Source organism: Panicum virgatum, chromosome 5K, assembly GCF_016808335.1.
Source record: "Panicum virgatum strain AP13 chromosome 5K, P.virgatum_v5, whole genome shotgun sequence".
Classification (NCBI taxonomy): Eukaryota; Viridiplantae; Streptophyta; class Magnoliopsida; order Poales; family Poaceae; genus Panicum; species Panicum virgatum.
The window spans coordinates 7,922,328-7,977,486 of record NC_053140.1 but is presented as its reverse complement, the minus strand read 5'-3'; the positions used below and the strand labels follow the sequence as shown (position 1 = coordinate 7,977,486).

Below are 55,159 nucleotides of genomic sequence, written 5' to 3'. Positions count from 1 at the left end.
TGATGTCCTTTGGATTAACCAATGCCCCCGCTTACTTCATGTACCTCATGAATTCGGTATTCATGCCGGAGTTAGACAAGTTTGTCGTGGTGTTCATTGATGACATCTTGATCTATTCTAAGAATGAGGAAGAACATGCTCATCATCTTCGTATAGTACTTCAGCGTCTGAGAGAGCACCAGCTTTATGCCAAACTCAGCAAGTGTGACTTCTGGCTGAAGGAAGTACCATTCCTCGGTCACGTCATATCTGCTGAGGGCATCTCTGTGGATCCCAGTAAAGTACAGGATGTACTCGATTGGGGAGCTCCAACTTCAGTTCCGGAAATTCGCAGTTTCTTGGGTTTAGCTGGGTATTATCGACGATTTATTCCAGAATTCTCCAGAATTGTGAAGCCGATGACTGAACTTCTGAAAAAGGGTGTCAAGTTCTATTGGAGTAATCAATGTGAGGAAGCTTTCCAGAAATTGAAGACACTTCTCACTTCAGCTCCAATCTTGGCCCAGCCTGATACTACAAAACCATTTGATGTCTACTGTGATGCCTCGGGCACATGACTTGGCTGTGTTCTGATGCAGGAGAACTGAGTGATTGCTTATGCTTCTCGATCACTCAAGAGGCATGAAGAAAACTATCCCACTCATGATCTTGAATTAGCAGCTGTGGTCCATGCTCTAAAGATCTGGCGGCACTATCTCTTAGGTTCATTGTGCAACATCTATACTGATCACAAGAGTCTCAAATATCTTTTCACTCAAGCTGATTTGAACATGCGTCAAAGAAGATGGCTTGAGCTGATTAGAGATTATGAGCTCGAAGTGCATTATCATCCTGGAAAGGCAAATGTAGTTGCCGATGCGCTAAGTCGCAAAGCTCACTGTCATTGCATCTCAGTCATACCATTAAGCGAGTCTCTTTGCTTTGAAATGGAAAAGCTAAACTTAAGTGTTGTACCACATGGCACATTGGCTCATCTAGAGCTTACTCCTACTCTTCGTGATCTCATCATAGCGACACAAAAGCAAGATAAAGGGGTGAAGGAAATTCAGAGAAGACTATCAAAAGGAGATCCTAAAGTGAGTTGCTTCCACCAAGATACTGAGAATGTGTTATGGTTCAAGAACCGATTAGTGGTGCCTAACAATTTTGAACTCAGAAAACAGATCCTTGATGAAGCCCATACGTAACGACTATCAATTCATCCGGGTCGCAACAAGATGTACCAAGACCTGAAGCAACGATTTTGGTGGACTCGGATGAAAAGGGAAATAGCCAAGTATGTGTCAGAGTGTGATATCTGTCGAAGAGTTAAGGCTAGTCATCTCAGACCAGCTGGGACTCTTCAGCCCTTGAGTATTCCAGAATGGAAATGGGAAGATATAAGTATGGATTTCATCGTCGGCTTACCTCGAACTCAAAAGGGTTACGACTCTATTTGGGTTATAGTGGATAGATTAACCAAGTCGGCACATTTCCTTCCAGTTAAGACAACATACTTGACCAAGCAATATGCAGAATTGTACATGGATCGCATACTATGTTTACATGGTGTGCCAAAGACTATCATCTCTGATTGTGGAACTCAGTTCGTTGCTCGTTTTTGGGAGCAATTACATGCTTGCTTGGGAACACATCTTATTCGCAGCTCTGCATATCACCCTCAAACGGATGGCCAAATAGAGAGAATTAATCAGATTTTGGAAGATATGCTCCGTGCTTGTGTCTTGACCTATCCACAGAAATGGGATCAATGCTTGCCGTTAGCTGAATTTTCTTATAACAATAGTTATCAAGAAAGCATCAAAATGGCACCATTTGAAGCCTTATACGGTCGTCGATGCCGTACACCTCTCAATTGGTCTGAAACCGGAGAAAGAACTATCTTTGGGCCCGACATGGTTCAAGAGGCCGAGGAACAAGTCCGTCTTATCCAAGCCAACTTAAAGATTGCACAATCTCGACAGAAGAGCTATGCAGATAAAAGAAGAGATCCACTCGTATTTAAGGTCGGTGACCACGTCTATTTAAAAGTATCACCTTGGAAAGGCGTGCAGAGATTCGGAATAAAAGGGAAGTTAGCTCCCCGCTACATCGGTCCATATCCAATTGTGGAACGATGCGGTCCTGTGGCTTATCGGTTGGATCTTCCAGCGAATCTTTCTGCAGTTCATAACATCTTCCATGTGTCACAACTCAGATTGTGCCTTAGAGTTCCGACGGAAGCTGTAGAAAGCGACTCGATTCAATTAGAGTCTGATCTCACCTATCCTGAGCATCCTATCAAGGTTATTGATCGCAAGGATCGAGTTACTCGTCGCACTACCAACCGATTCTACAAAGTTCAATGGAGTAATCACTCTGAAGAAGAAGCTACTTGGGAGAAGGAGGAATTCCTAAGATCCAAGTATCCGGAGTTTTTAAACGCTCATCCAGGTACTACATCTTCGAACCCCTTCCGCCTGTTTGAATTCTCTCGTGCGTGAATCTCGGGACGAGATTCCTTTAAGGGGGGAAGGCTGTAACACCCCTGTGTTAATCGTCTCGCTAATCACGAGTTAACTCGCTAATCGTGGACTCAAATTCGTCGTTAACGCTAATCGCGTTCGCGCAGTAAACATCTACTTAGCTGTTTTCGATCTCATTTTTGTCCTTGATCTGAGCTCCAAATCAACTTCCGCCCAAAACGAAAGTTGTAGATCTTTTAATCCTCTACAACTTTTATTTTGACCAAATTTCAAGTTGTTACATGAAATTTGGAGTTTTAGCGGGTCAAACTGGAGTCAAAATCATTCAAACGAGTCAACAGTGAGAGCTCCAGCGTTTTCACTGTGTTGCCCATACCGACACCGGCGACCGTCGACGCCGGCGAGCTCCTCCACGCGTCGCTCATCCCGGCGTTCCTCGGCGTCTGGGCGCAGCCCTTATCCTCTCGCGAGCACGGGAACCTTCTCCTCCCTTCCAGCCTTCTCCTTCCTCTGAGCTAGGTCGAGCTCGAGCGAGCAGAACTGAGCGAAATCTCCGTCGCTCGTCGCTCCGGCCAACCCTCGCCGCCCCACCTCAATCCGTCGCACTCCGAGCTGCGCGACCTCGCCCCGAAGCTCCTCCATCCCTCCATGAGCGCGGCCATGCCCTACCCTGGCTGAAGTCAAGCTCCAGAACACGGCCTCCATTGCCGACCTCCATCAAGCTCCGCCCCGAGCTTCGCCCCTCACGTCGACGACCCCCTTCCAGCCTTCTTCCGCGCAAAATCGATCCACGGTGAGCTCGGCCGCACCCTACTCGTGCTCCCCGACCTTTTCCTCAACCGAATCCGTGGCCGTTACTGCCGAATCGTCGCCGCGCCGCCGCGAACGCGCTGCCCGTCGCGCGCGCACGCCGCCAGCCCCCTCTGCTCCTCCCTGGGCGCCACCTCCACGCGCCCTAGGGCCGCCTGTGCTCCCTGGTGCTCACGCCGCCGCTCCCGCCGCCGCTGAGCTCCGCTGCGGCCGGAACGCCGCCGCCGCAAGCCGCCGCCGCGTGCCACCGCTGCCGCATGCCGCGGGGGCCCCCTGCGCACGCTCGCGCGGCGCCGCCGCGAGCCGTACGGCCGCCTGGGGCCACTGGCCCTCACCCGCCACCCCAGCGCCGCCGCCTGGCCTTGCCCTGGCCGGCCCGGCCGCGCCACCACCGCGCCACCCCTGCCGCCACCACGAACCGCCGCCGCTCCAAGCCGTGCGCCGCCCCTGTGCCCCACGCCCTGTTCCCCGCCCCCGCCTGCCGTCCTGGTCGTGGGGCCCCGCAGCAGCGCCGCCGGCGAGCCGCGGGCGGGCCCGGACGCCGCCGCCGCCGCGGTGCAGGCCGCCATGCCGGCCACGGCCCGCGCGGGGCAGAGCAGAGGAAGGGGGAGAGCTGGGGCTGGGCCGGCGCCCACTGCCATGTGGGGCCCGGCTGTCAGCCTCCCCCCCTTTAATGTTTTCAATTTTTATTCTTTATTTCCAGTTGGAAAGTTCTTAATTGCGTAGAAAATCACAGAAAAATGCGATAAATGCCAAACAAATTTTGTTAGGTTTCTAAAATCTTGATCTTCAGAGGAAAAATCCTTAAGCATGCACTTTGTCACTTTTGCCCTGCTGAAAATCCGGTTTGTGTTAAACCTAGTTTATTTATTACCGGTTATTCTAGGGCTCTAAAATTTATGAAAAATTTGCAGTGGCCTTATCCTTGCATGTGTAACCCACTGTAAAATTTTCAGATGCATAGCCTATGTGCTTGGTTGTGGATCTGTTAGTGTTTGTTTTCCTTTTCTAGGGCTAAAAGAAATGTTTTCTATATCAATAAATGTTGGAAAAATGTGTGAGGCATGTTTTATTTCATTCACGTTGATCTGGTAAATTTTAGTTGCTAGATCATGTATGCATGTTAGGGTTTTACTTATGATTTGTTCCTAGCCATGCGCTTTCCTTTTTAAGTTCTGTTAGTTAATTGTTGCATGCATGTGTAACTTCTGCAAGGCTAGTTTTTGTTTCACTCCATGCTACCCTAAGCCGTTTTAGTAGTGGCTGTTTTGAAGGAAACACTTCAGGCTAAAATGTTTTAACTTTTGGAATCGCATCAGCAGCACTCATGCATTGCACCGTATCCTAACTGTTGCATGGCATATTTTATTCGTGTAGACACCGCGAGCGAAGTCGCCCATGAGCTGATCGTTGAACCGGTCCAGGAGCCACGAGCAGGAGAGCAGCAGGAGGACACCGTTGATCACGCTCCAGCAGACTTTGTTAACCCCGCTGACCTGCAAGGCAAGCCCCGGAGCATAACCTTAATTTAATTTATTCAATGTTTATTTAAGTATTGTGCATTTATGTTCTAGGAGTTGAATGGAACCATAGTATGCATGTCTCCCTAGGTACCGTGGGCCTATACTAGTATGCAGGTGTCGATAGAAATGCTTTGCTAAATAGGAATTCGGTAGAAGTCGAGTGATTACTGTCACTCGCGAGTTTAGGATCTTAGTCCCTTAGCTTTGGCCTGTAATAAATTGTGGAGTAAAGAGAAATGGAGACCGGGCGGATATGAGTTGGATTAATGGTATCGAATGGATGGAAAGTAAGCTCCGCCTGTGTCGATTGAGGACCGTTCCGTTGTTGGCAGTGTTGACTGAGTTTGAACAGTACTAACCACATGCCGGAAGTAGGAGGTAGTCGAATCCGGTAAGCTAATTACCTGATTTGCAACGATACTTTGAATCGCGACCTGCTACTCTGGGAGTGGGATGATGGCGGGTGTTGGAGTGTATGTCGCCTCCTATTTCTCTGGGAGTTCGCTGTGAGGGACCCTTCACCCGGGTTTTGGCAGGCGTGGTTCAGACGTCGGGGTGATGATGGGAACAGTTGACGTGTGTGGCCCGACGGGGTTTACGCGTGTCGTGTGAGTTAGGTCCACCTTGCAAGGTTAAATCGGATCGATTCGCCGTCTCTCTCGGTTAAGAGAACCTTGGTCACTTTGTCACATCGTAGTAAGAAAGTGGAATGAAAGAGGAATAGAAAGGGTTGGTTTGTGAGTTACTAAAAGATAATCTGTTCCACCATGTGTGCTCTAGATGAATAGGCGAATTTAGTTAATGCTTGGTACACTAAATGGAGCTAAAATATTGAAAGTAAGGATTCACTTCTAGCAGCCTTTCAGCAAAAGAACTCCAGAGCCAAAAAGCTTCGCATGTCTAGGTAATGGGCTAAGTATACCCAGAGTCGGGTAAGCCTTGCTGAGTATTAGTATACTCAGGGTTGTCGTTGTAACCCTTCTGAGCAGGTTGTGTCCCTGCGGACTTCGAGGAGATCTGTGCGTCCTGGATTGGACAGCCGCTTCCTCCGGGTTGGACCGTCGAGTGGGCCCCGTCTTCCCCGTGAAGTTTGGGCAGGTTGGCGTCACATCGGTGGGTAGGATGTGGAGCTCACCTTTTATCGTCGTCGTAGTTATCGTATTGTATTTCGAACTCAGTTTTAAACTTCCGCTGTGCGTTTGAACTCTGTTGTTTGTATTTAAATCTTTTATGTAAAACCTGTGTTGTAAATTAATTTGAAGATTTCTGTTTGCTGGTAACACCTGTGCTCGTCTTCGTACGGGTCTAAGTGCAATTGTGATCCTGGAGTACAGTAGTTTAATCGGGATTTTACACGACAGCCTGTCAGGTTACACCGTTTTAAGTGCACAGTAACTTGATTAAGCATTAAGATGATGGTTAGTGCATTTAAGCCGGTTTAATTTGGACGGTGCTGCTACAGCCGGCCGCCCCTCTGCCGGGCGACCGGTCCTCCAGGGGCCGCCACGCAAATATTCGCGGAAAATTTTTGCAGAAAAGCCCCTGCCGCCCTGCAGCGGGGCGACCAGGTGCTGGCCGCCCGGCAGCAGGGCGGCCGGGGTATATTTCTGTAAATTTCGAGAACGAAAATATATTTTTATAAAAAATGAAATTAAAAAATTTAAAAATAAAAAAATCTCGTCGTTAGGGCAGAAACCGAACTGGGCACTTACGGGCTTTCAAAGCCCGTCCATATTGAGCCCACCAAACATGGTCAGACCCATCAATGTAACAAGCAGAAACTGCTCATGGAGATGGAGTCGGTCGGACTAGGGGTGCAAATTGGTACCCCTAAGTGCACCTTCAACTCAACTCTCTTTAGTTTAAAATTTTATACAACTTTTTAAAGAAGTAGTACAAACTTTTGAACTAAAAAGATTGGAGGTGCACCTAACGGGCGCCTCTTTACGGTGGCCCTCGGTGGATGTGCAGCCGGGTCTGGGCAACCCAGATAGAGAGGGGCCGACGGCACAGAGGGGACGCGATCTGCGCGCGAGAGAGGGAGCGGCGGCAGATATCATGAAGAGATAGGGAGACAGGGTCGGGTGGGCACACAGGTAGCTATGTCCGACGACGCAGTAAGAAAAAACAGCAATTTTTGGTAGAATTATCTTTTTTTTACCCCATTTTTTCGATCCACCAGGTTCTGTCAAGCATCCAGTCTTATATGTGGGCCAATATTAATGACAATTGGATTAGAATGTTTCAACTTTTATAGTATGTATATATATAGATATACTACTCGCTCCAGGCAGCACCCTTCGTCTCCTGTGAAAATGACTGAATATCAATATAAATCCGTAAAATTTGTAGAAATACAAATAGTTTGAGGGTTATAGCTGGAGTACCTTACAGAGGAAGGTCAGGATTGCCTCGACAGTGAGCGACAGATTGAGCCCCCAATTTGAAAAACAACATAATATGGTGATGCAGGCTGTCATGAGGTCGACTGACATCACGACCTTGCCCAGGAGATTGGGGATCATGCCCCATACACGAGTAGAGGTGGTAATGGGCCATAACCTTAGTGGTCACTTCATAGCCCAACTTGGCCCTTCAAATTTTTAGCTCAAAATTGTATAATATTACCCAATTCTTTTAGAGCCTGACCCTTATATTATCTAGGTCAAATTTGGAAGCCCTTTACCACCCCTATGTACGAGTGCACGACCCGCCGCTTGCTATCCCGATGGACCCATCACCCTAGCATGCAAGTAAAGCGGCACAAGCAGGGGCGGAGCTAGCGGTGGGTATAGTGGGGGCTCCAGCCCCCCCTAGACCCCCACAAACAAAGGAGGAAGAAGAAAATCAGCCCCCTTAATCCATTCCTGAATCTGCCACTGGGCACAAGGATCACAACAGTGATAGCTGATCTAACGAAGGTTGCAAATGACATCTGGAAACGTACTAAGAGAGGTGTGGTGGTATGGAGCTTGCCAAGTGGAGTCCTTATCATAAGGTAACGTGGGGTTGAGAGTTCGGTTGCCAAGCCGAATAGCTCAACCTCAGTCATTGTCCAATCCATGGATATTCATCATCATGTCTAGTCATGGAGATATTGATTCGAGATACTCAAATACGGAGCAGCCCCAGCAGGACATAGCCAGGATTTGGATATAAGTTGGGGGGGTAACTCAAATAGAGCATTGATAATAAGTAAATCAACATGAATTACATCATACAATTGTCTACTAATTATCTCTTAGAGATAACAAAATAAGGTAGCATACTAGTGGTGCTACGGGAGCAGGGGGGAAAGGCCCCCTGGCTCCGCCCATGAGCCCGGGCGGAGGAGAGGCCACATGCCGGTGACTCGAGACCACTTGTATTTCGGGGTATAGGGTGGCCATTCTAGAGTATATGTTGCCAAACAGTAATATCATCAGTGGTGTTTGAGGCCGAACCGCCCTTAGGGGTGGGCCCCACTACAGGATAAGGTCGAGTCCGTTCTGTATATGGGATTGAGATTGTTGACGGCCCTTAAGTCCTAAAATCAGTCGTCAACTCCTGCAGCTTTTTATAACATTTATTCACCGAACTTAGTTGTAGGGCTTATTCTAATAAAGTTCCACGAGTTTTGGTGAATCATGGTATGCAGGCACCCTCAGTTGAAATACAAAGGAAAACACAAGTGAACGCAGAAGAAATGCACAAATAATCCAGTCCCACGTTACACTTACAAGAAAGGCCCACAAACCATAGGAAACGGGCGCGCCAAGGCACATGCACCCATGGGATAAGACCAAGACCCACCTGTCAGCCACCCATAGGAAGGAGGGCCTAGGGGGTGCCATCTGGGGCCGGCCGACCCATAGGGTCGCCCGAACCCAGACGGGCACCCGTCCAGGTGCGTCTTGGGGAGGAGTAGCGCCTACTCAACCTTGATTCTTTCCATATATGCATACGGCGGGAACCGACCTCCTCAAGCTATAAAAGGGGACCTCCCTTACCCCTCATAACATACACCATCCAAGGGAGTAGAGTAGTGCCACATTGCAAAGGCGACGCGCTAGTTCGTTAGTGTTTAGAATAAAGGAGGAGAGTGAGGAGTAGTTCGGGGAAGCGCCGGCCTGTCGGTGTTCTTCTTCAAGCTTGTACCTCTATAGATACTGGCTTCTTTCAGAGTAAAGTAAGTTAGTATTTGTGATTTTCTGTTCTTGCATAGTACTTATCTTTGAGTGAGATCAGTTCTCTTACTCGCGGGTTTGTCACTTTGTTTTATACAGAGTACCGTAGTTTGCTACGGGGTACCAAACGTAATTAGACTACGGTAGTAATCAGTAGCATAGACGTGGTGTCTAGGCTAAGGGTTACCTTCGTTTGGCTTATATCCCACGGTCTCTGAGGTAGTCCACAGGTGGTGACAGCCCTGTTGGTCCTTAGTAACCCTCCACGTTCGGATATAGCGTAGAGCCGTTGGCCGGAGTCTCCTGATGATTTCAGGGGTAAGCCGGTGCCCAAAGCGAGTATCTAGCCCGAGAGATCGACCTTAACTCATCCTTAGTGCTACCTCAGGAATCCTCTCTATCCCCGCCACTTATCTTGGTGTGTCATTGGACCGACTTAGTAAGAAGTTAGGGCACACACGTTTCCTGTGGATACGATATTCTTGAATACTCACGGGTGAAAGCTACAACGGTATCCGTTGGCTTGCGGATTTATTCGCATTGTTAAAATACCCAACAGAGATCCAATGACATTCCCGTGACATTGAGTCATTGACGTGTGGGATCCACGTCTTTTGGGCCCATGCGGGTTCGACACGTCAACGACTTAATGTCGACGTGGGTCTCACTCATCAGTGACTTAATGTCGATGTGGATCGCAAACGTAAGTGAACTCAATGTCATAGAAATGTCACCGTGGCAATGTCGTTGAATCTGCGTCTGTCTTAAGGTGGGTTCCACTTCAAATAAATAAATCTCAACGCTACCCTCTCATCTACGTCCGCTCAGTGCTCACTGGGCCTGCAACAACTGCAGAGTTGACCCCTTGCCTCACTGACGTTCGACTGCCTCCCCCTCATGCTACTTCTCAGAGAAGATGTGCTAGTCCTCACCTTCACGACGAAGTTGGAGTTTTTCCGTTGTTCTTGTGCAGCAAGAGAAAGCAGAAGGTACGTCGGGCTGGCAGGAAGCAGGTGGCCCATGGCCCACAAAAAAAGAAAATCGGCCCAACAAAAAACAGGACGGACAATCCCACTCTGCGACGGGTTGGATGGCAGTAACGCGAGTTACTCCTAGTCAGACCCGGCTCTGCCCGCCCACCACCCCCAGCCCCCGATGCCGTCCACGCTGTCCACGAAGCCGCGTGCTGCCACCGGCCTGCGCCGCCCCGCCCGCTCCACCGGGCCGCCGTGGACCGAGCGAGCGAAATAATTCAAAATTTTGAATATAGCTTTTCAACATTTGGTGTTTACAGTTTTGATATTTTATCTTTCTAATTTCAACGTTTGATCAAAAATGTTAAACATATTTAAGGAAAATATTAACCATGCTTAAGGAAAATATTTAACATTAAATTGATCTCCCTCCTCAACTAATTGTGTTAAAATGGGCTTTCAACGGTCCAATCGCAACTGGCGTTGAATTTTTTTCTCTCTTCTTCTTGAACTGCTCACGGAGACGGAGTCATGGAGTCCAGAGCCAAGAAGAAGGTTCAGTGCGCGCTCACCTACCAAGCCGCTGACGCCTGACGCGAGCATGACGTCGGCGTGCGCTTTCTGCACCGGTCGCACTCGCAGCATGCGCAGCGGCAGCATCTAGGCACCTTGCCAATAATCCGACGGCAAAGCCAAATCAGGTTCACACTTCCACCGGAAAAAGGTGAGACGATCAGATCAGATGAGCTAATACGAAAATTGTTTTCAACCCCAAACCTCAAACAGGTCAAACCAGCAGCATCTGTTCTCGTAGTACAAATAAAGTAGACGCACCTTCCTCCTCGTCGATCGCCACGGCCCCCAACCATCAGCGCTGCTCCCAGATCGCCGCCATGGCCACCGCGCACGCCCGGCCGGCGCCGCTCCTCTCCGCCATAACATTACTCCTAGTAACAGTACTGCTGCACGCGGCGACGGCGGCGGCAGCCGTGACGAGCTGCGCGCCGAGGGCGTGCGGCAACCTGACCATCGCGTACCCGTTCTGGCTCCCCGACCAGCCCGCGGGCTCCTCCGCCGCCGCCTCGCCGGCGCCGTGCGGCCCGGCGGCGTTCCAGGTCGACTGCCGCGGCGGGCGGGCCTCGCTGGCGCGCTCCTTCCGCGGCGCCTACATGATCCTCCGCGTCTCCTACGGCGACCGCACCCTCGTGGTCGCCAACGACAACGTCCAGACCGACGCCGCCGGCTGCCCCGTGCCGCGCATCGACGTCTCCGCCAGCCTCAGCCTCGCGCCGTTCACGGCCAGCGCCGCCAACGCGCAGCTCGTCTTCCTCTTCACCTCCAACTGCACCGCCGGCGGCGCGCCGCCGCCCGGGTTCGTGAACGCGACGTGCCCGGGCACGCAGGCGCTGGTGCGGCTCGACGCGAGGTACAACACCTCGGCTGCGAGGGCGGTCGCCGGGGGCTGCGACTACTCGGTCGTGCCGGTGCTGGGCTCCCCCGGGGCGACCGCCGCCGGCTACCCCGAGCTGCTCAGAGGCGGGTACCTGCTGGAGTGGCGGGCGCCGGCCGGGGACTGCGCGACGTGCAATGCCAGCGGCGGGCGGTGCGGGTTCGACGCCGACGCCGGCGCGTTCGCCTGCCTCTGCTCCGACGGGTCCTCACGTCCGGCAAGATGCGGTATGTATATAATGCTCCTGTGTTACTGAACTTAACTTTATGCTTCTTCGTTCTTCTTCAGATTAACGGTATTAACGCGATCTGAAACTTGAAATGTTATAGGCATCTAGCTTGCTCGTTCTGAATACATTCCGAATTTTTTTGTATTCGCTTTCATGCTAACAAAGTGGCGTTAACTTTAGCTTGTGACTTTAATTACCAACTGGAGAGAAACTCCAATAATATAATGTTGGGTCACTTTCGGTGTTTACGTCTGTACTCGTACTTTTTACCTTAGCTTTTAGGACAAGGTAACTCAGATGACTACCATTAGTAGTTCTCCTCTAATTAAAACGAGTACCAATAGGCAATACCATTGACCTGTTTACTACTACTTCCTGCCTAAAGGTCAACCGTTCCCACGTGTGATCTCATTGCGTCGCCTAGCTAGTTCTACGGAAAAAAAAAATCCTAGTTCTACACGTCTATCCCAATTCAGAATGGATTCCAAAGAGGTTCATTGGACTCACGAAAACCTAATCTGAGCCACCAGCCGCCGGAAGCATCGGCCGTGCAGTGGTCCTCCTCTCGCCGTCGCCGACGACGTCGACGGTGCAGCCGCGAATTAAAGCCGCAAGCAAAGAACCGGCGGCGAAATGTGGATCCTCACCTTCTTATCCTTGACTTTTTCCAAAGCAGAACGGGTGAGATCGAGCAAAGATCCAACTAACTACGTGTCCCCGGAGACGGCTTTTCTTGGTTGGATTTGGTGGCCGTTTTCAGCGTGCGTTCATCGTGTGGATTGGACGAGGCACGCGGCAGTCGTCGTACGTGGCCTCTGAACTACTCGTAGTTTCTTGCTCATCTACGCGTACGTCGTCGTCCCTGCAAGCCAGACCCGCGTTTGCCTTCTTGTGTTGCTATTTTAGAGTTGAAGATTAGGAGTCCAGAAGCGTTCTAGTCGCACTGCACCAACCGTGCAGTAGTAGTTGCGAAACGAAATCAATAGCTGGTCTCTTTCTTTCTTTCAAAAAAATAGCTAGTCTCTGTCAGGTAACGCCTGGATTCTTCAGTAATTAGTCAAAGAAATGCTTCGATCAGTTGCTTGGTTGGGTATTAGGAGTCTAGATGGATATTAGTCGTACCGTCTATCACGAAATCAACAATGACGCAAGTTTGCTCATCTCATTGTATGCGGAGTACACCAACTGTATCATCATCGTGTTCGTGTGTAACTAGTCTTTATAATTTGTCAGGTAGTGCTTGGATTCTTCAGTAATTAGTCAGAGAAACGCTTCGGCCATTTGCTTGACTGATGATAATGTTCATTGACTGAAACTAAAATCAAATGACTTCTGTCCTTGCAGATGCAAAGAAGTCCAGCAAGAAGGTCATTCTGATAGGTATGCAAATCGAAGTGCACAATGCATATGTTCTGCGTGTTTCAGTCTTTCAGATACACGTCACGATCAGTTCAAGAAGAAACTTACGAACTCGCTAATGCGTGTACCACCTCGTGTTCAATTTTCAGTATCCTTGTCGATCACATTCGGCCTGCTGTTGGCATTCCTCCTCATCATCCTCAAGTTCCGTCGACGAATCCGCAGCTTCAGTTTATTACCCAGCATCACGGACAGACGCAGCAGTAGCGACACTGCAAACGTCGAGAAACTCCTGCAAAAGTACGGCGATCTCGCGCCCAAGAGGTACCGGTACTCGGAGCTCAAGAAGATAACCGAGTCCTTCAAGCACAAGCTCGGCGAGGGCGGGTACGGCGCCGTGTTCCGCGGCGTCCTCAACGCCTCCGGCGGCAATGACCGCCCGCGCGAGGTCGCCGTCAAGGTCCTGCACCACTCGAGACCCAACGGCGAGGAGTTCCTGAACGAGGTAGTCAGCATCGGCCGGACGTCGCACGTCAACATCGTCACCCTCCTCGGGTTCTGCCTCGAGGGCTCCAGGCGCGCGCTGGTCTACGAGTACATGCCCAACGGCTCGCTGGACAGGTACATCTACTCCGGCGACGACCCCGGCGCGGCGGCGGCGCTGGGGTGGGAGGCGCTGCACGAGGTCGCCGCCGGCATCGCGCGCGGGCTCGAGTACCTGCACGAGGGCTGCAGCACGCGGATCATCCACTTCGACATCAAGCCCCAGAACGTGCTCCTGGGCGCGGGCCTGCGCCCCAAGATCGCCGACTTCGGGATGGCGAAGCTGTGCAGCCCGCAGGAGAGCATCCTGTCGATGGCGGACGCGCGGGGCACCATCGGGTTCATCGCGCCGGAGGTCTTCTCGCGGGGGTTCGGGGTGATCTCCACCAAGTCCGACGTGTACAGCTACGGGATGCTGCTGCTGGAGATGGTCGCCGGGAGGAGCAACGTCAAGGCCTACGCCGCCGAGAAGTCGGGCGGCGACCTCTTCTTCCCGCTCTGGGTCTACGACCACCTGCTCCAGGACGGCGGCGTGCTCCAGGACCGCGGTGAGGAGGTCGCGAGGAAGATGGCGCTGATCGGGCTCTGGTGCATCCAGACGGTGCCGGCGAGCAGGCCGTCGATGAGCAGGGTGCTGGAGATGCTGGAGAGGAGCATCCACGAGCTGGCGATGCCGCCGCGGCCGTACCACGTTTCGCCGTCCAACTCCCCGTCGCCGTCGCACCCGTCGAGCTACCCGTCTTCTACCTCGGATTTCACCCTACGGTGCGTTTGTTTGCCGCAGACTCTACTTTGAGCAATGCCGATTGCTTGTTCTGTGTGATCACTGACGGGATTATACCGATTTTTTCAGAAGCTCAAGAGTTCGTACACCGGAGAGCACAGAGTAACAAAGGATTGGAGTAGCACTGTAGCAGAATTGAAGGGCTTGTTAGGGATACAAGACATAGCAAGAAGCAAAGATAGGTTGGTCGCACATTGTTTCGTACAGTTTGGGTACAGGGATAAATACGAGGATGGACAATGATGTAACAGCAATGTAATGTGCAGTTCAATGATTGTAGTTAGGCTAGATACTCTTACTCTCTGTTTGGATGTAGATATTGAGCAGCTGGAATTAAATTGGATACCAATACCAAAATAGAGTAGTATTAGAAATGGGTTATGATATCAAATCTGCTGTTTGGATGTAGATGGAATTGGCGGACGGAATCCAATTAAGTGGCAAATGCCAATTCATGTTTGGATGAGCATATCAAGAAATTGGGAGGAGCTCACCCTGCTGCCCTCGCCCCGCCGTCACCTCGCCGGAGCAGGCCCCGCTGGTCCGGGCCTCCAGGCTGCCGCCATCGTCGCGCTAGTCCGTGCCATTCCCTTCTCGGTGGCAGAGCTCGGGAAAGCGAAGGGGTGCAGGGGCGGCGGAGGGGCGCAGGGGTGTCGGAGCTCGCGGCGGAGGAGCGCAGGGGCGTAGGGGCGGACAGAGAGGCGAAGCGGAGGAGGAAGACGAGGAGGCCGCGAGGAAGGGGAGGGCCGGCGGCCGCGAGGAAGAAGAGGAGGGGACGCCAACCGTGAGGAAGGGAGGGCCGCCGGCCGCGACGAAGAGGAGGAGATCCGCCGGCCACGAGGAAGAGGAGTTTGCGGCGGTGAGGAAGTGGAGGAGCCGAGGAGGAGGCCACGTCGGCGAGGAAGTGGAGGAGGTTGCGACCGTGGGGAAGGAGAGGATGGATGCAGGGAAGGGCGTCGCGGCACGACGGCGGATGGCGCGAGGCTTGCCACGGAGGGAGGTTGGGGAGGGGCGGCGCGGCTCCTCGTTCGCCCTGCAGCCTTCATCTCCTCCCGCACCAGCGTGTCGAAGAGCCGCCGGGGAGGAAGATGGAGGAGCCGCGCGGCTCGCCGATGGAGGGAGGCAGGGGAGGGGCGGTGCAGACCTGGGATGCCGGAGTGGGAGGCGACCGTGTTGCGGGGGTGGTGCCCGCGGCCTGCCGGGGAGGGGCGCCGGCGGCCTGGCACAGGAGCTCAGGGGAGAGGAGCAGCGCGGAGGGAGCAAGAGGCCGGGTCGCTCAATGCAGCGCAATACGGAGGCCAAGAGGTCCGAATTGCGGGAGGTGGTGGAGTGGTACCCAGAATACCGCTTGGCATTGGGTTCAATTTCCAATTCCAATTCCGAAACCATCCAAACAGCTGGCATTGAGTGTATCCAATGCCAATTCCGAATTCCAGGCTTCAATGCATACATCAAAACGGGGCTTTAGTGTAATCAACATTAGTAGGTCCGTTAATGCAAGAGTGATGATGGGTTCAGGAGGACACAGGACCAAGGAGCTGAAGGCTTTCCAAATCAAAATCATTGGGCCCAAACAGCCCAGAACCTGCGATTTTTTTTCTACAATAAATCTCATACTTTTCAATTAGAGAGGCTCCAAAAATCCTCAAGAGAGTCCGCCGAATCATTCGTAGTACAATGATAATCTATCCAATGTCTAATCATGCACTACCATATTGGCAAATGCCACATGAATTTCTTCTGCCACATGAAAGCCACCCCATGTGCCTTTTCATTTTACAAGCTAATCTATCGAGTAGTGGAGTCATATTCAAGTTGAAGTGCAACTGCCCGATGCATTCTGTGATCAGAAATCGAGGAGGATCCTGACAAAAGTGATGAGCGCTGACCAGTGGGCCCGGCATCAGGTTTCCCGCGTAAATTAAGCCCAAGGACTCACGGACCACGCGTCCACGCCGCCCATGGCCTGCTCCGCCGCCCTGATTCAGGCCGGTCCAATCCCTCCCGCACGCGCTGCCAACTCCATCCACGCCGTCCACGTACACCGCGCCGACACGCGTCGCCATCTCGTGACCTCCAGCGCATGCGCGTCCCTTTTGGAAGCCACTGGCCTTATTAATAGCCAGGATTAGCTGTTGCAGCTCGTAATCCAACTGATCTGAAACCACCCTCGTAACTCCCTCCCCCCACCGTCGCCAGGAGGAGGAGAAGAATCCACTCCCAAGGGCTCGATTCGCACACGACAGCGGAGGAGACCACCGGAGATGGCTGCGAATTGGGCCCGAAGGCTCGCCGGCGGCGAGGCGCCGGCGAGGCGGTGTAACCTGGAGAGATTCCTCGAGGCCACCACGCCTGTGGTTACGCCCAGCTGCTCCTCCAAGGTAATGGCAGACACACCTGTTCATTTTTGTAGTTTGGCTGTTCTTGATTCAGCGATGTACTGCTAGAACCACAGAAGGAAAATTTGCGATTAGTTGCCTGACAGTATTGTGAACAGGGAAATTTAGTTCTTCTAGCGGTGGTTGTGTTCATATGTTCCATTCAATTTCTAAAATATCAAGAACAAAGATTGAACAAAACTGCTTTACAAGTTCAGAGTTCGGTTGCCTGTTAGAATGGCCATCTCAAATGCAGAGAAGATGTGGTTCGGTTTCAGTCCCTATTGTAGCATTTCAGATGTTCTTCACCTGCTTCTGTTCTGCATTACATTCAGACTGTTCTATAGCGCAGAACTGAAGTCTGGTTTGTTTTATAGGAGGGCATCAAGGGCTGGAGTCAATCGGATGCAGATGATTCGTTGCCGTTCTTCACTCTGGGAGACCTCTGGGACGCATTCAGGGAGTGCAGCGCATACGGCACCGCTGTACCTCTTGTTCTGAACAGTTGCAGCGACGATGTCGTTCAGTATTACGTCCCCTACTTATCTGCAATCCAGCTTTACGGCGGATTCAGGAGGCACGTCGGCCCTTCCAGGTAATGCACGATTATCCTTGTGAAGTCACCATGTTTCTTCGTGATGAACATCGCATTACGCCATTACCTGTTGCATATTACAAGTATTCTGAAGAAACAATACTACCAATTGCTTCTTCAGAACACTTGTTAGCTTCAAGCTGAAGCAATTGGTAGCATTGTTCTTACATTCTGTTCAGCGAATGTAGATTAATATTACTGAAAACTAGCTTGTGACCAACACGACAAGTGCTGTATAAGTACATTTGGCAGCACGCGGCTTCAGTGAACATGCTGTTCCTCCAAAAAGGAAGCAAGAACATGCAGTGTTGCAGTAGTTCTTTTCTTCTTTTTTTTTTTTTTTGCTTAAGTGACCGATGTTTCAAGAAAAGGGAACAAAAAGACAAGCCAATCTTGAAGGCTCATCTTCCGAGTAAAATAGTGATTTCTGAACATTGACCTAGATATTGTGAGCAAAGAGTACGTGTTGGCTAATTTACCATAACTTTGTCGTGAATCCTCATTTTAGTAGTAAAGCAGAGATGTCATCAGAATCAATTTGGGCTGCTCAAACGTCGAGGTTCCGTATTCTGAATGTGTCAGCATACTCAGGAAACTTCTTGGCACATATGGATGCTCTTCTGTAGCAAAACATGCGACACCTAGTCACCTATGGGCTATAGTATTACTACATCATGATACGTAGGTACAACCGTATGCCAGGGAACAAGGATGCTGTTCTTTTTTTCTTTCTGTGGTCACCGAGTCACGGGAGCCAACTAACCCTGCTGATCAATTGTTGCTGAAACTGATGTGTCCAACGCAGGATGGGTGCAGAGGAGAGCGACAGCGACGTGGAGCTTGAGACAAGCTCCAGCGCGAACACGTCCTCGGCGCAGGAAACCAGCGAGAGCTCCAGCGGCAGCGAAGCTTCCAGCGACGAAGGCGAGTCCGGAAGAAGCTGCCACGAGCAGCTCCTCTTCGAGTTCCTCGAGTCCGAGCCTCCCTACCAGCGCGAGCCGCTGGCTGACAAGGCATGTCCGGCAGAGACTCATCACTCATCATCATCATACATCAGGTTCAGACTTCAGACTTGCTTGTCTGAATGTCTGACGAAGCGCACTTGTTTGCTCGGTGCAGATTTGCAGCCTCGCGAAGCGGTTTCCAGAGCTGCAGACGCCCAGGAGCTGCGATCTCTCGCCAGCCAGCTGGATCTCCGTTGCATGGTACGGTGGCACGCTCTGCATCCTGAGATGCGCATCGCGTATCTTTCTTGTTCTGGGTATGAATGGTTGCTCAGAAAACCGATTTGTTGACGGCGATCTACGGGATTTCAGGTACCCGATCTACGGGATCCCGGCGGGACCAACACAGCGCGACCTGGACGCCTGCTTCCTCACCTACCACTCCCTCTCCACGCAGTTCGCAGGTGCGCACGCGACCCTTTCAGCTTCAGCACTGACGACACGGCACCACCGATCGATCGATAAGAGAATCATCTGGTTGCCCTTGTTTTGTCCGTCGTTTTCAGGCGCCGGCAAGCAGGGCCCCAGACCGACGGCCCCCGTAGCGGCGATGTGGCTCCCGACGTTCGCGATGGCGTCGTACAAGCTCAAGGGCGCGGCGTGGACGCCGGGGTGGCGCGACCGGCAGCTGGCGGCGTCCCTCGCGCAGGCCGCCGACGCCTGGACCAGGCTCCTCCGCGCGGACCACCCGGACCACCGGTTCTTCGCCGCCCGGCGCGCGCCGAGCAGGAGGTGGTGATTGGTGCGGTGGAGAGCTGGAGATCGACCAACTGTTGACTGTTCAGTCACACCATGGACAGTCCTGTACAATGAAACCAAGAACATATAGTATGTGCTTGTCTTAATTTTTGTTCTCGAGTCTGAAAACGGTCGGAAACGGTAATTATTCGGTAATCAGTTTTTTGGTCGTTTTTCTTTGATTGCGAATAAATAGGATATAGAATCTTGTATACAAATTTGTATTTTTGTTTTGAGCATTGAGCTTGTAAAGATTCATAAAAGGTAAACCTCAAATTCATCCTATATTTTCTCAAATGATAGATATAAAATTCGGTATGGATTCGGAAACAAATTCGGTATTTTTTTCACTTTTTTTTTGTTGTAGGGAGCAAATAATGCATAAAATAATTTATGCAAAATTTTATTCTTATTTGTAATAATGTGCTTGATAATATAAGAAATGATCACCATCCAATTTTGTACATATCTATTTTAAAATATTAAATTTGTTCTAACAGTTCAGATTACCACTTTCATCCCTAGTCCTGTACAATGAAACCAAGAACATATAGTATGTGCTTGTCTTAATTTTTGTTCTCGAGTCTGAAGGTAGTTAGATTCAGCGAGACAGACCGAGATCGCAAATGCTCATCCAGTCGCTGTTGTTCCAATGCTTTTTGTATCCGTGAAACTTTCAGACGAAAGTGAATCAGAAAAACGTTAGATGTAGAGAAAATGAGAAAAATGTGAGATCGCTAATGCGTGTACCACCTCGTGTTCAATTTTCAGTATCCTTGTCGATCACATTCGGCTTGCTGTTGGCATTCCTCATCATCATCCTCAAGTTCCGTCGACGAATCCGCAGCTTCAGTTTATTACCCAGCATCACGGACAGACGCAGCAGTAGCGACACTGCAAACGTCGAGAAACTCCTGCAAAAGTACGGCGATCTCGCGCCCAAGAGGTACCGGTACTCGGAGCTCAAGAAGATAACCGAGTCCTTCAAGCACAAGCTCGGCGAGGGCGGGTACGGCGCCGTGTTCCGCGGCGTCCTCAACGCCTCCGGCGGCAATGACCGCCCGCGCGAGGTCGCCGTCAAGGTCCTGCACCACTCGAGACCCAACGGCGAGGAGTTCCTGAACGAGGTAGTCAGCATCGGCCGGACGTCGCACGTCAACATCGTCACCCTCCTCGGGTTCTGCCTCGAGGGCTCCAGGCGCGCGCTGGTCTACGAGTACATGCCCAACGGCTCGCTGGACAGGTACATCTACTCCGGCGACGACCCCGGCGCGGCGGCGGCGCTGGGGTGGGAGGCGCTGCACGAGGTCGCCGCCGGCATCGCACGCGGGCTCGAGTACCTGCACGAGGGCTGCAGCACGCGGATCATCCACTTCGACATCAAGCCCCAGAACGTGCTCCACTGCTCCTGGGCGCGGGCCTGCGCCCCAAGATCGCCGACTTCGGGATGGCGAAGCTGTGCAGCCCGCAGGAGAGCATCCTGTCGATGGCGGACGCGCGGGGCACCATCGGGTTCATCGTGCCGGAGGTCTTCTCCCGGGGGTTCGGGGTGATCTCCACCAAGTCCGACGTGTACAGCTACGGGATGCTGCTGCTGGAGATGGTCGCCGGGAGGAGCAACGTCAAGGCCTACGCCGCCGAGAAGTCGGGCGGCGACCTCTTCTTCCCGCTCTGGGTCTACGACCACCTGCTCCAGGACCAGGCTCCTCCGCGCGGACCACCCGGACCACCGGTTCTTCGCCGCCCAGCGCGCGCCGAGCAGGAGGTGGTGATTGGTGCGGTGGAGAGCTGGAGATCGACCAACTGTTGACTGTTCAGTCACACCATGGACAGTCCTGTACAATGAAACCAAGAACATATATGTGCTTGTCTTAATTTTTGTTCTCAAGTGGGAAGGTAGTTAGATTCAGCGAGACAGACCAGGATCGCAAAGTGTTCATCCAGTCGCTGTTGTTCCAATGCTTTTCGTATCCGTGAAACTTTCAGGTGAAAGTGAATCAGAAAAACGTTAGATGTAGAGAAAATGAGAAAAATGTGAGATCGATGTAGAGAAAATGGGAAACACAATCAGGCAGTGCAGTGTTTAATTACATGATGATGATAAACGCGACTAGTCCTTTCCATGTTCAAAGAAAGTGAGGAAACGTGTAGGCAGCTAGCGACCCCGACTTGTGGGCCACTAGTTTTCGGCCCCCGCGTCGCCTCCCCACAGGCGACTCGGGCGGCTCCTCGCAGCGCGCCGCCAGAGGACCGGCCCCCTCTCCATCCCTCCCCTGCTGCTGCCAGAGAGGTTCGCCGGAAGTCCGGCAGCCTCGAGGAAGGCGGCGGCAGGGCCATCTTGGCCGGGGTTCGAGCTTCGGCGGCGCGGGCGCGTAACTCGATGAAGACGGCGCGGACCGGCTCCAGCACTGCTACGACCGGATCCGGTGGCCCCTTGGCCGGATCCGTCACCCCCTTGGCTGAATCTGGTCGGGCGCAGTGGGTGCTCGGCTCCGCGGCGAGGCTCGGAGGTGCGACCGGCGGCCGAGCGCGCGCACGTAGGGCCAGTGCAGCTGGCAAGGTGCGGCGGTGGCTGCTGCGGGCATGGGCCGTTGCGGCGAGGAGGGCGGCGCCGAGGCTCCGCATCACCCTTCCCCGGAGGCCCTGGCATGGGCATCGCCCGCTCTACTGTTGGACGGCTCCGGGGCAACGGTGGCAACGGCGGCGGTGCACGCGGGCACGGCGGCCTCGCCGGAAAGTGCGCTGTGGCCGGCACGCGTGGCAGTGGAGCAGCGGCGCGAAGAGGAGATGCGGCGTGGGCCGAGGCCGCGTCGCGCGTGTTGGCGGTTTCTGCCTGGCCGGGAGGAGGTGCGGTGGTGCGGCGTGCTGGGAGGAGGTGCGGTGGTGCGGTGTGGCGCCGGCACATTGCCGGGTCGCGAGGACGGCAGAGGGAGATGGAGCTTCAGCAGTGGGCTTCGTGGAGCTGCGACAGTGGCGTCCCTCGGTTGGTGCGGCCGCAGTGATGGTGCCGGCTTGAGGCGATGAACGCGTGCAGTGGGGTGCCGGCACTCCAGACGAAAGCTCTCGCCAGATTCATTCTGGTGAAATGGTGGCGGTGCCTCCGGGCGTCGCTCTCCCTATTGAGGGCGTCATTTTGGAGTTGCAACTCTCCTGCACGAGGTCTCTGGGTGAAAACCTGGTCCAGCTCCTGGACGAGCGACGGCGGCGCCTGTGGGTGTCGTGACCTCCTTGGAGGCGTCGTCTCTAGAGACACCGTTCGGCGATTTGGCCGGCCTGCTGCTCGCGATTTGCTTCGGCCGGTGGTGACAAATCTGTCGGAGGGCGTGCGGAGAAGGGGGTTGGCTACCTCACGCCAAGACGCCTGCTCTTCTGTTGGTGGCCGGGAGTCATCACTCGGCTGTTGCTCGCCTGCTTGCAGCATTCCGCGGCGCCTGGAGCTGCGTGGTAGTCTCCAGTGCGGTGCGGGACAGCGTTTGAAGGACGGCTCTAGCGGCAACGACAATCAGTGACGACTTGACCTGCAGCGGATCGCGGTGGGGTGTTCAGCACGGCTGAACCCTTCCGGTGCGGTACAACGTCGGAAGACGACGCGGGCGACATCTTCGGTCTTCTGGCTCGAGGGCGGCGTCTTCGTGCGAGGAGGAAAGCAACGTGAGGATTTCGAACCACTGCGGTGGTCTGGCGGCTTGGTTCAGGGGGGTCGGGGCACCTCTTCTTGCTGCCTCAACGGCAATCCCTGAAACGAGTACGGAACGTGGTGTTGTGTGGTGGGTTGGAGGTCCCCGTACACGAGAGAGGCGTGCTGAGTGGCGGGTTGGAGGTCCCCGCGCATGCGAGAGAGGCGTCCAATGGCGGAAGTGGTGAGGCCCCCGAGCGTTGGGTTGCTCCGGACATGGTGTTATTCATGCCGTCGGGCGGTCGGTTTGGGTGCAGCAACACTGCGGCGTTGGGTCCTGCACGGCAGTGGCCTCCTGGTGTGGTGCCTTCTGCTCCTTTATCAACGCTGGAACACTTCAGATGTTTCGATAACCGCAAGAGTGCGATTGTGGGTGGAAGTTGCGGTTGTGCCTTTTCTCCTCTGTCATCGTTGTGAATAGAGTTTGGCCGTGTTGATGTCCCAATCCAATCGGCCAGTGAGTATAGTTGAGCGGTAACCCGTGTTGACGTCCCAATCCAACCGGACGAGTTTGTTATTTTCTTTTCTTTTTATTTCCTGTCTATGGCCTCTCAGGACCATAGTCTTTTATTTTTGTGCTATGTCAATAAAAACACACTCGTCGAGTGCGTTCGTTAAAAAAAAAACCCCCCGACTTGTGCCTTGGTGCTGAGGTGAGCGCTGAGCGGAGTGACGGGTATGCGCGGCGAGGCGTCGAGGTCGAGCCGTCTCGTGAGTGCACGTGCGGCCCGTGCCATCGCGTAGATGCATGACAGTTACAGGCGCAGTAGGTGCAGGCTCTCCATTTGGTGAGCAATGGCGTCACCGGTGACGACCGACCGACGACGCGCCGCGCGCCCTGCCGCTGCAAATGGCCTTTCGGCCTCTCGGGCAGCCGGAGCCGCGGCTGCACAATGCAGACAGCCGCCCCCTGGAACAACACACATCATCATGCGCGTGTGCAATTCTGCTAGGAATAGACTAGAAGAAGACGTTTTTGGGGATCCCCGTCTGAAGACCCTCCCCTAGATGGCAACCGGGCGGCCGATGCTGCAGACTAGAACCAACCTGCAGTGCAGATGCAGGCCAGATACCACCTCCTCCCCGACAAAGCCAGCGCTACGTGCAGAGTGCAGCCCTAAAACCGTCCACAGTGGAAGGAGAAAATGAAGGAGCAAATATACTGTTTGGCACTGTAGATGTATTGTTTGGCACTGTAGACAGAGAGGACGTGGGAAACGAGGAGGGAATAAATTTGCTCTTTCTCCCTCCGCTGTAGTCAGCCTAACTAGCCGAGTGCCCGAGTCCGTCCCCCGCTTTCTTGGAGTTGGAGGGACCCTGCTGGGCATGGGCTGGCCCTGGTGATCGACCTGCGAACCCTGTCGGAACCGTCGCCAAACACCGCACTTGGCCCGGCCGGCCTCTCGCCGCGCGCGCGAACAAGTCAACAGCAGCCAGACACAGGCCGGTGCCCGTGGCTCCGATCCCCCAGCGGCCAGCTCCTCTCCGTCCATGCGTCGGCCATGCACGCGGCTCGGGCACCTGGAACCTGGCACTACTCTGGCTTCTCGGCTTCTCCCAGACCCGGCCAGGGCCGCTCGGCATGGGAACACATGCGCCTCGATCTCAATGCAAGCTCGGTCAAGGCCACCGGCCCCGAGCATGGGTGTCGAGCTCGAGCAAGATGCCGACGTTGCCACGTTGGTAATTACCAAGGCGATTAAGGGCCAGGGCAAGACGAGATATCGATGGGCGGCTAACAAGCGTGCGTTGACGCACGCGCGCTTGGACACATCAGCAGCAAGTCACTGGCTGTATCGAGCCTCAGCTCCCCTGGATAACCACCCATCATCCAGCGGGCACACACGTCGGCGCCAACTGCGTAGCCTCGAGTCCCCATCTGCAAGCGTCCCCAACCACTCCCAGCTATCACCGTCAAAATTCACTAAAACAACGAGGCTAATTAACATTTCACTGTTAAGAGCAAGCAGCACATGCTTCTTGCAAACCACGCTTAATCATCATTGTCCTTTATTTGACCCTCCACTGACTAGTGCGTGTGCTGCTGGTGAGTCTGGTCCCTATCACGGTCTCGAGTGAAGTTTGTCAAATTTTACTTAAACGACAAGGATATATATATATATATATATATATATATATATATATATATATATATATATATATATATATATATATATATATATATATATATATATATATATATATATATATAATTTGTCAAAATCAAGTGCGAGTATGAAGCGCATGCTTCTTACTTAGCGTTTGGTAAATGTCATTTGCATTTCCATTGACTAGCTAGCTAGTAGGCTATAGTGAGTTCAATTCCCATCTTAAAGATCTTAAGTACCCACAGGTCGGTTTAATTTGTCAAATTTCACTTAAAAACAAAAATAGTTTGGCAAAATTTGTCAAGTGGAAGCAAGATAGATCATGCTTCTCCTCTGGCACGAGCTTATATATTTTCCAGTATTAATTACCGGTGTGCTGATGAGCTAGTTTACATATCTTAAGTGTAAAAAAGAAAATTAATAAAGAACATGGATAATTGGTCAAATCAAGTGGAAGCAAGTTAGCACATGCTTCTTCCCTAGCATATGCTTCTTGTCCTTTGACCCTCCAACCTCCACTATATATCTTGCTCGGTATGGCTATGCACACAGGAATTTAAAACAAAACACCATCGTCATCAGCGCCATGGTATTGAAATATTTTTAATTTGCCGATAAGATTTGTGAACTGGACTAGTGTGTGCAGCTGATAGAGCAGCCCCATCCACACGCTGCCTAGCTCTGCTATGCTAATGTGTTTGTGCCATCTACTAACAAATTATTTAAGTGGGTGTTATGTTTGCAATGGGGGATTGCCCCCGTGTATTTCGTTTTAGAATGTTTTGATGCATCGACGACCATTTGTGTGTTCCGATAAAATGGGGGGGGGGGGGGGGGGGGGGGGGCTTGTCGGAATTTTCCTTTTGGAACTTGTAAATCAATCAACCTCTTCCGAGCCTCACCTTTTCCCTATGTTTTGCATTCACGAGTTGCACTAGCAAATCGTATCCTTTTCTTACCTATTTTATCTGTTTCATGTGGTGCCAAAGTAGTACTACAAAGCACAGTGCTCTAAACCTATGCATGCTTGCTAGTAGATTTTAAATCTCCACAAGTTTCTATTCTCGCAAACCTATAGTATAGTGGAGGTTTCTTTGGCATATACGGCGTAATTGATGAAGTTAGGAGCGAGTTACAATAGTATAGTGGAAGTAAAGGATTTGCAACTTGTTAATTTGCTACCATATCGCCCTAAAAAAATTGCTACCATATCAAGGTTTACCATCTATTACGTCAATTAGTAACACTAGTCTATCAACCCGTGCTCCTGCACGGGCTAGTTAGAGATATCACTCTCTTTAACCAATTAAATGTTCTAATCTAATACTGCAAAGATACATATTTATCATTATGTAATTGTAATAAATGTGATAGATTTAGTGACTAACAATTTTTCTCACTTCGCATCACACTTCCATATATGTTTTATATGTGTTTAATTGAACACTTTGTTTGAGCTATGTGAACAACATAAAAATTGGTATTCTTATCTCTTCTCTTACACATGAATATATGGTGACAAACATATTATAGTTAGTATGTTTATATAAATAATAACATAAATAATATATTAATAATGATAGGAATAGTAATATAGAATTTTATATTGATGCGCTTTAAGATTTTATTATAATAACATAATTTTGATTCAGATTTGAGGGTCATTTTAACTTTTTATTATGTTATCATTGGATACATGTTTAGGGGGTTACTTTATAATGGCATAAGTGGGTAATTTACATAAAGATTAGGGGGTTACTTTAGATTATTTTTCATAATGGCAAAGGTGGGTAATTTAGATACATGTTTAGGGGGTTACTTTAGTCTATTTTCATAATGCCAAAGGTGAATAATTTATTAAAAAAGATAATAGATCCAATGGCTATTATGATTAGAGTTGCCGAATTGATGGCCGGATGTTTCTGATTTTTATGAGAATTTGTAGAATTTCTCTATTTTTTCAGATTGTCCACCTAGGATCCTAGGTGGCTTCACCTGGAGGCTTCAAAAGGAGCCTCCAATTAGTAATAGTAAGACTAGTCTATCAACCCGTGCTCCCGCACGGGCTAGTTAGAGATATCTAATAATTATCTATCTCACACTTTTTAAACCAATTAAATATTCTAATCCAGTACTACAAAGATATATATTTATCATTATGTAATTGTAATAAATATGATAGGTTTAGTTACTAATAATTCTTTACTCGCGTCACACCTCCATATATGTTTGATATGTGTTTAATTGAACACTTTGTTTGAGCTATGTGAACAACATGAAAATTGATATTCTTATCTCTTCTTTTATACATGAATATATGGTGAAAAATACATTATGGTTAGTATGTTTATATAAATAATAACATAAATAATATATTAATAATGATAGGAATAGTAATTTAGAATGTTATATTGATGCGCTTTAAGATTTTATTATAATAACATAATTTTGATTCAAATTTGGGGTTCATTTTAACTTTTTATTATGTTATCATTGGATAATATATATGAAAATTTAGGAAATTATCTGATATTATTTTATAATGGCATAAGTGGGTAATTTACATGAAGATTAGAGGGTTACTTTAGATTGTTTTTTATAATGACGGAGGTGGGTAATTTAGATACATGTTTAGGGGGTTACTTTAGTCTATTTTTATAATGGCAAAGGTGGATAATTTATTTAAAAAGATAACAGATCCAATGGCTATTATGATTAGAGTTGCCGAATTGATGGTCGGATGTTTCTGATTTTTGTGAGAATTTATAGAATTTCTCTATTTTTTAGACTGTCCACCTAGGATCCTAGATGGCTTCATTTGGAGGCTTCAAAAAAAGCCTCCAATTAGTAATATTAAGATTGACAATGAATTAATGGCGATTCTTGGCGATGAACAGACTGGCATGAAATGATTAAAGTACATCCTTAACTTTCCTGGTTAGACAAAAGATTGTGAAGGTAGTAGCAATTAAATAGTACTATACATGTATACACATATATAGATAAGGCCGATATATATGACTATATATCCATTACCATATACAGTACGCCTCTGCCGGATTGGCATCCAATCCAACCATGATTTGGACACCATGCATGCGGAGACTTATTTTTGGGTGTAGCTAGCAATATTGCACTCGCCCCCTTTGACCTTGGACAGAGCAAGCTGAGACCCCCTCCGCCTGTAACGCGGCGCCTAGACGGAGTTGGATTGCGCACGTCGCCATGGATTAAGAAACGTCCGGCTCAGAATCGATTTCGTGATAAGATCGATCCCGGCCAGCTAAACACTCTCGATCGCCAGCTATAAATAACACCTCCACCCTTCTTCCTCTTCGTCTCATCGAATCCAAGAAACCAAAGAACTCTCCCTCCCTCCACAAAGGGTAGTAGCAGGCTAGCTAGCCACGCACACGATCGGCCATGTCGCCCTCCCCCGACCTCTCCCGCGTGCTTCCCCGCGTGCTCATCGTCTCCCGCCGCACCGTCCGCAAGAACAAGTTCGTCGACTTCGTCGGTGAGTTTCTCTGATTGGTTTGTTGGTAGAGCCCATGGATTTGCTTAATCTGGGCGGTGGTGGCTGACGCCCTGCATGGCGCTCGCGTCCCCAGGTGAGTACCACCTGGACCTCATCGTGGGCTACGGCGCGGTGCCGGTGATCGTGCCGCGCGTGGCCGGCGTGCACACGCTGCTGGACTCGTTCGAGCCCATCCACGGCGTGCTCCTCTGCGAGGGCGAGGACATCGACCCGGCGCTCTACGAGTCCGCCGCCGACGCCGGCGCTGGCGCGCTCTCGCCGGAGCAGCTCGAGGCCGTGCGGCGCCTGCACCCGAGCGACGCCGCCGTCGACCACGAGAAGGACTCGATCGAGCTCCGCCTCGCGCGCCGCTGCCTCGAGCGCAACATCCCCTACCTCGGCATCTGCCGCGGTTCGCAGGTGCTCAACGTCGCCTGCGGCGGCTCGCTGTACCAGGACGTCGAGCACGAGCTCGGCCCCGCGGCCGCCGCCGTCCAACACATCAACTACGACGACTACGACGGGCACCGCCACCCGGTGCGCGTCCTGCCGGGCACGCCGCTGCACGAGTGGTTCGCGGGCGACCTCGCCAACGACAGCGGCGGCGCGCCGGCGCAGCAGCTGATGGTGAACAGCTACCACCACCAGGGCGTGCGGCGGCTGGCGCAGCGGTTCGTGCCGATGGCGCTGGCGCCGGACGGCCTGGTGGAGGGGTTCTACGACCCGGACGCGTACAACCCCGGCGAGGGCAAGTTCATCATGGGCCTCCAGTTCCACCCGGAGCGCATGCGCCGGCCGGGCTCCGACGAGTTCGACTACCCCGGGTGCGCCAGGGCCTACCAGGAATTCGTCCGCGCCGTGGTCTCCTACCAGGAGAAGCAGGCGGCCGCCGCCGCCCTCCCCGCGTCGCCGAAGCTGAACAAGGAGATGGAGAGGCGGCGCAAGGTCATCTTCCGGAGCTTCTCGCTCGCCAAGGACATGTACCTCTCCGGCGGCGGCCGCGCCCACACGAAGCCGGCGGAGCAGCGCGACCTCGACGCCGGCGCCGAGTTCCTCGAGGTAATTAACAAGCCACCCATCAAGCGCATTGTTCGCATTCGCGAATGAAGCCAAGCCCGATGGATGGAGCGGCTAACTTTTGTGCGTGCGTGCAGTCGAACACGGCGGCGCTGAGCGTGCAGCAGGAGAAGCGGCTGAAGCAGATGGGCGCGACGGTGCGGAACGCGTCGGGGTACCTCAACAGCCTGAAGCTGAACGAGGGGCGGGAGGCGGCGGCGCGGGCGCTCATGGCGGAGATGGCGGTGGGCCAGCTCTCGGACCTCGCCTCCTTCTACCAGACCATGGGCAGGATCTGCTCCGAGGTGCTCGACGCGAAGCTGCAGGCGCTGCACCAGCACGAGTGAGCAACTCGAGCGAGCGTGTCCGGACGCGTGTCCGTGTGCCAACACCGGGAGCTTGTTTTGCGCCCTCATAGATGTTATTATTAGCATGGAAAATTTGAGTGTCAAGGCAAAGTGTTTATTGGTTACTACTACGAGTATTGTTCTATAATGTTATCGCCGTGATGTTCGAGAAGTATTGCGGTTTCTCCGGGTCTGTTTCTGCTTGGCGTCTATGGGCAATGCACCGGCCGGAGAAGGCAGCGACTCTCCAAGGCTTGAGCTCATCTCCTGAGTCCTGAACTGACAGGGATGACGGTTGACGAGCGGGCGAGGTGACGTCATCCTCATCCGGAGTAACCCGAGATTGTCTGAAGTCTGAACCCGGAGGAGTGCCTGATACCACATAGCACTCAAAAAAAAAAAACTTGGCCGGGTGGGGAAAGACCGCATAGCACATAGCACTCGTACTTTGCTCTTCAAGTTTGCCATGGCAGCTAGTACCAGGTTGAAATCACTGTAGGCGCGTCGCGTACGTACTGTTCAGCTGCTCCCTTCTCTGAACCCTTCTGAAACATATGAAGCCACCACCTGAACTGAACTTTTAACCTTAGCAGTTGATTATTATATGCCGTACAAGAACAATTACAGGCCGAGAAAACGTCTTACCGTCTCAGCTGCACAGCGAATTCGGAGGAGATTTAGAGAGCAAATCGGTATCAGACGGCGACACACAAACGGAAGGCAGACGCAATGATCAAGAGAAAAATTAAAGAGTATAAATCGCCTCACGGGTATCCTGGCCAGTTGGGGCAGCCTAAGCTTGTCCTGGATGTCGGTGGTGGTACTAGTAGGATGAAAACTGCCGGCAGGCGCCACGCCAGCAGCATCCAGAGTCCCAGGCCGCTAGAGGGTGCCGGAACCGGAACACAAGCAGCGCAAGGTGGCACGGAGCCACGGACATGGCAGGCATGGCGGATAGGCGGCCACAGGTTTGTAAATCAGTGATTGTAGCTACCGTATCGAAATATCTCATCAATAAAAAGCAATTAGTCGGGGCCATTCAAGGTAATTAACATATATAACTTTTATTAGTCAATTAATTACTGTGGGCTGTACGTTCTACTATAGCTAGCACTGCATATATATGGAGGCGAGACCTGGTTCCCCTCGTTGCAAAAGCGACTGCTCAGTGCCCACACCATACTACTGATATTCACCAGCAAAAATCTAACATGGGACAATACTCTGATGACCATGTTATTCCTGGTTATGCTTTCTGGATCTCTAGCACTGCCTGCAAAATGTAAGTGTTTATGATCATCCCATTGTCTTCTCAATAGATCTATGGAAATTTGTTCGTACGACTCCAAAAGGGTGTGCTTTGTCTCTAGGAGTGTAGGACATTGTAACAATTATGTTTGGTTTCGGATGTAATGAGGCACTACAAACTCTGTGGCTGTTGTCTATATAGGACATTATAGGAGGGGAGAAAGGACCATTACGCTCCCAGGTTCAGACTTTTTTTTTTTTGCTTCTCCATGCGTGTATTATTATTCCTCTTGTGTGCATCTTTATTATCAGATTTTTCACAGAAATTCTGTAAATGTAGCTAGGGTGCAATAGCCTTTTGTCCCTCCAATACCAATTGTGCCCCATAGACAAAATTACGAATTTAAAGTGATATAATAATGATGTTCCTAGAGACAAAGCCGCACAAATTCTCCTTAAATCTACTAGTTTTGAAATATTTTTTTAAGAAACTTATATATAGTGCAAAGTACCGTACCGCAGGTCGTCCTCAACTTCTGGATCCCAGGACTTCTGATGCTAACGTTGTCAACTCCACGTCTTTATTAGATGATGAGAGAAAGCTCACCTTTAACATGTGCTCCGAGGTGCACTGCGATTATTTTAGTCCTGAGCTATTTCGTCCTTGCTACTGCTGCCCCGATGTAAGCCGGAAAGAGTATTGCCATTTGAAGTTGGAAGACTGTAGGGCCACCTGCACCACTTGCAAACCCAAATGCTCGTGAAAGCTACATCGTTACTCGGTGATGCAAGGTTGATCATCTGGATGCAACATTGAGCACAAGTTGAAGCATTGTCACTTTTCTTTGTTTCTAAATTTTGGAAATAAGGCGTCACATGCTGCACGTGGATTATGTTTTACGCATATTGTGTAGTATTTTATGTGTTAATGATTTCCCTTGAGATAAAGGCTGATTAGTGCTCGAATGCACCTTTCTTTTGAGATAAAGGCTGATTAGTGCTCGAATGCACCTTTCTTTCACCTTTATGTTACTACCTATCTGTTGTTTTGATTTGTATCGGCATCCCATCACCGCATCCCATGCGGTGGGAAATTATTGCGGGCGTGCCAGTGTAAATAAATGCACAAAATAAATAGACAAAAGAACACTGCAGGGAACACATATTTCATTTATATTTTCTGATAATACAAATACAGGTTCGTGCGCCATAGCCGAGCATGCTGTGGGGCAGATCAAATATGGGTGATGTGGTCTTCTAGTAGAACAACAAAAGCTTGACAGGGCTGCATGTATTGACATTTACAACCAGGTTTATTTATTGTACAGCAGTTACTAGAATATTTGGATAAAACAACAAGGCCAGCTGATACAGCCTTATGAGTATACATACTATCTACGCCCTGATCAAATGTTATAGGTTTATAGCTCTGATTGTGATTGGACTCGATGGTAGCAAACTGAAGGCTACATGCTTCCTATCGTTTGTTTTCAGTTACAACGGTGGTTGTCCATTTCAACAATGCATGTGTGCAGTGCACACTGCAATGCTCCCCATGAAGCTTCAGACAGACAGACAAATCCACTAATCATCTTCATTTCTGCAACAGTTTCATATAGATTGATGAGTTCTAGAACATTTAATTCACTAGGAAAAAAACCAAAAACTAGACAGATTTAGACATGCTATTCTTTTGGAACTTTACAATTAACATTTGTGACTGTATATGAAAAGAATTTTGAATTTACAGTAGCTCGAAACAATGTTTGCAGGTGGCTATATCGACATGGGGAAGAATCGAAGAACACAGTACTTTTACAGGAAATCAGAGGATAAGTAAGCAACAGGAATAATTTGACATACCGAGCCATTGTTGTCCAAGTGAAGGAAACCACCATGGCCGCGGGCGTTTGTAAACTTGTACAGAGGTCCAAAGGCTGACAAGAGAATTCGTATGAGTCATATGAACTGGAAAAACAGTTTGAGCTTTAATTTATTTTTTGAAGGTCTGCATCGTGCAAGGAAGAAGCAGATTTCCCGACAACAAACATAGCAACATCAAGACATTAGTATTATAGATGAAAATATCTGAGTTTATAAGCACCATCAAGGCAATGAGACAACAGCTCTGAAAATCAATACTCCACAAGCTCATAACACTATAAATTTTCACGGCATAAATAGTTTCCTCAAATGAAAAATTGCGATACAGAAGGGTTTGGGCTCAGCAGGCTGAGTCCAGGAAAAACGCATCTATGAAACAACATGCAAAAATCAAACATTACTGAATCTTTGTGCGCCTGAAACCATTACTGTAGTTGTTAATAAAAAGTAATAAAAAGTAACAGCGATTTTAGTCTGCCAGTGGCTACTGTCTTTAAAAGAGGAAGTGAAGACATATAAAGAGAGTAAGACTACCTTCGTAGCCGCCATACACTGGATCTTCGGACAGTAAAAGGGGCGTGTCCAGATCAATAAAACTGCATCCATAAGTTTCAAGAATAATTTTAGCAGCTGAAAACTGATATAAGGTGTCGAACAAAGTGATATGCCTTTCAATTTGTGAGCTGGAGCATCCTAATCACAATGTAAAAAATAAAATGATTTCATACTTCCACAACAAACGCACCTGAAACAACCAAGCCCAGCAGCTAGATGACCAGCAAAGCCCATGGCGATTCTAGTCTCTACCATACCGCCAATCATCAAAGCGACATTGGCTTTTCTTGCAGCATCAATTATTTCAAGGGCTCCAAGGACCCCTAATTTTGCTAGCTTGATGTTAATAACATGGGCGAGATTCCCATGTATTATTTTCTGAGCATCAAGCAAACTCCGGCAACTTTCATCAGCAGCGACAGCAACTTTGTATTTCTCCATGGCAGCAATACTAACATCACGGAGACCCTCCCAATCATCTCTGTGAACTGGTTGCTCAAAGAGTACAGGGGTCACACCCATTTCTGAAACCAGTGACAGAATTAAAAACAAAATAAGTATGGAGAAATACTTGGGACAAGGTTGGAATATCCAGATGATGATAAGCTAATAAATTCGAAATACTAAGGCAAGATCAAAAGGTCAATCCATATAGTAGCACAGAGTTTGCAGGAGTACGTACCATTTAATCTATCGAGAACTTCAATTGCTTGATCAGCTGTATATCCCTCATTTGCATCCAAGATAAATGAGCAGTCTGGATGGACGAGCCGTATAGCCTTCAGAACTTCTATATCCGAGTTCAAGTTTTTCCCAACCTTGAGCTTCAGCGTTTGAAACCCTTGCCCTCGATATTTTGCAGCCAATTGAGCAGCTTCGTTTGGGGCCACAATCGGAATCTAGATTGGGAAATATGGAATACCAACTTTGGTGAAGGTATTTATAAATTTTTTGAATACAGGCAGGGTATGATGGGATGAACATATACCGTTATGTCTGTGGTGACAGTATCTGATGCCCCTCCAAATAATCTCCACAGAGGGATGCGAATGCTGTTAGCAACCGCGTCAATCAGTGCCATCTCCACTCCTGCTCTAGCCTTAATTGGAAAACATACAATCAAATACAGATGCAACAGGAAATCTTTTGTCTGAAGTAAAATGCAGCAGCCAAACAGTTGTGTCGGTACCCTGTAACAGGGATACCCACTCTTACTGCAGCAAGACAGGACCCGCGTAGTTATCCGTAGCTGCGCGGGAAAGACGGAGTAGCCAGGCCCCACAGGCCAGGCTTTTCCCTCACCAGGCCAACGGCCCCGGACCGTTCCCCGCCTGAGGATGGGTCCGGTGACGCCACGTGTCTCTAAGAAAGGGAAGCTCCGAGCTGACCGCCGAGGCCTCGGACCCCAGAGGGGTCCGGGACCTCCTGCGCCCGTCCGGACTCCCCACACCGTGTAGGGGTCCGGAGCCGCCACGTGTCCCGGAGACGTGGGATCGTGCGCGAGTCTTCCGCAGGAAGACTCGCCCACCTACCGCATTTAATGCGATGGACAAGGCGTGCTCTGCCGCCGCGGTACACGAGACAGCCTTTTGTCAGGCCCCGCTGTGCGCCGCGTATTACCAAGGAGCACAGTGGAGCCGCCTGTGCCGCAACCGCGCAGAGCCCGCTTGCAGCATTAAATGGATACGACAGCACGACGCTTTTCCATCATGCCGCCTACGCCGCAAGCTACACCGCCCGCTTAAGCAACGTGGCGGGCGATGCCACTAGCTACGACAGGCCCGACCTGACAAGACAACGCCAGGACATGATGGACGAAGGGCTCCGGAAGCAGGCAAGAGAATCCAAGAGAGAGATCTCCTTTGCCTGCGACGCCATAATGTATGAACAGTACGTTATTTTATACTGCATCGTTGGACCCACCTGTCGGGGATCCAACGGCTGTGTACGTGCCCCCTTGAGATATAAAAGGGAGGCGCTCGCTATGCACAGGACAATCCAGACTAACTCAAGCTCTCGCAACCTTCTCACTCTCGTGGGAAGGCAATACAACACACAGTGGACGTAGGGTATTACGCTCCGGCGGCCCGAACCACTCTAAATCCTGCTGTGTTCCTCGTGTTCTTGAGTGAGATCGATCTAAGACTAGCTACCCCCTGAGTACACACCCTCTGGGCTAGGGCGGGTGCCTTCCGCCACCCGGCTGTGGTTTGCAGCACCACGACATTTGGCGCGCCAGGTAGGGCACAGCTGGTCGCAGTTCATCTTTTCTTCGTCCCCATGGTTCGCGTGGACGACGTGGAGATGACAGAGGGTGTGGCATCCTCCACGCCCCATGCCTCTCGCGTACCTGCTCCAGGGGCAACTGTGACTATGGAGCAGCCACTACTGGCGGCGGCGCGCGCCGCTCGCCGGCAAGAGTCAGGGCGCCCATCAAGGGCCCCCTCACAGGCTGCGAGCGGCGGAGCGCTGGCAGCGGCTAGGGAGTTGCTTCGCAACCCCCCGGCTGAGGCAGCCTCGCCAGACGCCCTGAAGCAGTGGCGGGACGACGTCGACCGTCTCCTCCACCTGGCTCAGGCCTCCCCCAGTTCTGCAAAGACTGGGCAACGACCTCCGCCTGGCAACGCGGTGGTACCTTACCACCAGCGTCAGGGCGGTGCGTCGGCATCTGTGCGCTCCCCTACCGTGAGGGGTGCACGAACAGAAGACTTGCGGGCGGAGCTCAACCGCCGGCGCGCGGGGGAGGATGCCCGCATCGCTGTCGAGAGGGCGCGAGAGCGCCGTCTCCACATTGAGGGACGCAACCTCAATGTTGATCTGAACGCGGCGGCACCCAGGCCTCCGGTGAACGCCCGAATTCAGTCAGGCGCACCGGTGGCCGGGGTGGGCTGTGCTGCACTTGCGGAGCACCTCCGCGCCGTGGCGTGGCCACCCAAGTTCCGCCCCCACCTGCCGGAAAAGTACGACGGTACTACTAACCCGTCAGAATTCCTGCAGGTGTATGTTACCGCCATCACAGCGGCTGGTGGTAACGGCGCGGTAATGGCAAACTACTTTCATGTAGCCTTGTCTGGGCCAGCCCGGACCTGGCTCATGAATCTCACACCTGGGACGATCCAGTCCTGGGAAGAGCTCTGCGCGAGGTTCACAGCGAACTTCGCCAGCGCCTACCAGCAGCATGGTGTGGAGGCACACCTTCACGCCGTGAGGCAAAAACCCGGGGAAACGCTTCGGGCCTTCATCTCGCGCTTCACCAAGGTACGGGGGACCATTCCTCGTATCTCAGATGCATCTATTATTACTGCTTTCCGCCAGGGGGTACGTGATGAGAAGATGCTTGAGAAGCTGGCGACGCACGAGGTGGAAAGCGTCACTACGCTTTTCTCCCTGGCAGACAAGTGTGCCAGGGCCGCTGAGGGCCGTGCATGGCACTCAGCCCCCCAAGACGGAGACACCAAGGATGGTGGCTCCAGTGCTACCGCTCCGGGCGGTGGCAAGAAGAAGAAGAAGAAGAACCGGGGTCGCGGGGAGCCGCATTCTGGCGGACCAGTCGTTGCAGCGGCAGCGCCAGCAGCGGCGCCAGCAGCGGCGGCAGCGGCGCCAGCGGCTGGGGGCCAGAATGCACACGGCAAACGCCCTCGCCCGCAAGGTGGAAGCGGAGGTTCATGCCAAGTGCATCCCACCGCTCGCCACAGCGCCGCTGACTGCCGCGAGATCCAAAAGCTCGCGAAGCGGGTCAGCGGGCGGCGTGAGCAGTCCTCTAAGGATGGCTCACCCCCTCCTCGCCAGCGGGCCGGCAAGGAGAAGGTCTCTGACAGCAGGGCCGCGGCCGGGGAGGAGCTGGGGTACCAATCCCCCGCTCGAGAGCTAAAGGGTGTCTATCACGACGACGACTCCGATTCCGACAACGGCGACCGCCGCAAGAAGCTGTACGTAATGTATGGCGGGAGCTGGGAGCTCGTCTCCCGGCGGGACGTGAAGACCCTTCGCCGGGAGGTCCTTTCGGTGAAGCCGGGGGTCCCGAGGGCGGCGCCGCACCAGAGGTGGATGAACACAACCATCTCTTTCGGGCCATCCGACTGCCCGGAGAATATGGCCGGAGCTGGTGTGCTACCTTTAGTCACCGCTCCTGTCATATCCAACGTGAGGCTCTACCACGTGCTGATTGACAGTGGGGCTGGCCTCAACGTCATCAGTTATGCAGCGTTTAAGCAGCTGCAGATCCCAGAGTCCAAGCTGACTCCCTCTCGCCCATTCTCCGGAGTGGGCCCACACCCGGTGTTCCCTCTAGGGAGCATCACATTGCCGGTCACGTTCGGGACCGAGGAGAACTTCCGCACAGAGAGCGTCATGTTCGATGTTGCGGAGGTAAACCTTCCGTTCAACGCCATCATTGGCCGACCGGCACTCTACCGCTTCATGGCCATTGCCCACTATGGGTATTTGGTCTTGAAGATGCCTTCCCCTGCCGGAGTCCTCACCGTGCAGGGCGACCGCACCGCTGCCGTCGCTGCAGTTGAGAGACTGCATACTCTGGCGGCAGAGGCTGCACGCTCTGAGGAGGATCCGTCCACCTCGCAGCCCAAGGCGCCTGCAAAGGCTCCTAAGGTCCAACCGTCCGATCCGGACCATGTTCCCGTGAAGACGGTGCAGATTGGAGCGGACTCCACCAGGACCACCCGCATCGCGGGGAACCTGGAGGAGAAATAGGAAGACGCGCTCATCGCTTTCCTCCGAGCAAATGTCGACGTGTTCGCCTGGGAACCGTCACAGATGCCCGGGATCCCCAGGGAAGTGATCGAGCACAATCTGAGGATCTACCCCGACGCCACGCCGGTGCGCCAGAAGCCTCGGAAGCAGTCCGTAAAGCGGCAGAACTTCATCCGCGAAGAAGTCCACAAGCTCCTACACGCCGGCTTCATCGAGGAGGTCCACCACCCCGAGTGGTTGGCCAATCCGGTCGTCGTCCCAAAGGCCAACGGGAAGCTTCGGATGTGCATCGACTACACCAGCCTCAACAAGGCATGTCCAAGAGACCCCTATCCTCTTCCGCGTATCGATCAGATCGTGGACTCCACCTCCGGGTGTGATCTTTTGTCTTTCCTAGATGCATACTCTGGTTTCCACCAGATTCAGATGTCTAGAGAGGATAGGAAGCATACTGTCTTTGTAACAGTGGATGGGCTTTATTGCTACATTGTCATGCCGTATGGTCTGAGGAATGCCTTACCCACATTTGTACGAGCCATGAATAAAACCTTCTGTAATCTAATTAGAGATATTGTTGAGGTATATGTCGATGACATTGTGGTCAAGACTAAGGTAGGGTCAACACTAGTGGAGGACCTGTCCCTCGTCTTCGACCGTCTTCGCGCCACGCGCACGAAGCTGAACCCAGAAAAGTGCATCTTCGGCGTCTCAGCAGGGAAGTTGCTGGGTTTCCTGGTCTCGCATCGAGGCATCGAGGCAAACCCAGCCAAGATCAAGGCGATCGAAGCAATGAGGCCTCCTGGCCGCATCAAGGACGTCCAGAAGCTTACTGGATCTCTCGCTGCTCTTAGCCGCTTCATATCGAGGCTGGCCGAGAGGGCCCTTCCCTTCTTCAAGCTATTGAGGAGGTTCGGTCCATTTTCTTGGACCGAAGAGGCTGAACAAGCCTTCCAGGAGCTGAAGCAGCACCTCACCTCGCTGCCAGTATTGGTGGCTCCAGAACCCGGTGAGCCGTTGTTTCTGTATCTTGCTGCATCTGCGGAGGCGGTCAGCATGGTGCCGGTCGCCGAAAGGATGGAGCAAACTCGTCAGGGGAGCACCAAGGTCCTGTTGGCCAAGGATGGTGAGCCGGACCCCGGACACGGGGGCCTGTCAGCCTCACCCCAGCTTGAAGGTCCGGATCCTGCACAGGCAGGTCCGGAGGAGCCTCATCCTAGTGGGAACCCAGAACCACTGGGGGCCCAAGGGACAGATGTGGTGGACAAGGGCGAGCCGGACCCGGGAACTAGGGTCCGGACCGTCCAAAAGCCAGTCTACTACGTCAGTGAAGTCCTCCACGAGGCAAAGGCCAGATATCTTGAGACGCATAAGCTTATCTATGCAATACTTATTGCGTCCAGGAAACTGCGCCACTACTTTCAAGCACACCGAGTTGTTGTAGTAACCTCTTACCCATTAAGAGCGATCCTACACAACTCCAGCGCCACAGGCAATATCGCCAAGTGGGCAGCAGAGCTGGCAGAGTTCCAACTGGATTTCCAGCCACGCCATGCGGTCAAGAGCCAGATCCTGGCTGATTTCATAGCGGAGTGGACTCCTTCCCCAAGCAACCCTGGGGGTCCGGTTATAAATGCTGGGCCCCCGGAGCCGGAAATCAAGACACCAGTCTTCACCGAGCCTCACTGGACACTCTTCTTTGATGGGTCCGCTCGCGAGAAGTGGGCCGGGGCTGGTGTGGTCCTCATCGACCCAAACGGAGATCAGCTGAAGTACATGGTGCACCTTGAGTTCAAGGCCACCAACAACATGGCGGAATACGAAGCTCTGATCTTCGGCCTGACGCAAGCCCTCTCATTGGGGGTCCGGCAGCTTCTGGTGAAGGGGGACTCCCAGCTAATCATCAAGCAGGTCCGAGGGGATTGCAACTGCAACAATCCCCAGCTCGCGGCATACCTCATACACGTGAGGAAGCTCGAGAAGGACTTCGACGCCTTGGAACTGCAACACGTTCCCCGCGAGCACAACTCAGCAGCAGATGATCTCTCTGCGAGAGCATCTACCTGGGCATCTGTGCCCGAGGGTGTCTTTGAAAGACGGCTGCTGAAACCTACCGCCCAGCCTACCGAGCCGGGTGAGGGGGATCAAGCTGGCACCTCGAAGCTAGCGGTCCCGGCAGCATTCCACCTATGGTGCCCAACCGAAGCTGTGTGTTCTGTTGAGGAACCTGGTGACCTCACAGAGCCACCCCCACCTGCTCTAGGAGCTCCCGAGGCATGGATCTCCGAGATCCGGGACTACCTGAAGCATAACATCCTCCCTGATGACGATGTGTCCGCTGAGCGCATAGTCCGATTGGCTAAACGTTACGCGGTGGTAGAAGGGGATCTCTACCGCCGTGGCGCCAACGGTGTCCTCATGCGATGCATTTCCCAGGGAGAGGGCCGCGAATTGCTCGCGGAGATCCATGGAGGCGAGTGCGGAAGTCATTCCTCCTCTCGCACGCTTGTTGGTAAGGCCTTTCGGCATGGCTTCTACTGGCCAACAGCACTCCAGGATGCGGCTGAGCTGGTAAGGTCCTGCAAAGCATGCTAGTTCCATGCAAAACAAATACACACCCCAGCTCAAGCTCTGCAGATGATTCCACTCTCATGGTCATTCGCTGTGTGGGGTGTGGATATCCTGGGGCCTTTCCCCCGGGCTGTCGGCGGGTACCGGTTCCTCTATGTTGCCATCGACAAGTTCACCAAGTGGCCGGAAGTTACTCCTGTGGTGAATATCACTAAGAAATCAGCAGTCGCATTCCTCATGTCCATTGTGTGCAGATTTGGCGTCCCAAACCGCATCATCGCGGACAACGGGACCCAATTCAAAAGCAGACTCTTCCAAGAGTAATGTGAAGACATCGGCATCCAGCTATGCTTTGCGTCTGTAGCACATCCCCGCAGCAATGGACAGGTTGAGAGAGTGAATGCAGAGATCCTCAGGGGACTCAAGACCCGCACCTACAACTGCTTGAAGAAGCATGGTGCCAAGTGGGTTGACGAGCTTCCGTGTGTACTATGGGGCAACCGGACCACACCCAGCCGGGCCACCGGGGAGACTCTGTTCTTCCTGGTCTACGGGGCTGAAGCATGCCTTCCCTCAGAAATTCACCTGGGCTCACCACGGGTCCAGGCCTTTGACGAATCCATGCAGGAGCAGCTGCGGTGCGACGACGTGGACTTCGTTGACGAGCGAAGGTGGCGAGCAGCAATCCGAAATGCACGCTACAACCAGACGCTCCGACGCTATCATCAACGGTTCGTGCACAGTAGGGAGCTCCGGGCTGGCGACCTCGTCCTCAGACGGATCCTGAACCGAGCGGGGCTCCACAAACTCTCCCCCAGCTAGGAGGGGCCCTTCAAGGTTACAGAGGTATGCCGGCCCGGATGCGTTCGCCTCGCCACAGAAGATGGAGTGCCGCTGCCCAACCCATGGAACATAGAGCATCTGCGTAAGTTTTACACCTACGCAGAGCATGGAAATAACTTTTCCTTTGTAATAAGATAGAGTTAGCGTGCGGCCCAGAGCGGTTGGGGGCCACCCTCGTAAACCCGACCTCTGGCATCCGTCGCACCGTCGGCTAACGCGCGGCACAGAGCGGTAGAGGTCCGACCTCGTAAACCCGGCCTCTGGCATCCATCACGCAAGCCATGTACATCGAGATTGCAAAGGAAAGATTTTCTCCTAGTTCTGTCTTTGTGTCAAAGTTAAATTACGCATTTCGATTCTCGGAATTTTCGCTTTTTCTAACCCCCGCGGGACCTCTACTCTTGTTGCTGCAACTAAGATCTGCATTGAGCTGCTGGACTGCCGTACAGATCCGGACCCTCTTGCTGCTGGAGAGGGGTCCGGATCCCTAGGGACCTACTCTGGGGAGCGGGTATTTGTTTCCTGGGGTGGTTCGGAGCCCAGTGTAGCCGCTTAGCTGGTTCCGTACCCAAAAGCCTGCACACTCCACCACCCTGTAACGAGTGCTCTAGTACCTGGAGCCGGGTAATTAGGGGCCCGGACCTCGTCCCAGCTCAAGAGCTGGCTTCCTAAATCCAACACGGCATGTCCAGCACTATATCTCAAAGGATCGAGCACAGCAAAGTGACCTCACCCACTGCTGCGAAGGGTCTGGGACGGTGAAGCCAGGTCCGGAAAGATCGTGCTGTTTCCTGGAATGGTCCGGAGCCCTGCGTAGCGCCTTAGCCTGGTTCCGACCCTAAGCCTACGCACTCCTCCACTCTGTAACAAGCATAGAGCTACCCGGACCTGTGCATCTAGAGCCCTGGACCTGGTACCAGCCTGGGATTGGTCAGGAAAGAGCCCCGCGGGTCTGTTACTAAGCTATAACTTTGAAGTGGTACACAGGTTAAAACCTGGCTGGTGGTGGTCAGTCTCAAACCATTGAGCCTACCTACCAAGGGGTCCGAGTATCTGCTTCAAAGCTTTCATGCAGGATAAGAGCCAGTCTCGATGGTAGAAAGACTCATAGCAACCGAGTCTCTCTCCCAGGGGGCCCAGGGCATCCGCTTTGTCCCAGACATCATGGATGAATTCTGCATGCGTCAAATAGCTAAGTTGCAGCATCGTTGCTACTATATAAGCAAACTTGATTCTTCTATCTGTACTCCTGTATACTACACAGGGAACAAGGCGCTTGATCGTCTTGCAGGCTATGCAGCCCTATGCCAAGGAGGTCCGGAGTATCTTCTACGGCTCAGATGGCAGACAGGTCGAAGCAACTGAACCTATCTGCCAGGGGGCCAGGGCGCCGGGGTGCTGCATATTGCAAATCAACAACTGACAAACAGCTAAGTTGAAGTTTTTTCTGCTTCAAAAATTTCAGCTAGTACAAGTTTGTTACATAATGCAAAAGAAAAAAGATACAATGCCCAGCTCAAGGGTCTGCAGGCTCTCGCTTGAAGTAGGCGGCGACGAAGTCAACGACCTCCTGCACGCTGTCCCGAGCGGCGGCCTCCGTCTCCGCTACAGGGCCATCCACCACGAGCGCCAGAGAGATGGTCGGATCGTGGCTCCGGAGGCAGGTCAGGATGTGCTCCGCCACCAGCCGGATCAACTCGCGGTCCTCGGTTTCAAGCTGACCAGCAAGGACTGGCCCCAGGCGCTGGAGCCTATCCGAAGCAGAACTCAACACCGGGAGGGCGTCAGCTATTGAAGCTGGCGGCTCCGCCACCTGGATCGGGCTCAGACCAAGTGGCACCAACGCCAGGCTCGCCTCGGTTGCCCAGTCAGCAATCCGCTGGGCCTCAGCGCGCTGGTCTTCCTGGTGCTTCCGGACTGCCTCCCGGACCGCCTCTTGCACCCGGGTGTCCAGGGCCGCCTTGGCCACCTCCACCTCGCGGGACCTCTCCTCGAGCTCACGGGACCTCTCCTCGAGTTCGCGGGACCTCTCCTCCAGCTTGGTCTCCCTCTGCTCAGCCCATGCCTTCAGCTTCTTGAGCGAGTCTCGCTGGCGCCCGAGCTCCTTCTCTATGCCGGTGGCGTGAGCCTCCCGCTTGGCGAGGGACTTCCGGTCCTCCTCCAAATCCGCCTCGTCGGCAGTCAGCTGGCGGGCCCTCTCCTGCAGTTGTTCACGCCATCCTTGCAGAGTCGCAAAGAAGACGTCGAGCTCCTGCCTCCGGACCTCGAGGTCCTCGCTGCGAGTCTCCAGCTCTGACTGTTGGGCTGCGAGGTGGGCCTCGAGGTCAGACCGTTGAGCAGCAAAGCCAACAACCTCCAGGGTGAAGTCCCGCTCCCGCTGCGCCAGGGATTTCTCTCGGTTTGACACCGCGAACTCTCGGTCAAACACCTTCTTAAGGTTGGCTCGGTAGGCCTCTTGGTCCGCCTTGAGCTTTGACCGAGTTTCCGCGGCGTGGGAGGCTTCAGCCTTCGTATGCGCCTCCAGACGGGTGTGCCAATCGGAGAGGCGCTGACGCTCGCTCTCCAGAGCAGACCACTCCCGCCGAAAGGCCACCTCGGCAGAGGAGGTTGCCTCCTCGATCGAACGCCGAACTCGCAACAGCACCTGAGGAAGCGGAGTCGCATCCTCCTCCGGAAGTTGAAGCTGCAGGAGCCGCCTGCCAAAAACCACCTCCAACTCCTCCTCTGGCAGCAGGACCGGAGCTGGAGGTAGGGGCTTCTACCGCAGCACTTGTCTCCGGCGCCTCTGCTGCCGCCGAGTCGGGCAGGCCGGGCTCAGCTCCGGAGCCGCCGCTGTCGCCGAGTCGGGCGCGGCCGGGACCAGCTCCGGCCCACGCTGCCGCCGAGTCACGGAGACGGCCGGGCCCAGCTACGGCGCCCCCGCTGCCGCCGAGTCAGGAGCGGCCGGGCCAGCTCCGGCGCCCCCGCTGCCGCCGAGTCAGGAGTGGCCGGCCCAGCTCCGGCGCCCCCGCTGCCGCCGAGTCAGGAGCGGCCGGGCCCAGCTCCGGCGCCCCCGCTGCCGTTGAGTCGGCCGAACCCAACTCTGGCGCCCCCGCCGCCGTGGCGCGGCCGCGTCGGGTGCGGCTGCGCCCTGCACCGGCACCTCCACCACCGTGTCGGGTGCGGCTCCGCCCAGCACTCGCGCCTCCGCCGCTGCGGCGTCGGGGGCCGTGGCGCCCAGAGCCGGCTTTTCAGCCACCACGGCATCGGGCGCAGCTGCACCCAGTACCGCCGTTTCCGCCACCGTTGTGTCGGGTGCGGCTGCGATCAGTATCGGCGCCTCCACCGTCGCCGCGTCGGGTGCGGCTGCACCCAGCACCGGCGCCACCGCCGCCGCACTGAGCACTGCAGAGTCTAAAAATGGCACGATAGTCAGCTCCATGCCACGCACCATGGGGTTGGCACAGGACGCCGTACCTGAGGGTCCCGCACCTGCTGCCACCGTCGCTGTCGACGCCAGGGCCGCCGCCGCCTGGGCACCTGCCAATGTGCCAGCGACGGTAGAGGAACCGCTGGGGCGGGAAGCCCTGGTTGCAAAGCAGAAAAGCCATCAGAAAGGAAAAAAACAGAGCACCGGCACAAAGGAGGAGAGTAGAATGACACTGACCCGGAAGTACCGGGGACCCAGCGTCCCCGGAGCCCGGTCCTCTTCTCCTGCGGCTGCTCCTGTTGCTGCTGCTGCCCCTGCAGCTGCGATGCAGGCGCGACCCGGGCTTGCTCCCGCTGCTGCTGTCCCTGTGGCTGTGGCATGGGCACAACCCGTGGTCGCACCTGTTGCTGCTGTTGCCGCCCGCGTGCCTGCTGCCGCTGCTCTTGCGGCTGCTCTTGCTGCTGCTCTTGCTGCCGGCGGGAAGAACTCCTTGGCGGCGATGGTGGTGGTCCAGTTGCGCCAGAGGACCCATGGGGGCCTGCAGCCCGGGAGCTACCTTGGCCAGCGCCCTCAGAAGACCTCTGGCGCTTCGCGGCGGGCTCCGAGACCAGGGTCCCATCGCCCCGGAGTAGCCTCCGCCGGCCTGCGTCTCCCAACGATGCGCCGGAGCTGCTCTGTGCCCGGCTGGAGCCGGCCGCGACCGCACTGCTAGCCGCGGCCTGCTTCCCCTTCGTGGTGGCACCGGACCCCGCAGCGCTCAGCGTAGCCTGATCCCCGGACGTGCCAGGGATCCGGAGCCCACGGTTCGGGTCACCTCCGGTCTGCCGTGGGGCCAGTCCCCCGTCGTCCAGGGTTGGCAGGGTAGCCAGCACCGCCACCCTCGCCGGGTCCTCGCAGAGGGGGACTATGCTCTGCGGAAGGATCAGGTTCTCCGGGATGAAGGTGTCTCCCGTCACGTTCCGCACCAGGACCTCCAAGGCCTCCTGGGTCAGGTCGCTTCCCTCCCCGCGGTGGGTCCTGCTGCAATCGTTGAGGCCGGTGAAGCTCCACGCCGGTCGCGGCCGCTGCTTCAGGGGGGCGATCCGGCGCTTCACGAAGTCGCCGAGCACGTGCCATGAGGTGAGGCCGCTCTCCGCCAGCGACCTGATCTTGTCCAGCACGGAGTCGAACTCCGGCTGCAGCGACGGCTTGGCCCTCCAGGATGCTTTGTCGGAGGCGGGCCCCGCGGTCGGCAGGGCAAGGCGCTCGTTGGCTTCGGTGGTGGCGATCACCCAATCCCTGCGCCACTCCTCCCACCTTCCGCCAGCAAGGCCGGGAATGTAAGGAGTCGGCAGGTCGCTCCTTATCTGGAAGTAGTACCCTCCCACTTCGTCCCTGCTCCTTCCGGACCTCACCAGAATGAAGAAGTAGCGGAAGAGGATGACGCAGGGACGCACTCCCACGAACATCTCGCATAAATGCACGAAGATGGACGCCAGGAGGAGGGAGTGGGGCGTCAGATGCTGAAGCTGGAGGGCGAAGTCTTCCAGCAGCAGCAGTAAGAATAAAGAAAGCGGCAGTCCCACGCCGGCGGAGACGTGCGAGGTGAATAGCACGAACTCCCCGGCGCGGAGGTTGCCAAGGGGAACCGAGCCTGCTCGCACCCCCCAGCCGGTCTCCTGAGCACTCCACCCAAGCAGGCGGCGCACTGTGTTCAGCTCTCCCTCGGTCTGGAAGCGACGGGGATGAACAAGGGATGCCATCTCTTGGTGGAGTGAGAAGGGTGCCTGTGTAGGGGGGGAGAGAAGGAAAAAGGGCGCAAAGGCTGGAGGAAGAAGACGAATGCGGGAAAGCAACCGCGGAATGCGGTGCGCCCCGTTATAAAGCCTGACTCAACCGGCGCGCCCCGGAACCGTCGCCGAAACTCAAGCGACGCCGCGCCTAGAGTTAACCGCCCAGTCCATGACGTGGGGGCCCAGGCCCACCTGTCAGGGAGAGCGGGAAATCAACGGAGGTGTGAAAAGGCGGGATCCGAACCGTCGCCCGCGCGCGTGGAGCAAGGCGGAAGCTGAGCTGACGTGCGCGCATTAATCGCAGGCGTGGCCGAGCTTTTCGGGAGCTGCGCCGGTGGTAAATGATCCGTTTACTCCGGCCGCAACAATGCGATGTGATGAGGCCCAAAGTCAGTAAGCCGTTGCGATGTGATGAGGCAGCAATCAACCCGACGGGTAGTCAAAGCCGGTCAAGACCCCTGCAGAAAGGAACTTCAAGCTATATAGAGCCAAATCGCAGAAGTGGCCCCACCTGTGGGTTCGTACCTCCCCCAAGGTGGGCCCGGGGGCCACTGTCGGTACCCTGTAACAGGGATACCCACTCTTACTGCAGCAAGGCAGGACCCGCGTAGTTATCCGTAGCTGCGCGGGAAAGACGGAGTAGCCAGGCCCCACAGGCCAGGCTTTTCCCTCACCAGGCCAACGGCCCCGGACCGTTCCCCGCCTGAGGATGGGTCCGGTGACGCCACGTGTCTCTAAGGAAGGGAAGCTCCGAGCTGACCGCCGAGGCCTCGGACCCCCAGAGGGGTCCGGGACCTCCTGCGCCCGTCCGGACTCCCCTCACCGTGTAGGGGTCCGGAGCCGCCACGTGTCCCGGAGACGTGGGATCGTGCGCGAGTCTTCCGCAGGAAGACTCGCCCACCTACCGCATTTAATGCGATGGACAAGGCGTGCTCTGCCGCCGCGGTACACGAGACAGCCTTTTGTCAGGCCCCGCTGTGCGCCGCGTATTACCAAAGAGCACAGTGGAGCCGCCTGTGCCGCAACCGCGCAGAGCCCGCTTGCAGCATTAAATGGATACGACAGCACGACGCTTTTCCATCATGCCGCCTACGCCGCAAGCTACACCGCCCGCTTAAGCAACGTGGCGGGCGATGCCACTAGCTACGACAGGCCCGACCTGACAAGACAACGCCAGGACATGATGGACGAAGGGCTCCGGAAGCAGGCAAGAGAATCCAAGAGAGAGATCTCCTTTGCCTGCGACGCCATAATGTATGAACAGTACGTTATTTTATACTGCATCGTTGGACCCACCTGTCGGGGATCCAACGGCTGTGTACGCGCCCCCTTGAGATATAAAAGGGAGGCGCTCGCTATGCACAGGACAATCCAGACTAACTCAAGCTCTCGCAACCTTCTCACTCTCGTGGGAAGGCAATACAACACACAGTGGACGTAGGGTATTACGCTCCGGCGGCCCGAACCACTCTAAATCCTGCTGTGTTCCTCGTGTTCTTGAGTGAGATCGATCTAAGACTAGCTACCCCCTGAGTACACACCCTCTGGGCTAGGGCGGGTGCCTTCCGCCACCCGGCTGTGGTTTGCAGCACCACGACAAGTTGAGTAGCCATAGAGAATATCAGAAATGTATGGTAATCCATGCCCGTTTTTACATTTATTCCTCATAGGTCTTGTTTACACATATGAATGGAGCACTTCCACATGAGCTAGACGAAATAATCATTTTTCGCATGAAAAGGACCTCTATGCTTAGGGTATGGTTTTAATTGATATATAACTGTTTGGTTTAGTGGTTTGTATTCTGAACGAACTCTTCTCGGCTTGTAAGTAATCAACATTTTTACAGGCCAAATGGGTATTCAGTGACAATTGTACCAGGCACAGTTACCATCCAGAGCAAATATTAGCGGATAAAACCAAGCTTAGTTTTGGGTTACGTATCTGAAGAACATGGGCACTGACTGCAGAAATTGGTGATCGAGCACATCACTGCAATAATTCAGCGCCTAAAAGACAATTCCCATCTACATCGAAGTATATACTTGAAACAGCAGTCATCCCATCACCGTCGGGATCAGCACATTCGACAAAATCGGATCTCCAGTTCACAACATCATATAGACTTATCGACGCGAATCATGTTGTTATCTTTTTAATCAAGCGCCTGTCAACCCACTCTGTAACAGAAGCCAAAATTTCCTTGCCGAGTCGCACGAGAAGGTGGGGGTTCCTCACCGAGGCGAAGGCGTGCCCGGGGAGGACGTCGGCGACGTCCTGCAGCATCGCGCCGAGCGGCGCCGCGGGCGCGGCCGCGAGCGCGCCGCAGGCCCGTCCCGCGGCGGCGAGCGCGGCCGGCTGGTCCTCGGCCGTGACGGAGGGCAGCACGGGCGCCTCCCCCCACCCGACGGCGCCGCTGCGGAGCTCGACGCGCACGGCGACGTTGGAGACGGCGTCGAGGCGCGAGGACGCGATGGTGAAGGGCGCGGCGAGGGGCACGTCGAGCGGGCGCGCCTCGGCCGCCGCCACGTCCACGGAGAAGGTCTCCGTGAGCGCGCCGAAGCCGAACGACCCCACGGGGGACGGCGGGGGCGGGGACGGCGAGACGGCGGCGCGGAGGCGCGTGGAGGGGGAGGAGGAGGAGGACGCGGGCGGGCGGGCGGCCGCGGCGTGGCCGGGCCGCCGCGGGCTGGCGGCGGGGGTCCCGGCGAGCCGGGTAAGAGGCGAGGACGCGGAGGAGATGGAGGGGTCCATGGCCTGGCCACAAGTGGAGGGTGGGGAGTGGAGAAGCGGAGACCGGAAGCCGGGCCGGCGAGATTCCCGGGGAAGCGGCGCGGGGAGGCAGGGGAGCGACGCGCTGGAGCGCTCGCGGGCGTTTATAGGAGAGCAGCGGTTGGTGCGGCGCCGGCGCTCGATGGGGGAGATGCGGGGCCCGCGATGTCAGTGGGAGGACCGGACGAGACGAGGCAAAAGGTGGTGACCAACTGAAAATTGCTGCAGTCACTGGCACACGGGACCCGCGCGGCGACAAGGCTGCGCTGCTGGTCACAGTACCAGTGTGGGCGATGCCGTCGAGGAGGACGGATACGGGGTGGCATCGGGGAGGGCGGATGGCCGGCGCAGCCACCTACATGCGGGCCCCGACGTCGCCGTGGCGCCGCGGGATGACACGGCGTGGCAGCTCAACCTGCTAATGGTCCGAGAAACAAACCATAACCAGACCAAACCATTTTCTCAACACCTGCCAATACACCCCACTCCACCCATTATTCCCTACCTCTAAAACTAATCCAATCCAAACCAAATATAGATTTTCACACAAACCAAACCAAATCATTTCCTCAAACCGTGGTTCCATTTACTTCCGCCACGCCACTGCTACCGCTGCATGCATGTTACAATCAACACACAGCTAGCTAGCTTGCAGATGTTGAATTACCGCAACGACCACGAGTGCTACGCGGCCGAGGATGCCACGGTGGATTCTAACGGCCTTGCGCGTTGCCACCGACAAGCAGCAAGTGATAGCTCCAACTGCGGCACACAATGGCGTAGAGGCTCCTGTGCCTGCAAGTTGCTCAGTCAGCCAGCGTTAGACCAAATATAAACCATACCACACCGATCCAAATTATTTTAGTTGTTGAACTGAACCGAACCACACCGGTATGCTGCTCAAACCATTTTCCACTGAACCCGGTAAGACCAAATGAGAACCTGAACCACCAAAACTGGTTTGACACCAAACCATTAGCAGCTTGAGTGGCAGCTCATCGCCGCAACGCCCGTGGTGTTGGGTGGGCACACGGTGCACCAGACATCCGAGGCTGTGCTTCTGCCCTCCGTCAGTCGGAGCCCCGTTCCGTTTGACCGGCCGGAACGTGCCCGTGACAGGTGGCCCCGCTACAACGGGCCGGTGAACGGCCGTTGGCTGCTTGTCCCTGATGCCTGCCTACCTACCATCCTAGTATCTGTATCTCTGCTGATGTCTGCAATTTTTTTTTTGACACGATGCTAGCTGCAGCCACTATTCCATCTCAAATTCTCAATAATGGAAGAAAAAGAAACCGAGGACTCTTCACTCTTGCTGTGGTCTATATCAACTAAATAGTGTGATTTCCAGGCCCGGCCCTGAGGGGGGTCGAGCAGTGCACCCGCCCCGGGCCCCGGAATCCAAGGGGCCCCTCTCCATGTACATGTATACTAAGTAGAGTACACATCATGAGCAATACATGGCTACGTTTACACGTATCCTAGGCTGTTCTGTCCAGATAGTAGAACGTCGTCGAAGAGATAGTAGGCGGAGATATTGCACACATGGTGCAGCTCCTCGATCCTCTACCTCAGCCCCCGCTCCCCTCCCGTCATTCCCATCTGCCACCAGGATAGTGGATGCCGTAGATCACAACTGCGCGAGGCAACGCGACCGCCTGAGAGCGAGACACGACTTCTGGCCAAAACGAGGACGAGGGACGCCGCGATGTGGCCATGTCCGAGCCAATGTCTGTAGTCCTGCAGCCGGTTACCCAACGCATGCAAGCATGTTCACCGGGAGCCCAGCTACCAAGATCAAGCTACCGACGATCAGGTACGATCGAATAGGTAGGTATAGCCTACAAGCACGTAACAATTAGCATGATCAATGATATCACTGATGAACACAGATCATTATATTACATGTTAGTTGCAGCTGGCCACTGATAATCTCAATTTATTATACATTGGTCTGGAATAGAATCTATACATTGTGGTGCGAGTTTTCAAAGAAAATCAGTAAAAATTTCTTCTTGCGTTCATCTAGTACCCTTCGATTTTGTGTGCTAGTTTCCGATTACTAATTTCTTTTACAGATTCACCACTATTTTGTTTAGAAAATATGCATCAACACTTAGTATTAAAAAGTGTTTGATATGAATATTTGTATTAAGGGCCTCAAATTGAGTTTCGCCCTGGGCCACTGAAATCTCAGGACCGGGCCTGGTGATTTCACATTAACAAAAGAGGAAGCCATGATCTGCGATGGATCACTTTGGAGATGCCGGACAGCTGCTCGTCACTAGCTAGGGCCGGCAACTATGCATCAATCCGCCCCTTGGAAACGCGCACGGGGCGCTCACTTGAACGGGCCAGGAGAATAAAATTCACCGGCGCGGGGGGGGGGGGGGGGGGGGGGGGGGCAACTAACCACGCCATGATTAAGAATCGCAAGGCATCATTTGCTTTTCATTTCATCTGCAGTGCAGAGACAACTACTACTCCTAGATCTTTTGAGCTCAGCGGTTGCATCCCGTGGAGGAGGATTTGCAATTTAGGAACGGGATTAGGTTTGCGTAGCCTTGTGTAGGCTGGCCATTGTTTACCTGAATTGACAGGCTCGAGCTAAGCACTGGCTGCTAGTTGGGCGTCTGAAGATGAGGAGGTCGTGGAGATGCGGATATCTGAAGCGGTTCAGCCTGCAACCACCCGTCGTCCTGCATGTGGTCAGCACTTGCAATCACTATGCCAATCTCGCCCTGTCGTTTGCGTAGTTTTCTAACAAGGAAAGCTTTGTGTCGCTATCATGGTGGTTAAAAAACATAAACTAACCGGTCAATGGTACTAAACTACTGCTAAGTGCTAATGGCACATTAGCTCTCAGATAAAAAAAATTAATGGCATGCTAGCCTGGCCACAACTCCCCTCAGACTTGATCGTTCTCGATCTCATCTCTTTCAACCTGCATGAAAGACGGAGGGGAAAAAATACTAGCGCGTCGGACAAAGGGGCCTGGGAATGGGATGCAGACTTGCAGTACCTTTGTGCTGCCTGTGATTCACAGATCTGGAAACTGGACCTGGTTGTTCGCTCTTTATTTAAAGAAAGGTTATTCGCTGTTTACAACACCACCGTTATTTTGAAACGAATTTAGACAGCATTCGGCATTACAAACGGGTCAGGATTTCTTTTTGAGTCGATCTGAAAGAGGGGTCGAAGTGCGACGCATGCACGCGTGGATTCTGGGTGCCGTTCTAGGGAGCACGGCGAATTCAACAAAAAAAAAAATGTTTCCTGACATATCCCTGAATCTCCTCCAACTTGCCTGCAACACCATTCAAGCAGTCTGAGTTGAGCACAACCCACAACCTTGCTCCACCCGTTCAAACTAGCTTGCTTAGCTCAAAAAGCGTTTCCTGAACTCGGTTCGTTCCTTCTTCCGGCGCTCCCTTTCCTGTACTTATTTAGATGTTTATTATTTGTGTGGAATCTCTCTCACATGTACAAGCTAGATCTCAACGAATCTTTCTCCTTTTTTTTTCCTTTGGAAAGGAGTCAAGTTTTTGAGTTGGTCATATTATAAACAGCCTCCATATAATACATAACTAGGTGTCTAGGTCAGAGATGCAACTTTTCAAGCTTTTCGTGGTACATAGATCGGCCGCTAAACTTACTGAAAACTCTTTAACAAAGAGCAGAGGGGACTTGATCAACAACTCTTTCCGCGCAAGTAAGGCATGTTCCATCAATCCATCCACGAAACGAAAGCCTGAATAAACGTCAAGCTGCCTATCGACCGAATCCGGGATCGCAAGAATTGGATCGGATCCCAGTTCCAAAAGGCACTTGCACAACAAAGTATCAATGCCGAAACACAAAGGCCATGAGGCAAAGCTATGCTTTCCTTTCCCCGGCACCGGACGCCGTGTGGTGTGGTCGTGTGGATCACCCAAGCCGGAGCCCAATGCATCATGCCGGCTATAAGAAGTTGCCGTCCTGAGTTGCATGGGTGATCACAAAATCAACCAGAAATAATGGCGACGACGATGCAGGGACACAGCGGACCCAGGCTCTTCGGCCGGGAGAGGACGCTCCACGCGGCGCTGGGTGGCCGGAGAGGTGCCGAGACGCATCGATCGCCTGAGCTGTGAAACTCTGATGAACCGGCGGCGTGGTTCCGGCCGATGCGCGTGACTGAAACTGAAAGCCCGTGTGTTTTTTTTTTTGGGTTGGTGGTTGCAGCGGCGGACATCATCCTGTGGAGGGACAAGAAAGCGTCGGCGTCCATCCTCGCGGCCGCGACGGCGGCGTGGGGTCTGTTCGAGGTGGCGGAGTTCCATTTCCTGACGCTGGTCTGCTACGCGGCCATGGTCGGCATGCTCGTCTTCTTCGTCTGGACCAACGCATCGTCGTTCTTCAACCTGTAAGCCCTTTCTAGTTTCCAAGCTAGCCCATCGAGTGTAAGGCCCATAAAACAGGCCGACTGTTTTTCAAGTAGGCCTTTGGTCACAAAACTCAAAGAGAGGCCCGTGAAATTCTGGGCTGGGTCCTTTTTCTTTTTTTGTTGTTCTTTTTTATTCCAAACCTGATATATAAAGAAAGAAATCAAGGAGAGTTTCCTTGTGATTTTATTTTTACCTGCAGGCCGGTCCCTCGAGTGCCTGACCCTGAGACGCTCCTGTCGGAGAGGGCGACCAGGCAAGCGATCCAAGGCGCGCACAGGAGGCTGTCCAGGTTGGTCCAGACGCTCTACGACATCGCCTGCGGCAAGGACCTCAAAATGTTCATCCTGGTGCGCCACCAATCTGCCTGCCCATTCAGTCTCATCATACCTACCTGCCCTGCCCAAAACTACAAAGAACACCCATCTGATCAGTTACCATCTCCCTGTGCGCTAAAACAGACGGTGTTGTCGCTGTACATCGCGTCGGTGGTCGCCGACTGCTTCAGCTCCCTGACGCTCCTCTACCTCGGTACGTAACCTGCTAGCTGGCTCATTCTAAGCACAAGTTTCATTCAGAAAACCAAAAGATCCCAGCGCTATTCAGAAATGAACCTGGTGATGGTGTGTCTTTGTGTGCCTGCGCAGTGGTGCTGGGCGCGATGACGCTGCCGGCGCTGTACGAGCGGTACGACAGCGAGGTGGATCACCTGGTGGCGCGAGGCGTGCACGACCTGCGGACCCACTTCGCGGACATGGATTCAGGCGTTCTCAGGAAGATCCCGAGGGGGGCAGGCGCTGCAGCAGCCAAGTGAGATGGAGATCGAGCAGTGAGGAGGGCCCCGGCTGAAAACACGGCGCCATCTGATGTACTGAAACCGAAACTGGTCGATCGATACAAAGTGTATCGAGCACCACGGATGAGTAGCAGTATACAAGTGTATGTACTAAGTGTATAGCTCAAACTGAATGAAGAGCACATGTCAAACTGACCCTGAAAACCCCAACTAAGGAGAGCTGAGGCCGCGTTGCACAGTACATGCTGCGGAGTACTGCTGCTATTTCAGCTCTTTCCCTTTCGCTTTGGCATCGATCACCATGGAGACTACACTACTTCCTGGGGTGTGGGGTCATCAGGCGACCGGGCGACGGCCGCCGGGACGGGTCGTGTCGAGGTTCCCGGCAGGCAGCGGAACACATGACGACGGGGGTCCACGAGCTTAGTGGCGAACCGGGGGGACAGCGACGCACGCCTA

The 55,159-nt window shown here is 53.5% G+C and overlaps 5 protein-coding genes and 1 pseudogene across 6 annotated transcripts; 5 read left to right on the top strand and 1 right to left on the bottom strand.

Annotated features, from left to right (window-relative positions):
• The first annotated feature begins 10,547 nt into the window (after positions 1–10,547).
• LOC120706056 (LEAF RUST 10 DISEASE-RESISTANCE LOCUS RECEPTOR-LIKE PROTEIN KINASE-like 2.4) lies at positions 10,548–14,711 on the top strand. The gene is made up of 4 exons (XM_039990627.1): positions 10,548–11,615; positions 12,962–12,997; positions 13,126–14,284; positions 14,373–14,711. The coding sequence occupies exons 1-4, from the start codon at positions 10,832–10,834 to the stop codon at positions 14,407–14,409; spliced, it is 2,016 nt and encodes a 671-aa protein (XP_039846561.1). The 5' UTR covers positions 10,548–10,831; the 3' UTR covers positions 14,410–14,711.
• A 1,759-nt stretch (positions 14,712–16,470) lies between these two features.
• LOC120706058 lies at positions 16,471–19,225 on the top strand. Of its 2 annotated transcripts, XM_039990631.1 has the most exons (6): positions 16,471–16,684; positions 17,059–17,276; positions 18,082–18,289; positions 18,396–18,481; positions 18,593–18,684; positions 18,787–19,225. In XM_039990631.1, exons 1-6 carry the CDS (start codon positions 16,568–16,570, stop codon positions 19,017–19,019), a joined length of 954 nt encoding a protein of 317 aa, XP_039846565.1. In that variant the 5' UTR covers positions 16,471–16,567; the 3' UTR covers positions 19,020–19,225. The 2 variants fall into 2 exon arrangements, with proteins under 2 accessions (XP_039846565.1, XP_039846564.1); XM_039990630.1 differs by having other exon boundaries at positions 18,082–18,481; positions 18,787–19,118.
• Positions 19,226–19,547: 322 nt separating this feature from the next.
• On the top strand, positions 19,548–21,012 carry LOC120706060 (annotated as a pseudogene).
• Positions 21,013–28,128: 7,116 nt separating this feature from the next.
• Positions 28,129–29,916, top strand: LOC120706055 (putative glutamine amidotransferase GAT1_2.1). The gene is made up of 3 exons (XM_039990626.1): positions 28,129–28,319; positions 28,414–29,378; positions 29,474–29,916. The coding sequence occupies exons 1-3, from the start codon at positions 28,226–28,228 to the stop codon at positions 29,720–29,722; spliced, it is 1,308 nt and encodes a 435-aa protein (XP_039846560.1). The 5' UTR covers positions 28,129–28,225; the 3' UTR covers positions 29,723–29,916.
• Positions 29,917–32,120: 2,204 nt separating this feature from the next.
• Positions 32,121–49,570, bottom strand: LOC120706054 (L-Ala-D/L-amino acid epimerase-like). Its single transcript, XM_039990625.1, has 7 exons — positions 48,950–49,570; positions 34,398–34,508; positions 34,092–34,308; positions 33,600–33,933; positions 33,389–33,450; positions 32,834–32,907; positions 32,121–32,570 (listed from the first exon to the last, which is right to left on the bottom strand). Exons 1-7 carry the CDS (start codon positions 49,463–49,465, stop codon positions 32,565–32,567), a joined length of 1,320 nt encoding a protein of 439 aa, XP_039846559.1. The 5' UTR covers positions 49,466–49,570; the 3' UTR covers positions 32,121–32,564.
• Positions 49,571–53,427: 3,857 nt separating this feature from the next.
• LOC120706052 (reticulon-like protein B8) lies at positions 53,428–54,897 on the top strand. Its single transcript, XM_039990624.1, has 5 exons — positions 53,428–53,581; positions 53,705–53,885; positions 54,107–54,254; positions 54,366–54,435; positions 54,552–54,897. The coding sequence occupies exons 1-5, from the start codon at positions 53,497–53,499 to the stop codon at positions 54,716–54,718; spliced, it is 651 nt and encodes a 216-aa protein (XP_039846558.1). The 5' UTR covers positions 53,428–53,496; the 3' UTR covers positions 54,719–54,897.
• Positions 54,898–55,159: the final 262 nt, after the last annotated feature.

Excerpts from the sequence above, each read along its gene's own strand:
- LOC120706056 (XM_039990627.1), top strand. The coding sequence starts at position 10,832 with ATGGCCACCGCGCACGCCCGGCCGGCGCCGCTCCTCTCCGCCATAACA. Across the intron at positions 12,998-13,125 it reads CAAGAAGGTCATTCTGATAG|TATCCTTGTCGATCACATTC; the intron begins GTATGCAAATCG and ends TTCAATTTTCAG. Across the intron at positions 14,285-14,372 it reads ACCTCGGATTTCACCCTACG|AAGCTCAAGAGTTCGTACAC; the intron begins GTGCGTTTGTTT and ends CGATTTTTTCAG.
- LOC120706058 (XM_039990630.1), top strand. The coding sequence starts at position 16,568 with ATGGCTGCGAATTGGGCCCGAAGGCTCGCCGGCGGCGAGGCGCCGGCG. Across the intron at positions 16,685-17,058 it reads CGCCCAGCTGCTCCTCCAAG|GAGGGCATCAAGGGCTGGAG; the intron begins GTAATGGCAGAC and ends TTTGTTTTATAG. Across the intron at positions 18,685-18,786 it reads CCTCTCCACGCAGTTCGCAG|GCGCCGGCAAGCAGGGCCCC; the intron begins GTGCGCACGCGA and ends CGTCGTTTTCAG.
- LOC120706055 (XM_039990626.1), top strand. The coding sequence starts at position 28,226 with ATGTCGCCCTCCCCCGACCTCTCCCGCGTGCTTCCCCGCGTGCTCATC. Across the intron at positions 28,320-28,413 it reads CAAGTTCGTCGACTTCGTCG|GTGAGTACCACCTGGACCTC; the intron begins GTGAGTTTCTCT and ends TCGCGTCCCCAG. Across the intron at positions 29,379-29,473 it reads CCGGCGCCGAGTTCCTCGAG|TCGAACACGGCGGCGCTGAG; the intron begins GTAATTAACAAG and ends GCGTGCGTGCAG.
- LOC120706054 (XM_039990625.1), bottom strand. The coding sequence starts at position 49,465 with ATGGACCCCTCCATCTCCTCCGCGTCCTCGCCTCTTACCCGGCTCGCC. Across the intron at positions 33,934-34,091 it reads AGTTCTCGATAGATTAAATG|AAATGGGTGTGACCCCTGTA; the intron begins GTACGTACTCCT and ends CACTGGTTTCAG. Across the intron at positions 32,908-33,388 it reads AGTGTATGGCGGCTACGAAG|CCTTTGGACCTCTGTACAAG; the intron begins GTAGTCTTACTC and ends TTCTCTTGTCAG.
- LOC120706052 (XM_039990624.1), top strand. The coding sequence starts at position 53,497 with ATGGCGACGACGATGCAGGGACACAGCGGACCCAGGCTCTTCGGCCGG. Across the intron at positions 54,255-54,365 it reads ACCTCAAAATGTTCATCCTG|ACGGTGTTGTCGCTGTACAT; the intron begins GTGCGCCACCAA and ends GCGCTAAAACAG. Across the intron at positions 54,436-54,551 it reads CCTGACGCTCCTCTACCTCG|TGGTGCTGGGCGCGATGACG; the intron begins GTACGTAACCTG and ends GTGCCTGCGCAG.